The 72,089-nt window shown below is 39.1% G+C and overlaps 3 protein-coding genes across 3 annotated transcripts in view; 1 reads left to right on the top strand and 2 right to left on the bottom strand.

The window, feature by feature from the left end:
• LOC140242368 (fructosamine-3-kinase-like) overlaps nucleotides 1–22,958 on the bottom strand; it is a 35,942-nt gene extending 12,984 nt beyond the window's left edge. Inside the window, exons 1-4 of the mRNA XM_072322104.1 lie at nucleotides 22,890–22,958; nucleotides 12,016–12,203; nucleotides 10,524–10,701; nucleotides 2,593–2,791 (exon numbers count right to left, since the gene is read on the bottom strand). Coding sequence (XP_072178205.1) covers nucleotides 2,593–2,791; nucleotides 10,524–10,701; nucleotides 12,016–12,203; nucleotides 22,890–22,958 — 634 coding nt within the window. The remainder of the gene's footprint in view (nucleotides 1–2,592; nucleotides 2,792–10,523; nucleotides 10,702–12,015; nucleotides 12,204–22,889) is intronic.
• Nucleotides 22,959–38,146: 15,188 nt separating this feature from the next.
• LOC140242366 (uncharacterized) lies at nucleotides 38,147–61,283 on the top strand. Its single transcript, XM_072322102.1, has 8 exons — nucleotides 38,147–38,254; nucleotides 40,120–40,375; nucleotides 40,975–41,108; nucleotides 55,525–55,718; nucleotides 56,331–56,505; nucleotides 56,989–57,790; nucleotides 58,673–58,876; nucleotides 59,527–61,283. The coding sequence occupies exons 1-8, from the start codon at nucleotides 38,147–38,149 to the stop codon at nucleotides 61,281–61,283; spliced, it is 3,630 nt and encodes a 1,209-aa protein (XP_072178203.1).
• On the bottom strand, nucleotides 49,241–50,772 carry LOC140243110 (paraneoplastic antigen Ma3-like). Its single transcript, XM_072322840.1, has one exon. It carries the CDS (start codon nucleotides 50,770–50,772, stop codon nucleotides 49,339–49,341), a length of 1,434 nt encoding a protein of 477 aa, XP_072178941.1. The 3' UTR covers nucleotides 49,241–49,338.
• Nucleotides 61,284–72,089: the final 10,806 nt, after the last annotated feature.

Here is a 72,089-nt window from a genome sequence, read left to right as displayed (position 1 = left end):
GTGACCCCCAGCCAGCGATATCAAGCTCCCACCACTTCTACGACGATCTTCACTCCGCCTTCTTGATCACGAACTTTCCCACCTACACGAATCTCTCATCGAACACTTCCCTGCTCTCTTCACCACTGACGGACTTCGATCACCCACACATCCCCCTCATCACATCTCCGCAGGCATTGTTTCCCCATTTCCGGCCAGAACCAGTGACAATCGAAACTTCCTCATCATGCCCACCCTTCCATTTATCGCAACCTGAACAAATCAGTGAACTCTTTGCCGTCATTCACCTCAACAGCCTGGCATGAAAACGGCGTGATGTCACCAACAAAGACGATTCACTGGTCTGACATTCATCGTCCCCCCTCCTCCAAACGAGATGGAGATATACAGTATAAACTGTTGCACAATGTCCTGTCACCACTCACAGTCCTCCACCACTTCAACCCTGACATTTCACCAATGTGTGGATGGTGCGACGATGGGGGGACCATTCTTCACCTGTTTCTCACCTGCGAGGCCATACAACCTGTCGTGGACCTTCTCCACAATCTGCTATCGCGTCTTCTGCCTACGGTCAAGCTAGACTTCGACCTCTACTGGACACTGGTCCCACACGCGCGAGGTCAAAGCAGGGAAGCCGTGTGCCTATCCAATTATCTGATCATCAGCCTAAAGAGCAACCTCTATTGGCTCTATCCTACCTCTCGGTTCCTAGACCCGATCCCCTTTTGGACAACAACAACAACAACAACAACAAAAGAACAGGATCACTCTTGAATATGAATTTCATAAGCTACAGAACAACACGAGCACCATCACAAAACGATGGTCTCACAATAACTCACTCTTCACGATGCACGGGGAAAACATCACATGGTTGATATAATAATCAACATTATTGTCAACATTATGACCTCCATTTGCTTTTGTGTCACTCTCAGCTCAACATATTTTAAGCAAAAGTATGAGAAGTTTTCATGCTGACTATAAGCACAACTTATTGTTTGATCTGGCGGCCATATAGGGCCAGTTTCCACCTACCATTGATTGATACTCCTGATTTGTATTAAACACCTCGATTTCACTGCATTATAGAAACGGCAAACCACCCGTGATGTACTAAATGCAAAAAAAAAGAGGAAAATATCGAGAACGAGTATGTTTCCCGCTTGAAATAAATTGTATGTATTTATTATGATATGTTCCAATGTGAATAGCATGCAAGTGTGATGTAAACAAAGTATCTTTTTTAAAAGGCACGAAGTTTTCCCTTTCTTCGGTGTAAAGCTTACTGCCTCCCAATAACGCCGCACAATATTTTGTGATGTTCATACATTACCCGCTCTTACCACAGCATGTATGCCATAACCTGGCCAAATAACCATACCAGAGTTATTCATGTATACCCGCTGAAAACAGCTAACTAGTTTTCAAGAAAACCGTTATGAGCATTCTGCTAACAAACTGACTGCAGCACTTTTGTAGAATCTTCTTTACTTGTTATGATAATGCAATCACGCCGACCGCAAATGCAGTCATTAAATATTGTTTGACTTTATCAACCATGCAGAGCCAATTCATTTACATTTATTATCTACTGAATTCCCTGATTTGCACTTTACAGTTCGATTTTATTTTGTGGAAATTGTAAACCACCCGTGATGTATTAAATGCAAATATGTATATATATATATATATATATATATATATATATATATATATATAAATATCGAAGGCGGATATGTTTCCCCCATTTTAAACACCTTGTATGTAAACACCACATTCAATATGTGAATAGCGTGCAAGAGTGATGTAAATAAAGTACCATTTTGAAAAGTGAAGTCTTCTTCTTCTTCTTCTTCTTCTTCTTTTTCTTCTTTCGTATGACTAACCTAACATCTCAGATCAGGTATTTCGAAATAGATGATAACACTTTTGGGTTAGAAAATTATTGTTGTTTGCAAATGGCTTACTTCCTTAGCCAACGCATCTAATCAATCAGATTGTAATATGTATGTCGAAACACCGCCGCGCGTTTAAGCATTCGAATAGAAACTTTAAGAATGTCAAAATAAATTTCGGAAGTCTGATGAGAACGACCATTTACTTCTGTCTCAGTCAGAATATCGACCTATACTTTTAAAAGGATCGTACAGTTTCGGTTGAGACCAAACTTCAGGTTTCTGGCATTATTTTTGGTGAGATAATGAGAAATATCTAATGAAATGTGAAAGAATATATAATTCCAAAAAGATATCAACGTTCATTTGATGAAAATTGGTTTTGAAATGGCTGAGAAATCCAAGACAAAGCGATCCTAAGAAAAGGCGGGACCCACCTTTTATTACGATCGCTTTGTTTTATTTTGTTTTTGGATGTCTAAGCCATTCCATAACCGATTTTCATCAGATAAACTTTGAATTCCTCTTGGAATGGTGTGCTCTGTACTATTTCATAGGTGGTTTCTTGGTATCTCTCAAAAAGGTAAAAGCCCAATCCTCATCTCAACCGATACTATGCCATCCCTTTAATATCGACTATCACCCCCTCAGGTTTCCCCCGACCACGCCCAATGGGTCACGCCGTCCATACCTGGGCCTGACTCGACTTCCCCCACGTTCAATCCATGAAGGTCACCGTGCAGCAGAGAGGGTACAATGCCCTCGCAGCCGGCCAGGAGCTGGGGCAGTTTCCTCTGCAGCAGCGACCACAAGTCTTTCACCTCGCGATCGCCGTAATCCCTCTCGACCATCTCAAATCGTGGTTGAAGTCGTTGTCGAGCGAAGAATGTCTGGGAGAGAAAATGTCGGATTTGGCGGTGAGTGGCGCTGTAGTAGATAAGACCTTCCAGTCATAATTTCATAGCGGAAAATTCAGTGACATCAGAAACCATTTAATAGGGTCTTGGGACTAGCTCACGTTTAGCGATAAAAGTAGGGGTTTGGTGATGTCCTCATTAGTTATAACATATAATGATCGAAAGATAATTCTTTAAGAGTGAGGCCAGGATGAAAGGATTGTGAAGAAAGAAAGGGCATTCATTCTCGGCCTTTGGTAGGAAAATAATGACAACATTACGCACATGTGTTATTGCCATGGTATCGTAATATCATGGTGATAACAAGTGATAATAAAGCCATATTTTTCCACAGATTTACCAAACTGTTTTGAACTGTTGCGGTTGTTTAGCGATAGTTGTAAAGCAAAAAAGAAAAGAAAAAAAAAGATAAGCCTGATGACTCTTAAACGTGTAAAATGAATCATTAGCATAATTGTGTGTGTATATATATAAACGCATGAGCACACACATACCAGTATATGAATACAGATACGGCGCGTGCAAACACACAAAGAACTTGATGCTCGCGCTCAGCTCGAACACAATGAGCAAAGCAAATTTTGCAGGCCGCACTCAACGGTTGCCTGCATATAACAAAGAGAACAAAACTTCATGAAACTTAATAATAATTGGTAAAGTCTTTCGCGCCATTCAGTGCTCTAGATTATGAAAGCGACTCGTCGCAGCGCGGTCTTGCAGGATCCACTCAAATAATTTTGTGATAACAATGAATAATATATAAATCGTAGAAACACACGTTGTGTGCATGAAGATTTAATTTATAAAGTCCCTAAAACTGCATGTCTGTCATTCCGTGTTGTGTCTTTTTACGGTAAAATTTTTCTTGCCATTGTTAGAATTAAAGTTTCATTAGGTAGATTGACATTTTAATTGTTCAACCCTATTGCGATTATATACAATTCTTTATTTGGGTTGCAAACTTATCAGAGCTTTTATCTCCCTGGCTTCGTTACTGATCCTGCAATTGGACACTGCTATTTGTCTTGGAAAAATGTTATTCCAGCAAAATATATCGATGATTCCGTCAAACTCTGGAAAGATTACGGTATGGAAACTATAGCTCAATAATAAGATGAAAATGAGGTCAAGAAAAATAAAAGAAAGTGATGCAGTGAACAGAATGTAACGGAACTAAGAAACAAAGTTACCTCTGAAATTAGAAAAGTGAAAAGAAATTATTATGTATAAAGATGGAGCGATCCGCTGGTGTTTGGAAGATTTTGAAATCTGTCATGCCGCCTAAATCACAAGGTAATAATCCCCAATTTGATGTAATTGATTCTAGTTTTAATCAATATCTTTCTTCCATTGAGGAAGAACTTGTCAATGTACTGTAATTATGAAAATCAATACTGCATGTGATGTTAAATTTAGATTCCATTCATTTTGTGAGGATGATGTTCATATAGAGAACTAAGGAATTTACGAGACAGTATCTTACTTGGTCTGGACGTTATTTTCTTATACGATTTTGATGATCAGCGCCCTCATTATTGTGCCTTGTTTAACTTATATTATTGAAAGATCTTTGCTTGAAAATAAATTCCCAAGTAATTGGAAAATGCCGAAAGTCATAGGTACTCATAAATCTCGTAGTAGCAATTCTCCAAATATTTTTCGTCCCATCTCAATATTACACACCGTTTCTAAGTTGTTGGAAAGGCTTGTGGAAAGGCAATCGGTCTTTCTTGAAGAAAATAATCTTTTAATAATTTCGATTTAGGCGAAAAAAATTCGACCGTCACATCCTTAATCATGGTCATGATGGTTACGGATGAATAGATGAAAGCCATAGATAAAGGAAAGGACACGTGGAGCCGAATTCATAGACTTGAAAAAAAAAAAAGCGTTTGACTGCGTTAATCATGATTTACTTCTTCTCAAATGACGCGATATTGGTGTATCAGATGACTGTTTGCCATGGTTTACCGATTACGTGAAGGGGCGATCTATTTTGTATACCTGCCTTAGCGGCCACCTCTCTATAGCGGAAACCTGTCTATAGCGGTCACTGAAAAATCCCCCCGAGAGAAAAGCAATGTTAAGGACCCTGTGTATAGCGGCCACCTGTCTAACGCGGCCAGCGGCCACAAATTTTGTTTCCCGCGGTAGATTTTAACCTGTCTATAGCGGCCAAAAACCCGATGGAGCCGTAGCCGAGCCGATAATTCAGCGTGTTTTTCTGCTTGTTAGCCGTGCCAGTCATTCCTGGGCAACGTTCAGTGATCGCCACCGTTGCATTCATCACTTATTCAGTCACAATAAGGCACTAGTGACTGCACATGCTACATCATGTACTGTGCAACAATTTCATAAACACCGGCACTGTTCTATGCATGATACACACAATGTGCATACGTACACACATACATGTACATGTATATGTAAGTATATATAGACGTATACAACGATGATACATGTTACCTGTCTATAGCGGCCACCTGTCTATAACGGCCACTTTTCCCGTATCCCTTGGGTGGCCGCTATAGACAGGTTTGACTGTACTTCATTGAATTCAAAGCTCCATTATGTCCACATCTTTTCTTTTCTTTTCTTTTCTTTTCTTTTTTTTTGGGGGGGGGGGGTTTCCACAAGAATCGATTCTTGGTCCCCTTCTGTTTATCGTCTTTATTAGTGATTGTTCATTCAGATACTTTGCAAATCATTGTTCAGTTCATTAATATTTGTATGCAGATGATACTGCTGTTTACAGTGGTTTATGTGGGGTTTTTTTTCCTGATAACAACATTTATAATGTCCATATGAAACTAGATAACGATTTGGGTTTTTTAAATTCTCTTGCCCCTTTTTGGCAATGCTGATATCATATAATTCAAGCGATAAGAAGTATGTTAAACAATTACAAATTCTTCAAAACCGTGCTTGGAGAATTATCACGAGGATAAATCCTTATGAACGTGTGTCTATTTTACAAATTTAATCTGCTTTAAATTGATCGTTCCTTCAATCTAGACATACGAAACACTTAACCATATTCGCATTTAAATCAATCCTTAATAATATACTAATATGTTATCCTCATCCATGAAAGGTGTTTTCCCTCCTTCTCCTTACACTAATTCTCTCAGGTCAGCTCAGGTAACATTGTTCTCCCGAAGCGTCGCACTGATTATTGTAATTAAAAAAAAAAGCAAAACAAACAAACTACATAATCATTATAGGGAATCGATACAATGCAATGTACTACCTCATATCTTGAATTTGACACAATTAATGTCCACATGAAGTTTTTGAAGGATGTAGAAAATTTTACTTCTGCAGTATGTGATTGTTTATTTAACATCTCTCAATGTACTATTCAGGCCCTATTTTCTGTACGCTACTTTTAACCCATTAGTAACTAAACCGCCCGAAACCACCCGTCAGATTATTCCCTAAACCGTCCGAAACAGCCCGTCCGCTTTTCTATAGTTTTCTGCTTTACTATTTTTATTGTTTTCATATAGAATGTAATTATAATTACGTCATTTGAAAGAGGTCAGCGGTCAATAGAAGTATGTCAGAGTTAGTTCTGTGACACACAAGTCCCTTGGTAAAGTCTTAATAGGCTTTCAAATAAACATAACTTATAATAGACAAAAATAGACATGCTGTGATCTATTTTGCATAATTTAATTATAATAGGTAATGATGATGAAATGATGAAATAATAATGATAATAATAATAATAATAATAATAATAATAATAATAATAAGTAATAAGTTGTCGAAATGAGAGTGATATTGTTGTATTGTAAATGAGATTGATATTGTCCAGGGAACAATAGGCCATTATGTACAGAAACTTCAGTTGCTAAAGGGTTAACTTGTCTAAGTAATTGCATAGTATGTGTCTTATCTAAAATATCAATCTTAATACATGTATTCTATTTTAATTTTTCATTGCAATTGTATACTGCTTTGTTTATATTGCTCATCTAAGGCATCCCTCTGAAAACCAACGCTAAGTTGTGTCATTGATCCCTATGTTAAAGTATCCATCCATATGTAATATTAACCTGTTTGTATATCATCTTTTGTGACGGAAAATAAAATACACGGCAATATTGTACAATACAATAACGGCGACCCATTTTGAAGATTGAAGTTTTGGCCTACGCTTGTATCCGAAGGCCCGGTGTCACACCTTTCCGGGCAAGCCTTGCGTGCGACTTGCAAAGAACAATTTTGACTACCCGGAGGTCCACGTAGATGATCCGCACATGACAGTACCTAGCATGTATCTCAACCGTAGTCGCCCGGACGTGCGCACGCATATTTCTTTACCCGCAACCGTGTTTAGGCCCTGTCACACCTTTCCGGGCAAGCTACTCGGGCTTGTTACGTGTAGGGATTTTCTAGCATACCGGACATTCCTGAGGGCGGAAAAGGATTTGAGCGAGTCAGCGCATGTGTCTTACTTGCTGGACGCGTTCTAGTTAAATTATACTTGCGAGTATACTGTGTGACCTTTGTACCTGTCGCGTGGGGGCTGACAACTCAGTGAAGGAATTCCTCTGATGGAATGGCTGAAATCCCACAGAATTTCATTATCTTGGCTGCATATACGGGACTGCGAAGTACCTGCGTGGGAGTTGCCTGGGAAGTGCTGCCGCTAAGGGCCTCCTACTGGCGTTCTGCGTGGACCTCTACGGGCATTCCCGCGACTCACCCGGAAAAAGTTTTGGTCATGCTCAAAACTTTGCTGCGGTTAAATCGGACTTGCGTGAGCACCTCCGGGCAACTACGCGCTAGATACTGTCAGGTGCGGACCAACTGCGGAGAGCTCTTGGGAGTAAATTTGTTTCCCCCGCAAGTCAGTCAAACCGCAAAACTCCCCCTGTACGGTATGACAAGGCATTAATGAAAATTGCAATATATATATATATATATATATATATATATATATATATATATATATAAACCGAGGTCACAACACGATGCTTGACAAAAGGCTATTAAAGCAAGTGACAGGTACTAGTCTATATGCGAAAGAATCGTCCTCCAGAACCGCTCTTCAAATGCAACATAAACATCATGAACTGTGAAATAAGCGAGACTTCGATTTCTTTACGAAATCATGTTCTGCAGGTCACAGGCAAGCGCGCGATAGGACAAAATTCATAAAGATTCACAAAATGTGATAAACACATTGTGCTGCAGAGGTTGAAAGTCGGTACAATTGCTATTTCCGCCGACACCGCACACTCAAGAGGTCTTTCGAGTAAAGGCTACACGAAATAGGGAGTTTACAGTATCTTTAATGTCTGAATATACCTGGGGTTGGAAAATTGGATTTTCAATTTCATTCGCTCCGATCTCTGTAGAAGTTCGAACTTCGTCGATGCGGCACACATCACAATGAGACATTAATGAATGGTATAATCATGGAGCTAGTTCCATGGTTTATAATCATGAATCCTAGCCCACCGCAATACTATATAGTACTTAGTATTATACCGAGTATTGTGTTGACAGTGCTGCCTGTCCGGGTGTATGTGTGTGTATGTGTGTGTCTGTCTGTCTGTCTGTCTGTCTGTGTGTTTGCTAAGAGAAAACGGGGAACTATATACGTTTGTTTTTAGGGGCGAAGGATCTTAATACGTTTTACTCTAGTTGCTAAACTACGCAGTCACTTATTTAGCTATGAATCGTTAGGCACCGAAATGTTTACTTACATAATAACAATTGGTGTCGCATAACCTACTTCAGCATCCGAAGTCTTATTGATGTAATGACTTCATTTACGCATTTTCGTCGTGATCTCGACCAAGACACAGGCCCTGGCACTTTAATAGTTAAAGGACAAGTTCACCTTCATTAACATAAGGATTGAGAGAATGTAGTAATATTAGTAGAACACATCATTGAAAGTTTGAGGAAAATCGGGCAATCCGTTCAAAAGTTATGAATTTTTGAAGTTTTTGTGCAGTCACCGCTGGATGAGAAGACTACTGCAGTGTATGATGTCACATGCGTACAACAATATAAGGAAAATATACAGAGAATTTCACAAAATTTCATCTTTTGAAAAAAGAACACATTCCCTTGACTCGTTACTGACATATGTTATGGGTGATATTATTCCCATTGCCTTTAGAAACAGGCAAGTCAAGTGCTCTTTTATGATGCGAAAAAAGTGAAAAATTGTTGAATTCTCTTTACATTTTCTTTATACTGTTGTACTCATATGACATCACGAGCCTCAGTAGTCTCCTCATCCAGCGGTTCCAACACAAAAATTTTAAAAATTCATAACCTTTGCATCGATTGTCCAATTTTCCTCAAACTTTCACTGATGTGTTCTACTAATATTGCTGCATTCTCTCAATCTTTATGTTTATGAAGGTGAACTTGTCCTTTAATGCAAGGGTCAACTCTGGCGTGAAAAAATAAACTGAAACTGAAACCAAATGGCTGAAAGGAGTATAAAGTGTTCGTGACGAACAGTTGGAAAATAGCGTTGCCTTACACATTTTGGATCTGATTTCGGCCGTGTGGCACTCCAGATAGTATTGGTTGACAAGTGGTAGCTGACATGATTATATTGAATAGTTTGTTGGACCATATGCACTGCACACACTGACATACATCTCATAAACGACGGCGCGTAATTTTTACTGTGAAGAAGCTAAACTGTGAAAGTGCACTCGTCATCATGATGTAGTGTGTACGTACAACCCCATCAATGTTTGCTTTTTCACTTTCTGGTATCTTCAATTCCAGTTACAGTCTGCTAGCCAGCTTTTGATATCCCTGAGCAACTAGCTGAGACTGTTAAAAGACTTGTCGACCTTGATTCATCGTTGTGATTCCATGCAGTAAGTTAATTACAAATCTTCACAATTTTTATGACACTTATTTTCAGTTTTGGCCTGTTTCTACTTCTTTCTTCCCGTGACATTCCTTTTTTTTTCCTTTGTGGTTATTGTCGGTTGACATCAAGATATCACTAAGCTTGCCATGATATGCGCATGGGTTGTGACTATATCAATCTGAAGTACAAGTCGAATGCCATAGCAAAGCTATGCAGTGTTAATCTACAAGTGCTGAAGCAAAGACGAAAAACGACGAACAGGATTTAGTACCTATTTAAGTTATAGTAAGCCCCTTGAGCAGAACCCTTGGGGATTCTTTATGATTTGTCACTAAAGATAATAGTTCGTAATACGTAATCGCAATATATGATGAAATAGGGTGATGTAATCGGACTAAAGATCCATTTTATCATACAGAATATCAAGAAGCGTATATACGTACGTTGTGCACTCGTAAAAGGCTCAAGCAAAAATGTGTTTTACGAACGTATAGATCTTTGCCGTAACAATCATTAATAATTATGTTTTATTTCATTGATATTTCACTAGGCATATAAGTACAGAAGCATAATCATGATAGTTTGTCCAAGCAAAATTCAGAAAAAATCGAATTAAATCAAAATCAAATTAAATCATTCATAATAATTATCATAATTAACGATTGTAATATTCCACCGTCCAGCCATCCCTTCATAACTTTAGGAAAACAACATCTAAAGTAGCTATGCTGCCCGTTCAGTCATCCATCCAACTAAGTAAAGCATTGTAGTTTTCATCTATTTTAGCGATAGACTTACGTTCTCATAACCAGTAAAAGCTCAACGACCCCTAGACCATAGACTCACCGTCCAGTCGTCGGTCCATGTATTATCCGTGGGAATGTAACCGCAGCACGTGGTGGTATGGAATCCGAATCTGGAGACGTAGCGCTGAGCACCGCTCTCTTCTAACCGGTCAAAGAATCCAATTTTCGACGCACCTTTCTCTTCCGCGACCTTTAGTTTCCTATTGTAGAGATGCAAGCTAAGGTTGGAATTGGAAACATGAGAGGCAATAGTATTCTTAGTATCGCACTATGTCTTAATCTAATCAAGGCCTGTGTACGGTTAAAGGGACATTCCAGACGATTTTCATAATTTCACATCATGTAGTACATAAATCGACAACTCCATGAATAGATTTGTGGAATTTATTGTGGTTCTTGAGCAGAGAAAACAATACTTTGAAAAACCTTAAACAAATTACACTGAACAGGGATGATGACATAGGAGGTTCACATATTTCAGAAATGTAGCAGTGTAATTCCATTACAATACCGTTTGCTTGCGAGTTCACTTGTGAATAATTTATGCATGCCTTCTTCTTTTGTTCTGCTTCCTTGAGCCCCAAGTCATGCATTCTTATGGTGACTCTGCCATGTCATCATTCTTATTCATTTCAATTTGTTCTAAATTTTGAAAATATTCTTATTCTTCATCCCAATTATCACAAAATCTGAAACTCTGTCCTTAGTATTACTAATTTATAGTTGTTCAAATGTAAAAATCTGAAAGTCATCCGGAGGTCTTCTTTAAATACTTGCATTTTCTGCAATTCCTGTCATGAACTTTCAACTGTTTGATTCTATTATTATTGAAGGAAACACTCGATTCCGGCAGCCATATACATGACAGCTTATAGGGTTTCCGGCATCAGTGATAGTCAATTATCTTGGAAATGGTACATTGAATAATATTATAAAGCTCCCAATCCAGATAGAGCGGTACATATACGTGTAATGATTATCCATCAGTTTAAAAAAAAAAAGATGCGCAACATTTGAACTTGTTATTATCTTATTTTTCTCGTACTATTTCGGAACTTTTATCTTCTTCTTCTTCTTTGTGTGTGCGTGTGTGTGTGTGTGTGTGTGTGTGCGTGCGTTTGTGTATTTGTGTTTTTTCTCTTTTCCTCTTTTTGCTACTTTCTCTTACGGCTAATGCCTTTGATTTGAGATGGAGATGATATATATTATAACAGGATATGAATATATTGTGGAATTTCTTTGATTCTTTGATTATTGAAGTGCATAGATTGAGATGTGAGATGATCAAGTACTGCATGCATGGGGGGGGGACAGGTATAGAGGGCATGAGGCATAGGGAAGGTATTTTTTCTGTTTTTGTTTTTTTGTAGCAACGTGTATAAAAGTCTATGTGTTGGTTTTTTTTTTTTAGTTGATCAAACATTGCTGATTGTACATTGTGTTTATGTATTCATCTCGAATGATTTTATGTGAAATTATAGGTATCAAATAAAGATCATTGACACCAAAAAAGCGTAAGGGAGTTGGCATACCGTGCCATTTGTTCTCCAAGTTCCGCCGCGTGCTGGTCCAGATCTCGTATATCGAGGTGCTCCAAAACAAAGATTGCCCCTGATCCCTCCGGGTGATCGACGATCGTCACGGGTGTGGTACACGTCACCGTGTCGGTGGCTTTAAGGGCTAATAGGCTTTCTCGTTCTCCCTCGAACATTCTCCTTGACTGCAGCAAATAGCATGGATAGGAAAAAGTGAATAGGGGCCTATCAAAAATAAAAAGAAGTATATGCAACTATATCCTACAACATGTCTGATGGTTACAAATCACCCTAAATTTTACCTAAAATAATCATTTTACTTTTTTTCTCTCGATAAAAGTGTCTTATATATATAGCCAGTTATCTTTTAAGACATATTATGCAATTTTATGCGTGAGATAAAGGGGAAGGAGTGTATTTCGCGACATTTTGTTCATTCGCGCATTACATGTATGCATGGTGTCAGAGGTAAACGGCACGGAAGGTTTTTTTTTTTTTTTTCTCTCTCCTTTTCTCCTACCCTCTTGTTTACGGTGGGCTACTGTCTAGGTAGAAAGCATTTTTAGGCCAACAGCTGGCGAGATCGATGGTTTGCAAGCTGCATCCTTCTCGCAGCACGGTAAGAAATGCTTGGCTGGGTTTCCCGTGAATTTTGTTATGATTCATTTGGTTATCAATAAAGGCCGCACCCCGGTATTTGAATAAAGATAATGCAAGCGACAGTGAGTAGTCAAATTACAGGTTAATTATTATTGTATTGGGATGGGAGTGAAAGGTTAGAAATAAGGGAATCGCACTGATTGGAGAGTGATAATGTATGCAAGGTTAAGAGCGAGAGAGGGAGCGGGAGAGAAGATAAATAGTTGTGAAGGAGGAATAAGAGATGAGAAGCTAATCCGACCCGAGAGTGGAAAGACCGTTTGTGCCCATTGGGAAGGGTCCAGGCTCGTCGAAATAGGAGGGAATCCAGGATAAGACTCCGCTGAGATCCGAGCTAAAAGGCTGTGAGGGAGAAAGCGAGTGAGAAATTGAACCTGTGATACTCCGAGGCTAAGGTATTCCTGCTGTTGAGCGGAATTGGCAGACGGGGCACTTGACGACAACTCCGAGGGCAGACGGCAACTCTCCGCGCTGGTGCAGGGCAGAAATAACTCCGCATCGTTATATTGCTATGAGCTGAGGCAGCCGCAGTGTACGAGCTGAGACAGCCGCATAGCTACGAGCTGAGACAGCCGCAGTGCTACGAGCTGAGACAGCCGCATTACTACGAGCTGAGTCCGGGACCAGCCGCTGCTCGGTGGCACAGTCACGGTCGTCAACAGAGACGCTGTCATCACTGGCTGGGCCAGACTGGTCGACGTCGGCACCGACGCTGCACCCTAGCGATCTACAAGACGCACGAGGGCGCCCTCCAGCGACGTCATAGGACACCGAACTCGGCGAGATAACACCTGAGAGTTGGTAGTAACAGGAGCTCCGTAGGCAGTAGTATAAGTGTAGTATAATTGTAACAGGGAGTTTGATGAGTTTGATTTAATCTAATGAATTCCGTGGAATATTTGATTTAAGTATATAAGCAGATAATTCATTTATGTTGCATTGCGTTATGATGAGATTTGTCAGAAAACATAGAACCCGCAGAGGAATCAAATTTTTGTTTATTGCATTTTGAATCAAAAAAAAAAAAAATCTTCACGCTGTGTTGTTTACGTGGTCTATACTAGAGTAAAGTTGCGCAGTAAGTTCCTCCTGACACATGTATGCATGGTGGCATAACCACTACACCATATCAGGTTGTTTGAAGAGGAGGAAAATAAACAGTAGATCGCCATCACACGCATAGCCTTAGCTTGGATTGCTGGTCGATACCTTCAACGACATGTTGATCTATTACTTGGTTTACTACCACATCGTCTAATGGTCATTTGGTCTCGTAGTAGTCTAATCCCGCTTCGTCTTCAACCATTTCGTCTAATGACCATTTACTCCAAGTGGCACTTGGCCTCATTACCAGTTGGTCTACTTCCAAATGGGATATGCCCATTTCTTCTAAAACTCACAGTTTATTACACAAAATGGGAAAAAACAAGGTGACAAAATTGCGATTAGACCATCTGGTCATTAGACGAAAAAGATACTTAGCAAAAATGGGCTTTAGACCAAGTGAGGATTAGACCAAGCAGGCATTATACGAACTTGACAGTAAACCAATGAGTTCAGCCGTACTGGTGTTAGACGAACTGGGAGGTATAATAGACCACCTGATATTAGACCAAGTAGCAAAAAACCAATGACAGGATCAGTATAAGCTCTGCATTGGCACAGGTACAAATATGTGACATGTGATATTGCGCAAAACAGTCAGTTCTTTATGGGGTAAAAACATGAAAATTTCCAGATGCGTCCACATTTTCCCTGATGACACGATCAGTGTGTAGTCGATGGAATCGAGCTCCATGGTATGACATATGCATGATGTGTAGAAGTAGTTTATGCAGAGTTCAAAGGCTGTCCTCTCATAACAGTTTGTATAATTATAAACCCACACATTTATACGGTGTGGGAGTTATTAATCCACGGGATATATTCAAGATTCAAGATTCAAGATTCAAATTCATTTTCACTTCCATCAAATAAACGAAAATAAAAGAAATTATATACATTGCATATGTACAGGATATTTGTAATAATTGCAGAATGTGATTTGACAAAGTACATATGAAAATGAGAAGCAGATAAAAAAAACGCAATCATGTCTTTGTTAATATATACATAAAGCGTATAATACAAGTCAACTTATGATGAGGATGGAAGTGGAGGGTCCCACTAAGAAGCAGAGCTTGTACAATATGGGACCCTCAGGAAATACACAAGACAGCAATATGAAACAAAATAAAATGAACCGATGTCAACTGACATCAAAATAATTGGAAAGGGAAAACGAAAAAAATAAGAAAAAAGGGGGAAAACTACAGCACGTGCCATCGTGGTCGCAAGCAATCTGGATTCCATGATGTAGAATAAGTGATGAAATACAACCTGGATTGAACATAGTGCAAAATTTTTTTAATGCATAATTATATTGGTAAGAATGCAGGAGAAAGAGAGAATAGACACATCGATATATGCGGATCACTGGCAGGAATATGATTATAAGGAGGACTTAAGGAAAAAAAAAAGAGAAAAAAAATAGATTCTTTTTAATTGTCTAATATGGTTAAACGAAACTAACTCGGTTGGATGTTGTAAGATTTGAATAAAAATAATTTTGATTTATTCTTGAAGGAGTTCAGAGATTGAGCTTGTAATAAATATTGTTGTGAAGTGAATTCCAATACTTTGGCCCATCGTAGATGAATGTGTTTTGAGCCAACAAAGTTCTCAGAAATGGCAAATGGAAGTCATTTGATCGCCTAGTTGGATAATTGTGAAAGGATTTATTTCTTTGAAACATTGTTTCGAATATAATCATTTGGAAGATTATTTTTGTTGAAATTATACATAAATTTTCCTAAATTAAACAAATGCAAATCATTAATTTTCAATATTTTATGCTCATAAAATAGTGGGTCAGTATGAGACAAAAATGCAGTATGACATATGATACGGAGTGATTTCTTTTGCAATAAAAGTAATTTATCTAAAAATGTTTTATAATTTATCATGCATTTCCCCACGAGAGAATACCGTAATTTAAATATGGCAATACTAAAGATGAATATAATATAAGCAGGGACGACAAAGGAAAACAAAATTTAAGCTTATTAATTATACCAATATTACGTGAAATAATTTTACATATACTGTCAATATGAAATTTCCATGAAAGCTTATTGTCAACTATTATTCCAAGAAATTTTACATGGGAAACATTTTCGAGTGGAGTACCATCTAAAACAATGTCAACAGGTAATGCCTCAGTAGAATTGCTAAAAAGCATATATTTTGTTTTTTGAAGATTAAGAGATAGCTTATTTGCTTTTATCCACTAGGCAACATTTTCTAATTCTGAATTTATTGTATGAACAAGGGTAAAAAGATTATCGTGGGAAAAAAAATAAATTTGAGTCGTCTGCAAAGAAAATAAAAGAAAAAACATCTGATGATCAACAAAAATATGTAAACATTAACTAATAGTGGACCTAATAAACTTCCCTGTGGAACCCCATATTTAATATCTAACATTTGTGAATTACAACCATTTAGAGAGACATATTGTTTCCTGTTCATGAGGTAGGTCCTGAACCACTCCAAGGCCTTCCCACGCATTCCATAATGATGTAATTTGTTAAGTAAAATATCATGATTAATGGTGTCGAAGGCCTTGGAGAAGTCCAGGAACAAACCTATCAGATGAGAAGATTTGTCGATAGCATGTGCCACTTTTTCTACAAAACTCAATAATGCATGTGTAGTGCTATGTTTCTCCCTATATCCAAACTGAGAATTCGATAATACATTATTGGATTTAAAAAATTAATAGTTCTTTTATAAATAATTTTTTCAAGAATTTTTCACAATGCACTTAACAAAGAAATTGGTCGGTAATTATTTACGTCTAATTTGTCACCTTTTTTTAAACAAAGGGATGACTTTTGCTGTTTTCATACTTTCAGGGACGGTGCCGTTAAAAAGAGATAAATTAAATATAATGAGCTAAAGGATCCGCAATCGACGATATTACCCCCTTTAAAAGAAAATTGCTGATGTCATCGTGTCCAGCACTTTTTTTGGAATTAAAATCAGAGACGATATTAATTATCTCCTGAGTGTATGTAGGATTAAAAAATATTGAATTAAAATTTGGTGGGCCCAAAAATTCGGAAAAATGTTTTGTGGAGGGAGGAATATTTCTTGTCAGGCCTTCCCCAATTGAAGAAAAATGATTATTAAAAATATTACAAATTTGATGAGGATCTTCAAAAATTTCACCATCGAATCTAATTTTTGTAATATTTGGCTTGACATTTGATATGTTCATGGCTTGCTTTAGCACTTTCCATGTATTTTGCATATGATGACTGTAAAATTGTAATTGGCTAGTATAATATTTTTTTCTTTTCTATACGTATAATTTTCGTCAAAGTATTCTTATAACTAATATATTTCAACTTTGATTGCTCAGTACGTTTCATTTTAAATCTGTAATAAAAATTATTCTTTCTATTTATTGAACGCATAAGCGATTTTGAAATCCATGGAAGCCTAGGTATTTTTTTTTTTATAATTAGCTGATTTTTCTCTACGTTTTGGAATACAAATGTCCAAATGTTGGTTAAATATCTTCATAGAATATTCAAAAGACAAAATTAAATTAACGTCATTTGTATAAAAAATACAGGACCAGTCTGCAGTGTCTAAACTAGCACCTAGCCTGGCTATATTTTCATTGTGATTCTTCGTTTAAATAAACGGTTGTATTTATTATTAACTGTCTCGTTTAAAGAAAAACCAATCAAGATGGGGGAAATGATCGTGATATCTGAGAGTACTACAAAAGAATCGGGAGGAGGAAGAATGTTACAAAAAAAAATGATCAATAAGAGAAACGGATTCATTAACTATACGTGAGGGTTTAGATATTAAGGGTAAGAAAGAGGCAGATAAAAATATTTCCAAAAAAATCTTACGACGTATTATTTTGTTTTACTAAATCCCTATCAAAATCACCCATTATAAAACAATTTTTATTAATAAAAAGTGGGTTTTTAACCAAATCCGAAAGATAATCCAAAAATTATTTGATATTCGCGCTTGGTGGTCTATATACTATACCTATGATTATATTTTTACTGCCAGGAACAATAAATAAAGACTCAAAGAAATCAGTCATACTGTTAAACTCATCACGAACTACATAATCATAATTTTGTGAAACATATATGGCAACACCTCCACCTACCCAATTTTGTCTGTTATTAACCACTAAATCATACCCGTCAAGAGCGAATGGACGACTTGAGTCATGAGAAAGCCAGGTTTCGGTTAAACCTACCGCCGAGATATTGTGCATAATGGGACTATCTAAAAATAGCCTCAGTTCTTCAAAATGTTTATTGATACTTCTAATATTAAAATGTAGAAGAGAAAAAATAGTATTATCATACTCCTTGACAACATTATTAAATTGGGTTTGAGTTAGATATTCAGAAGACGGACTTTGCAATTGGTTCTCTGTGTCAAAATCATAATCTAATTCTTGCGGCGATGAGTTAAAACTGTCGGAAACATAATTATTAAAAATAAAAAAACTGTCATTCTGAGTGATATTTGATTCGTTTTGTACAAAAGAAGGTCCTGCCAAATCAAAAAAGTCATCATTAATTGAATTGAATGCTGTGTCTATTGAATTGCGTACTAAAGGGTGAGCGTGATGTCCGCTGCTTGAGTCTACGAAGGCACCGGTAGAGGGCAATAGAGAACAATTTGACTGTGGAGATTGTGGCAATATTCCAGTTACACGTTGTATCGTTGTCTCTTGACATAACGTTATCTACAAAAGAAAATAGGGTCGTCCTATACATAACATTAATACGATCTTGATTAGCACAAACATAAAGAAAAGAGTTTGTCATAATCATACTAATATAAACAAAGTAAGTTATAATAAAACTCCGGAAATTATTCTTTATCCATTCAGTAGAAGGAACATATATATATATATATATATATATATATATATATATATATATATATATTCGTTCAGTATTATATTATGACAGAAGAGGAGACATATCAAGCTGGGACCGCCAACCGCCAGTATATAGGGCAAGTACGCGGTTGCCAAGGACAACTCTAGCGAAAGACACACACCAAATTCAAACAAAATACAAGTTAACATACATTGTAAAACACTGTAGAGCCGGAACACTGCGTGAGTGGAGATGAATATTATGCTCAACTGATATTGTATTTAGTTCAGAAGGCACCCTTTTGCAGATCCCATCCTGAACGAAAAAAACAGACTATACAATTCGCCCTGAGTAACAATACATCCTGCATAATATGCTTTAACGTGTTGTATTGCTGATAATAAAATGTATATAACTTGCGTACGTTGACAACTAATACGTTGGGTAAGTTGGGAGCATGTACACATCAGCTGTTGGAGTTCTGGATTGGGATGTCAATTGATCAGAAAATTATATCGATGAAGAGAGACGGAAAAAACGGAGACTTTTTTTTAAACTTATCATTATTATATCAAAAAATGTATATGTCAATAATAACAACAACAAAATAATTGCAGATAGACTTAGCATATACCGAGAATCATAACAACATATTTATCACATGGATTATGATATAGACATAGATTTAGTTGCAATGGACCATAACCCCCTGCAGGCTCTAATCACTATAAAGTGACCTGACAACCATCATGCCCGCCGGGTACAGCTGTAGTAGAGGGAATTCTTGCCCGAGGAATCAATTTGGAGAGAACCAGCATTGGGCTTGTTCACAGGAACATCTATGAATAAACCGTTTTTATCATTTATTCTATGCGGATTTCTCCTCTCCCACAGTTGCAAAGCAAAAGATCATATTGGACGTTTTCATGTTCATTCAGCCAAGTGAGTTTCCAGATTTCGCAATCCTCTACCGTAAATGATAGCATGCTGGCTATGATCAGTATATAGATTCTGCTTGTTCACAAAACACAAAAGGAAGTCAAAGGGATAGTAGGGTATTTGTGGAGATGAGGGTAAGGCTTTTAATTTTTTTTGCGAGATAATGAGAAACCACTTATGAAATTGTGCAGAGCATACCATTCTATTAAAGAAGAATTCAAAGTTAATGTGATGAAAATCGGTTTTTAGAATGGCTTAGATATCCAAAAACATAGTAAAACAAAGCGATCGTAAAAGGTGGATCCCACCTTTTATTCGGATCGCTCTGCTTTGGATATCTCATCCATTTCAAAACCAATTTTCATCAAATAAACGTTGAATTCCTTTTGTAATTACACGCTCTTTCACATTTCGTAAGAGGTTTCCCATTATCTCACACACGAACACACACACACACACACACAAAGTTTTAAACCAGAAGTTAGGTCTCAATCAAGACTATACGATCCCTTTAAAGAGGCAACACCAAGAAATGGAGTTCGCTGCATGGAGTCAAATATTCAAAAGATTTAAACTTGGTTACGTCGGACATCAAGACGTTTCCGATCTGTAAAGATTCATGTATATTTACGATGCACTTGTTGCGGTTGGTATAAACTTATTTTGATGATGATTCTTTCGGCATATTTTCATTCTTCTAAAGGAGTTAAAGAATTTAAAGAAAGTAATAATTGAAAAAATAAACAGATAGATAAATAAATATATATATAATACATGCATACACACATACTTGACTGAATAATTAATTGAATGAACAGTAAACAAATAATTTAGTAAATGAATAAATCAATCAATTATTTCAAATAAAATAACAGTAATCATGCCACAGATTCTTACGAAAAATGACATGTGATAAAATGTTTTAATTTGCTCAGCACGCCAATAATATTAATTCAATTTCTTCCACATTGATGCAAGTGAATATGAATGTTTCCAGCGTGATATTGTCAGTGGTAGCTTGAAAAAGATTCATTGTCAGTGACAAGGAACATGAAAAGACCCTGGACAAATAAAATGTATGCTCTGTCTTTAAGCTCATTGTGGAGTTATCAACAATGAAAAGTATTCGACCCAAATAGTCATTAAAGATTAAAATGACTGCATCATTAAAAAATGGATTTTGTTGGTTCAATGTGTTTTCTTCTGCTGTCTTGAACCTATAGCGGAATCTTGAAATAGTACATTAAGTAGGCCTAGGTTATTACATGTATCTCACAGCATTACTTTTTTGTATAAATAATAATATTAAAAAAAATGAGCCGAAATTAATAAACCGATTTAATATCTCATTATGTTTTCTTATCAATCGCTTCCTGCAGAACACACACTCGAAATGATACAGTCTGTTTGTACTCATATACGCATATCAGTCCTGACAATTCCCCAAGTTGTTGTCAATGGTACAGGGTCATCCCATGCACAAGACCGACACCCACGAATCATACAGGCCACGAGTTCGACATTGAAAACAGGTCCATGAGTCATACAGCTCACTATTCACACAGCCCATGAGTACGACACTAGGCAAATAAAGCCCATAAGTTCGACACTACGCAAAAACAACCCACGAGTTCGACATATACAGTGTGTCGGTCTCGTTGGCCTTATATAGTTTATTGTCGATCTAATGGGCTGTATGACTCGTGAGCTGCATAACTCATGGGCTGTATGACTCGTGAGCTGTGTGACTCGTGGGCTGTATGATTCGTGGGTGTCGGTCTCGTCACGTGTACCCAATGGTACAACAGTGATCACCACAGCAAGAAATATTGCACTGCATTTCACATGTGTAACACAATATAACGGAATTCATTCATACCAAAGAGCGATTCATACTACTATGAGGCTATAATATTGTGTATACGTACACGGAATACTTTATCTGTTCACTTAGTATCCTGCACGCAGTGATCATTGTAAGAAGAATTTATGATATTCTCTACTCTCTACCTAAATCCCAGTGCAAAATTTTACAATCGACATTAAATTTCCTACCTGTTAAGAGGTAGGAAATTTAATGTCGATTGTAAAAATTTACAGGCTGTAAAAGCATATACATTCCTTTGGCAGACGTAATCTCACTATATACTATAGTCTAGACAGTGTCCCGCATACCTACATCTGTGTTGGAACCAACCACCAAACGTTAAATTTCCATGTCAACACAAGCACTCAATGTAGGCCCTATTAAATCAATCACTGGAAGGAATGTGCCGTTAGATATTGATAACGACCTTTAGGTGGTTTCCACGGAGATGCGTTTCTATCACAAACAGTTATTCTGTTTCAGCAACGCTTCCCTGATATCGTTGCTCATTACAGAGTTCGCATTGTTTTACACTGCACAGGTATTGAATGCACAACGTTATCTTCGGTTCGCGTCTATTGGCTTGCAATGGCATTGTATGAAAAACCCGTTTAGTTGTTTGTTTAGTCGTGCGTTCGTTCATTATATTCGCAGGCAAATCAACTATATATATATATATATATATAAAAGCTATTGAGGGTTTGCAATCGTGCCATACGGTGTTTGTTGGTGGTGTCTCGGTCCCATACATATCAACATAAGTTAGTGGGCGGTGGCGGAATATCGGCTTTGACATGAGACGTGCATTGCGAAATGCAACGCGATGACTGGTTTCCGTGTGCAAGCTCTTAGCCAATGTCATGAAGTCGGCTCCGTAGGCAAAGAAAACATTGCGCTATATACCCCTGGCTATGTGAGGCAAGTTGCAATGTCCCTCCAATGATGAGTCACAGCCATCATCACTTTCAAATCAAGTCGATCATATCTGGTCAATATGATTAACTATATATACATATAATTATGCATATATAAACATATTATGTATACAAACATATGCATATATACGTGTATAGTATTATCATCATAGCATATTTACATACGTACCAAGTAAAAATTGGAGTAGTTCTAATGTTTCACGTTTTCCACATAGCCTATATTTGACAGCAGTGCAATGAAAACAAAATGTAGGCCTACGTTATTGAAGATCGAAGAATTTGTGCATTTCCCTGATTGATACGAAGCAGAGCGCATGAAATACGATAAAACATCGGAGGCAACCCGGCTGACAAAATTACCGTTATACACTCATAATAGCTATGAGATCGGCGAGACATGACTCAAAACGGGTCATTTTTTTTCGTTTGAAGGATGAATGAATGAAAGCAGACATACCACAAGACGCCAGGTAAGTTATGCATAATTTTTAGTCTCACCTCACTTTTGGTGTTGACTTTCACGAAGAAATTCCCTCTCTCCGTTTTGAAATTCCTGCTCTCACTCATAAAACCCCCTCCCCGCGTCTCGAAGCCTTCGACCGTCCTCACGGCGAGGATGGTCCTCAAAATCTGCTCTATGTTCTCCATGATCAAAAATTATTGTTTTGTCGGATCGGCAGCCAAACTGTAAATGCTGCTAGGGCTTCAATATTGTCAAGGCTGTTTTCTGCATTCTTTTAGCCACATCCCCCACCCCCCTCCCCCACACACACACACACAGACACACAACTATATCAGTATACATAGAATGACACGTCTCTCTCACTCACTCACACAAATTTCTTTCTTTGGGAATACCCAGTATTCTTTATCGCAGTGCTTCAACAGACCAGGGAGGCCACTGTCCTCCCTGAACAGACTATACGTGAGCGACGCGGGTACAGCCTCATCTATACACTGTATACACAATCATGATTGTGTAAATACGTTTTTGTTTGCCCGACGTTTGACACACAAGAAGAGAAAAAGGGATGTATTTAATTGAGATAGGATGCAATGAACAGAGAATGTTCAGGAAAACTCAGTATTTCATTGTTTGATATGTTGACTTGATTCGTATTCCAAATTTCGCGTAGGTTTTAAATAATGATACAAGCTATCATACGAAAGACAAAACAAGAGACATCATAACTTTTTTTTTGTGCCAAGGACTTTGGGCAGTGTGTCCAACTCTATATCGTGTGTTGATGTTGTTGTTGTTGTTGTTCTTCTTCTTCTTCTTCTTCTTCTTCTTCTAGACATTGATGACAGTTATCAAACATGTCGCATCTGAATACGTCATTTGCAGCAAAAGGCACCCTACATATCACTTTGCTATATAGGCAAGACTTTGATAGAGTGCAACACGTATGAAGCAGCTAAAATTGATTCCCATATGAGACACCTTCATCATCTTTCACTGTGCATACATTCTGAGTGTTAACAATAGTGAACCAACTTTGTAAACATGCAGCTGTAATTCGATTATCAATTGTTCTACTGTTGTTGCTTTAGCATCGTTATCATAATTTCAATCTCAAATCAATTATACTTTATTTCCATTCAACGAAAAGTAATACATTAAAATACAAAGTATACATTTGTCAAATTATCATTGTGATTATAATCACTATTGCTATAATGTGTACGTATGTATGTATATAATAACATACATATACATACATAAAGGTGTATTATGTGTGTGTTTGTTTGTTCAATCGTTTGTTTGTTTGTTTGTTTGTTTGTTGTGGGCACCTCGAGGGGACCTTGGGACTGAGACATAAATCCCATGCACCTGCGCATGATTATATAAGGTGACATTGATGTGTAATTGGTGCTGAAATAGATCCATGCATGCTTGATTAGTTTTGGGGTGCAAGGGTTTGGCAATTATAATGCGCTTTTAGGGAACAGGCGAACATAGCAAGCACACTATCATGTGTCACTGCATTTCATTTAGAAAACACAAGTAGACAAGAAGAATATTGTATTACTTTTTTATCATGAAGTTTGGAACTGTTTAAAAGGTGTAATGAAAATCCTTGGACCAAGGTATAATTCTACTTAAACCTATTCGAATAATAACTCAATTATCAATCACTAATTAGGACCTAAAAAGAATAATACTTAATCAGTGCATGGCGTGTATAATGTATAATACTACATGCCGATTACTATATAGATATGATATATATAGCTACTGGGCTTGTATTGCGAAATACAACCTCTCGGTTGTTGCTCACTGCGTACCATTGCCCAATGCCCATGTAAATTCGGCCCGTCTTCAAAAAGTGTTCCAGTGCACTTTGCACCCTTTGTTATGTGGGGCAGCTTACAAGCATTGCACAATCAATCAATCCGAGTCACTGTTATCATCGGAGACATAGATAAACATAACGGTATGTGTTTTTGTGCGTAACTCCCCCATAATAAAACTGCCGTAACTTTTGAACAACAACAACAACAACAAAGTTTGGCGCAAAATAATTTGGCAAAAGTGTTTCTATACAATTAGGGCCTATTGACTAACCACTGTGTGAAAATGAGACATGATGTAAAAGTCATGATTGATTGAGCGCTCATTCGATAGAAAAGTGGTCACTTTTCAAAATACCCCAAAGTGATTTTGGGAGCCTGGGAAACCTTTTGTTTTGGTTGAATGTTCGAGGACTGTTGCTTTAATAATACTCTATTGTTTGACACCCGTTGTATCATTTAATAGGCTTTTGTTTTTGTTTTATTTCGCTTTGTTTTGTTTCTCTTTTTTTTTTTTTGCATTTCTCGCGCCATCTTTGCAGTGTGCTCCCGCAAACACCCATACAACGACTCCCTCTTGTGTTCAAGCAACATGTGCAAGTATTACGTTGATATATGTGTGATGTTAATGCTTTCATCGAATTGTTTAGATTTTGCAGCCATGCACGGGAGGGTTGAACAAAGCCATTTTCCCCCATTGTGCTCTACCGACCTAAAAAAACAAACAAACACACACACACACAAAAAAAAAATACAACGAGGCAAGTGCCAAATTGTGTCTCGCCCATTCGCGTACAAGGAATGATTTTTTATAATTCCCAGAAGTTAATTGACCTGCTTATGACCTTTGACCTTGTGATGACCTTTAACTCCCCAAGGCACATCTACCGTCCAAGTTTGGTCACAAACGGACATAGGGATCAAAAGTTATGAGCCACAATCAAAACGCGCCCTAAAAACATGACATTGGCCCTAAAAGTTTGTTGACCCCTGTCTGTGACCTTTGATTTTGTGGTAACCTTCAACTTCCCAAGAGACATCTACCATCACCCAAGTTTGATTGCCATTGTAGCAACATGTGCTGAGTTCAAGTAAACTTAAACGTATGACCTCAAATGACCTTTGACCTTATCATGTGACCTCTAATACGGCACCAAGTCATGAAGGTACCCCCAGTGCATCCATCACCCAAGTTTGATTGCCATTGTAGCAACATGTGTCGAGTTACGTGTGATAAGAGAGTCTTGCAAGTAAACTTTAACGTATGACCTCAAATGACCTTTGACCTTATCCTATGACCTCCAACGGCACCATAACATGAAGGTACCACCAGTGCATCTATGACCCAAGTTAGGTTGTAATCCAAGCAACTTATGTGAAGTTATTTGTCAAAAGAGAGTCTTGCAGGTAAACTTTAACATAGAAAAGAGAGTCTTGCACATACTCTTTAACATATGACCTCAAATGACCTTTGACATCATTACATGACCTCCGACAACACCATAACATGAAGATACCCCTAGTGCTTCTATCACCCAAGTGTGGCTGCCATTGCTGTAACAGTTGCCAAGTTATGCATCATAAGAGAGTCTTGCAGGTAAACTTTAACATTTGTGACGGACGACGGACGGACGACGGACGACGGACGGACGACGGACGGACGACGGACGGACGCCATTTGGATCCCTTAGTCTTTCCTTAGCCTTCACCTCCGGTGGGCGAGACAACAACAACATAAAAATGTCAGAATACGCGTGAGGGAGTCGGAAGATGGATGATAAAAACAAGAACAACAACAGCACTTAAACATGAATCAGAAACACTGAGCCCTAAAATGGAATTTTGTGACTTTTGAAAAGTCACCATTTTGTCATTTATGCATATGCGCTCACTCATGCATGACAGAACAGATTATTCTCATTTTTACACAAAAGTTTGTAAATAAATGTAGAAATGTCCTTGCCAACTTATCTTGCTCAGAACCTTTTTGTTCAAAAATTACGCTGTTTTGATTAAAGGACAAGTTCACCTTCATTAACATAAGGATTGAGAGAATGTAGCAATATTAGTAGAACACATCATTGAAAGTTTGAGGAAAATCAGACAATCTGATCAAAAGTTATGAATTTTTGAAGTTTTTGTGCAGTCACCGCTGGATGAGAAGACTACTGCAGTGTATGATGTCACATGCGTACAACAATATAAGGAAAATATAAAGAGACTTTCACAAAATTTCATCTTTTGAAAAAAGTGCACATTCCCTTGACTTGTTACTGACATATGTTATGGGTAATATTATTCCCATTGCCTTTAGAAAGAGGCAAGTAAAGTGCTCTTTTATTATGCGAAAAAAAACGAAAATATGTTGAATTTTCTTTACATTTTCATTATACTGTTGAACTCATATGACGTCACGAACCTTAGTAGTCTCCTCATCCAGAGGTTCCAACACAAAAATGTTAAAAATTCATAACTTTTGCATCGATTGTCCAATTTTCCTCAAACTTTCACTGATGTGTTCTACTAATATTGCTGCATTCTCTCAATCCTGAATGAAGGTGAACTTGTCCTTTAAGGGGGAGTTACTATTTTGTTGTGTGTGCAGGCAATGTGATACTTTCACTACTTTAGATTTTTGCACTTTTTACTATCAGTATCTTAGTGCTTAGAAATGATGAAAATATGACATTTCATTGTAGTATTGTGCTCAAGTGATTTCTTGTGTTAAAAAAAAAATATCGTCCTCAAAGCCATGAAAGTAACGAAACCTGAAAAAAAAAATAGCCATTTTCAATGAAGATTGATAAAAAGTATACTGAGTACATTACATCGTTGTAGATTTGGATTAATCCAGGTAGCATGATGACGACACGTCTGTCATAATTTGTTTGACTGGACTTACTCTTGAAAACATTTTTTTTTCTGCTGCTCATTCTGTCTGGCTCGGGAGCATTCACCCGTGATGGGTGAATGGGTGCTTTACTGCAACGGTGTATCGTCTTTTATTGTTAAGACGTTCAGGACTTTAATCTCGTTTCAATGAGCAGATGAGGACGGCAGTGCGAGTATATACGTTGATCAGTATGCGATCGCAAACCCACACACAACAGACCAGCATTTGCCGTATGGACTCTCACCAGCCGCTTATCCACAAACCTTGAGGGGTAAGAACTATACATTCCACGGAGCATCCTATCTCCCTTCATATGAAGAGGGTAAAGGAAAAGGAATACCAACACATGCGCACAGCCCCTTAAAACAATAATACGTGGTTTACAGACACACTGGAGCGTCAAGAAAACTCTTCACCCTCGCGACCTCTACGCCAAAGACCGGGCATCCGACGCCACGTCCCAGTCGCGGGACGCAAGTAGGACTTGTTACAGAAAAGTATCTAAAAGGAAACGAGCTGGTTTGAACATGGAGCTATAACTCGATGGATTGAACATGTGCTTTATGGAGTCCGTGAAGCCTGTGTGTGTGAACACGGAATAATATCCTTTCTCCGACAGAGGAGGGGGACACAACCTACCACCAACATCTGAAGGTCGCTGATCCGGATAATTCCTCAACGTCCAAACAATAAGGAGAGGAACATCGCCCATTCATTCATCACGGATGAATGCTCACCAGCCAGTCAGACCTAAAAAATTGACTCCGACAAGTTATAAAACTTCTTTCCTCGTGATTCTTCACACGTAAGTCCAGCTGAACAGATTTACTTACGTGGTATCATACAAAGTATAAGTGGTAAATATTTTCACTAAGATTTAGTGCTGATTTTTAAGGAAAAAAAAAAAACTTTCGCCGTTCTGTAATTTCTGCTGTCGCTCATGACCATTGTAACAAACGTCCTTATCGAGTATAGAATCTAAGGGAAGAATGTTCTTCAAAGTGCACTGTGTTCTGTATTAAAAATGATGCAAGGCTCCATACAGTCTGAACTGTGTTGTCCAGCCTTATCGTAGCCGGTGCCCATGTGTATGTGGTAGGGTATGGGAGGAAAAGCAAAACAGTCATGTACATGAAACTGCCGACCAAGTGGTGATAGCTGAGGAGCTCTGCATGTACAGTACATCACAACAATAATTCTATGCTATAGCCTTCACAGAACATATAGTCCATTTTCGTTTTTACGGAAACTGAAACATGTTACTCAGTATTCAATCCATAGCATGATCCTGTTGTAAATATCACAAGTGTAAGTTACACTTTATTTTTCGCTCTCACTGAGTGAACATGTCTTGATAATAGGGAAGTACGCGCGTTAAAAAAGAATGGATGACTGGACAATCGAAGTCGGCTGTAAAAAGCTTTTTATATATTCTAATGCACTGCTACTGCTACTCCTTCTACTCATCTACTACTAAAACTATTACTACTACTAATATACTTCTACTTTTACTACTACTACTACAACTACTACTACTACTACTACTACTACTACTACTACTACTACTATTACTGCTATTACTCTCACTACTTATACTACTACTTCTACTACTACTTCTGCCCCCACTACTACCACTACTACTTCTACTACTTCTACCACTACTGCTACTACTACTAGTAATAATAATACTAATAATAATAATACAATACAGTTATAAGGCGCTTAATACGGATGTCTCTAAGCGCACAGTGATACAAAAATACAAAAATACAAATACAAAAATACAAAAAAGAATAGATACAGTGTATAAATACGATAAGTACTGAAAAATCAAAATCAGTGTGCACCTCCATCAACCGACCCACAACTGGACCATTCCAAAGGACTATCTGCTAAAAAGATAAGTCTTCAGCAGAGTCTTAAACTGATTAAGGGAAGTGGCTTGATGTATATAGGCAGGTAGAGAATTCCAGAGAGAAGGGGCAATTGTAGAAAAAGCACGATCACCATATTTTGTGGAAGTACGTGGTCCAGGAGTCAATTGCATTGTAGAGGATGAACGGAGGGATCTTGACGAAGTAATGGAACGTAAAGAAACAAGATCTGTGAGATACTTGGGGGCTTGCCCATTAAGAATTTTGTACGTAAGCAGAAGAACTTTAAAAGATATGCGGTGATGTATGGGAAGCCAGTGGAGAGAACGGAGGATTGGAGTTACGGGCTCGGATTTACTTGAGAGGGAGACAAGTCTTGCGGCAGAATTTTGTACCCGTTGAAGTGGGAATAAATGTGTCTGAGGGAGGTTAGAAAATATGGAATTACAGTAATCTAGATGACAAGAAACAAATGCATGAGTTAATTTGGTAGTTGTAGGTCGGTCAAGTAGTTTCCTTATCTTCCCAATTTTGAATAATCCAAAAGATGCTGCCTTACAAATGTGCTTAATGTGGTGTTGAAGGGTAAGATTTTTGTCAATGATCAAACCAAGATCGCGTACCCATTCACTACACTTGATAAAAACATTATTAGAAACTAAATCTGGGAATGAATTGGTGTTTCTATGTTTAGAATATACATGGATCATCTCTGATTTTTGTTCATTGAGGCAAAGCTTGTTGTTTGAGGACCAGATTTTAATGTCCTCAAGACAGTTCTGATGTTTTTGAGCTGCTTCAGCCTTCTCATTTAATTTGAGTGTAACACAAATCTGTGTGTCGTCAGCATACACCACATGCTGAACGCCTTCTACTTCTACTACTACTACTCTGCTACTACTACTACTACTACTACTACTACTACTACTACTACTACTACTAGTATAAGTAGTACTTCTACTACTACTTCTACTACTACTCTTACTACCTATACTTACTACTACTACTACTACTACTACGTCTACTGCTACTACTACTACTACGTCTACTACTTCTACTACTACTACTACTACTACTGCTACTACTACGTCTACTACTTCTACTACTACTACCCCCACTACTATACCACTACTGAGTTCTACTACTACTACTTCTACCACTACTGCTACTACTACTATACTACTACTATTACTACTACTACTACTACTACTACTACTACTACTACTACTACTACTACTACTACCACTACTACTACTATACTACTACTACTACTACTACTACAAATACTACTACTACTACTATACTACTACTACTACTACTACTACTACTACTATACTACTACTACTACTACTACTACTACTACTACTACTACTACTACTATACTACTACTACTACTACGACTACTACTACTGCTACACTACTACTTCCTCAAATTGAAGGGCGCATTCAAGATTATGTACACAATGCCCTGCCAACTTTATGCTCATCATCAGTGTTTGAATGCCCGGCTATTGTCATGCGCAATATATCTCATGCAATGCACGAAATAATTATTATACCTTGTATTTCAGGTGTTTTCGTCTTCTGTATATGGCAATCGTATGAATATTCCCAGGGAAAATACATACGATAAAATGATTATGTTATTTGCCATGGAAGCGATGACCCCAAAAATCATGCTCTACGGCTATAGCTACGACAGAAGAAAATACATTGTAGGTAGATTGTCTCCATAGGATTATCCTCTTTCGTTTTGTGCTCTCTCGAACTGATTACAAAGCCGGTGTATATGTATGTGCCATCGATCCGGTCCTAGGGTCTTTTCATGGCCCATGTTCTAGATTTATATAAGAGCATGTAATTCTTTGAATACAACATGCTACAAAAGGCACATATTTAAGACCTTGAAGCGTTTTTACTGCCAGATGCATGCAGTCTTTTACATGCGCGTTGTTGCTGTTGTTTTTGCAGGCATCGTGTCTATTTCTAGACTCACAGTAGGATAGAGGCGGATAATCCCTACAGGAGAGACACAAAAAAAAATAGAACTGGGGAAAGTTGGAGATAATACAGCGTACAGTGTAGGCCTCTTAGACTTTGCATGTGATAAACTCTTCACTGCATTATCTCCAACTTTGTCTAATTCTTTCGGTTTATCCTGGGCATTGAATGGACTCGTACAGTGAGTTCTAAAGACAGACACGACGACTGCAAAAAGTCTGTGCATGAGCGGTGATAAAGCCTCAACTTTGGGTAAACATACCCATAACATGTGAGTCAATTTATCAATGCATAAATGTACCTTCAGATTCGAATAGGTTTTCAAATAGGTTTTGTTCGAGTGTATATTATTGTAGGCCTATATATCTTTCTGTGTGGATAGGAATTTTACAACTTATGATGTTGCAGTACAGTAAAAAATAAGAAGAAAGTAATAAAGACATGAAAACAATTGTATAAACATAATTCTTCTGGTGCCCCAAAAGAGCATCTGACCTACGTGAGATAACCGAATGTTTGAACACACAAGTATCAAGCCGAGGGAATGCGTATACTTTTGATACAAAATGAAAATGTGCGATATCCTTTTCCTACATTTCAGGTTTCTTTGTACTTTTATAAGATCACGAATCCTTGAAGAGTTTCAATGTTCCGAAAAGGCCGAAATGATTAACCAGTAATCAGAAAGCCCATTCAAATTTTTAAACAAATAAACGTACATTTGGGGGAAAATTTCTCTACAAGACCAAGAAAAAACAAAAAAAAAGGTGACCGTGCATATTATGTAGACGGCATTTCGAAGACTGGCTAAATTATTGAGTTTATTTTTTTAAAGGGATACACAAGGCAGAAGGCCCCTGTTTGATCATTGTCAGGGTTTTTTTTTTTCTTTTCTTTTTTTTTTTTTAGTTTATCGCGGTTAATGTCCTTGCTAGTCTTTTGTGGACTTCGAACGTTGATTGACACCGAAAACCATCAAATTATAACGTCCCCGTATGGAACAGAAAGGATTAAGGACATAAACGTCCTAAGAGAGACCGACACCCATGAGTCATACAGCCCACGGGATCGACATTGGAAAAAAAAAGGACCACGAGTCATACAGTCCGCGAGTCATACAGCTCGTAAGTTCGACACTGTAGGTAAAAACACCCCACGAGTTCAACATTACACCAAGTTGGTTAATAATGTCGGTATCGTGGGGCTTGTTTGCTTAGTGTCGAACCCATGCATGGCTGTATGATTCGATGACTGTATAACTTTTCGGGTGTACGACTCCTGGGCTGTATGACTCAAGAGTATGTACTGTGACATAACGTACGTAAGCCTATACAGACCTGGAATTCTAGTTTTGTATATCTATAGAGCAGGGGTAGCCGAAACGGGGGCTGCTATACCCCCCCCCCCCCCTCCCAGCCGCTCACACATACACACACATACCTTTGCCTCTGTTAGAAAACAAAATCGATATGTCATTGGCAAAAAACAAAAACAAAACAAAACAAGAGCCCAACAAATGCCATGACTTTTTTGAGGGGGGGGGGGGGGGGGATGAGGGGAATTCTTAGGTTTCTTGGATTGTGGAAGTACGATGCATATCGAAACTATTTGCCGAGACCCATCCCCATCTGCAGCCCCCATAAGTTGCCAGAAATCCTTGTGCAGCCCCTATAGGGTATCTCCATCATAAAGGTACTATTGTCTGCCTATGTAGGGCCTGCAATAATTTTGCCCGGCATTGCCAGCTATAACAAATCAATGGGTATGTAACTATTGAAATTAGCCCCGTGATATAATCAGGTAGTTCCGTCATATAATTATAAAGTAGCCCCATGATATAACTGTGGAACTACACGATGGCTGTATGATATAATTCCGACATTTTGGCCAAGGGATCGTGCCCTCCCCAAGGATATGCGCAGAGATTACGATTTGATGCCACGATAGTTTCATTTTGTGTCTAAGCATTGTGCATTACATAACAGAGCTTCAACTGCGTAATGTTGACCGTATTCTCCAATGAGTGAATCTGAGGAATGGCGTCCAAATTTCTCTCAGACAATGTATACAGTTTGAGAAACCTGGGTCGGTATTTCATAAAGTAGATAAGCATGCTTAAGTAAACAATCTGAGCCATTTTACTCATTTTCTGATTACGTCAGAATTCTTAGACAAAGCTCGTATTCCATAAGAATTGGCGAAAAATTTGTTTTAGCATTTGGATAGGAAATTTGCTGAAAAAAAGATTTCGGCTTGCTGGCTAAGCAAATTTTCTCAAAACCGTGCCGTCGGTTTTCCATATATCGACAATTTTTGTCTAAAAGAAATAGCTGTCTCAAAAATTGAGACAGCTATGAGCTCCAGCTGTTTTACGTTGGGTTGCTCTAGGAAAATTTCATAAGGTGGAACAATGGGGTTGAAAATATAGTGGAAGTGTTTCGAATTTAAGATACAAACTGTATAATGTGAGAATCATTAACGAAGAGTAGCAATATAGTGTCAAACAGCGACCCAATTCTAGGGGTAGAATCCAATCCACAACGGAAATCCAAATGTATAATTTTAACCTACTTTTTTGGGGGAGGGGGGTGAGCGTAAGTCCTGAGAAATAATACTCGTAGGCTTCAAATTCCACACTTTTCACTAACATTACAACCCGCATTACAGGCTGGATTTACTCGAATTGTCGAACTTCCGGATATGTCACTTGCGGATTGACAATGATGATGTGCTTTACATGCAAACTTTAATTGTGGTTATTGTGTGTATCAAAAGCAAAAGTTTATACGTTCTTTTTCTCATATCAGATATTTTGTTTCTCTCTGTCATCAGGCCTATGATGACTCCGAAGCATGACGTTGTCCTTTGATTACTGATTACAATCTGTGGCTTTTCGAGGAATATGCCACACCACGAAATAAGCAACGTCGAATTCAAGGCAAAACTATATCCACTATCCAAGTTGCCAATAATCGCTTCGGCTGCAACAGAATGATTGAAAGACAAAGAAAAACAAAGTCAAACGTAAAAAAAAAAATAATTTTCCCCTTCCTCCGACAGCTTACATAAACACTGCTATAAAATATCGGTGTTATTAGATTGAACACAATGGGTGTGTATATCTAACACCGATCAAGTGTCAATAAAGGACCACACCCCCGGACAAGTACGTTTTGATGGTATTGAAATTGTTCACCTGGCACTTATTTGACACTGGAGCTGGTTATATTTTGACCCTGTGCTGGTGTTAATTCAACAATGACACTACATGGTGTTGATTTGATATTGCTTGTGTTAAATATAATCTGGTATGTGAACACCAGCTCAGTGTCAGTAAGAGACCACACCGACTGGTGTTACTGTGGTGTAAATGTGTTCACAACTTTTTTTTTTTCAAAAATCAAGTACTTTATCGACAAGTTTTTGTTCGTCTTGTTGAAGTTTTAAATCAACAAGAAGAACAGCAAATTCTAGTAATTATCTATCTAAAACGTTTTTGAAGTGACACCCGGAGGTAATAATTTAACACCACAAATGTATAAGCACCGAATATCTAACACCAGCTCGGTGTTTCATATATAACACCCGACTTTTTCCGGTGAAGATACTTCGCCCATCACTGAACGATGTCAGAGACTTTTTTTTTTTTTATTGTCTTCTGAATTGAACGTGTCACACAGTGCTATTTTAATCACAGTTTAATCTTAAAAAAAAAAAAATAGAGCTGAATACTATCACTGTCATAGTTTACGCTGATGAATAGAGCGATATCTAACAAATCAAAAGTCCGAGTTTAATCATTTTGTCGATAATAGGTCAGTGACCACAACTTCACCCTATTAAAGTTATACCGCATTGTTGTTGTTTTTAAGTCGAAATACACAACATTCGCATGAGTGATTTTCAGTGAAAGGCACACTTGTTTCTGCGTGAATTAGTACTTGAAATAGTGTGCTTTTACTTTACACTTGTATTTAATGTATAAAGTAAATATGATTTATATATACAGTATATACATTTACATAATCATCAAGTTAGGAGTAAATCTAGGTATGTATCTTCATGTATCTATAAATTTATACACAGGCTCTATATATTTATTCATTTGTTCATTTCTTAAAATCTTCATTTATTCATTTGTTCATTTGAATTTTTCGTACTATCAAAAACAATTTAATTTTTAGTAATGTCACAGATAGACGAGGATATAAAGAAATTCCAAAGAGTATTCGACATACACTTTTTTAGGATACCATTTGGCTTACCTCTTCCCCCCCCCCCCCCCAAAAAAAAAAAAAAATGAATACAATAAAGGAGAATAACATCCTAAAAAGATGTCGGTATTACAAGCGGAAGAAATATGTACCATATGAATTTAACATTTGTGGAATCCTTTAAAAAAAAAAAATCTTTACACGTGTATTATTTTCAAAATTGTGGCATCATAAATTTATGGATTATTTTCATCCAGAGACTGCAGTACCAAAACTCTACATGAATATCAGTAACTTTTGAATGGATTATCCGATTTTTCTTAAACTTCACTGATGTTTTCTTCTAATGTTTTAATAGCATTCTCTCAATCCACATTACAATAATTATATTTCAGCTTCAATCTTCTTTGAAACCACCTCAAATGTATCTTGAAACTGCACTTTGATGCCATAATATAAAACATATTTCCTTTTTAAAAAAAAAAACAATATGCCTAGTAAAATGTAGTCAGTAGGTAGTTATGTGTTATGATGTGTCTGCAAAATAAAGGTTTTGCTTTTCAGCAGCCTCCTCCATTTCCAACAATTTTGACTTGTCTTGTCATAAAAGTCACATTTATTGCACTTTTTGTTTGTTCGAAATGAAATAAATGAAATGAAATATCACATTATATACAAAAAAAAAATATGCGTTGGTAACTCAAAAGATGCGTTGCTCACGTCCCAAGAGTATTCAAACATCGTGATTTTTTTTTTTTTTTTAATTGGGTCAACCACAGCAAGGGGGGGGGGGATGATGGGGTGGTGTCACTTTTAGTCTGCGAGATACATATACCTTGACAACGCCAAACCGCCATAAAAGGCCTTGATCATAGTGCATGTCATGTTCCAAGTATTCTTCTCTCCGTTATACCAGCAACACAGCGAACATCCGGGTGAACGCCGAACTTCGCTTCGCTGACGACGCGACGCCACTTTCGAATGGGAATGTGGTCGATTATCACTCGCAAGATTTGGCAAGACGATAATGATAGTACAGTGTAGTAGTGACAGCAGAAGTAGTATTAGTAAAACTTCGAGTACTAGTGTTGTAGCTATAATAGTGATAATGATGTCTGAGATAATGATAATGATCATAATAAAGGTGATAATAGTGATAACAAAAAATATTAATATTAATGAAATCATTATAATGAGAAGAAAAACTATGAGGAAAAAAATAATGCTAACAGATGTAGATATAATAAATAATATTGCTGATGATTGTGCCGATAATGGTAGTGACTAATAGTTAATGTTTGTTGCAATATTAAAACGATGATAATAATGACAATGGTAAAGATGATCGGCGATATAGTATCGGTTCCCCAGCGAATTACGAGAGCGGTATTTTTTCTCAAAAATAGGTGCAGTGGTGCAATCCATGGATATGCCAATGACAGAACAAAAGGAGAAAAAGTTCAACGTCTTTTCTGTAAATTTCAACCGAATAGCAAATGAAGGAACCGCATACTCCGGCCTCGTAAAAAGCCGTGGTAGATTCGCTGCCTTGGTGTGGGTTTGTTGGTTTGCTAGTTGGTTGTTAGGTTTTTAGAACTATGTCCCCGTTTCGTTCCTAGAATTTGGGCGTGAAAAATTAGACGGACAGAAAACAAACAGGGAATATTGGAAGTTCATCACCAACTGATGTGGAATTTGAAGCAAAGTTTTGCACACCACTACGGCACAACCATCCCCTCACTTTCCTCGTCCATCCGAACTTCGTGAGGAACCGAAGGGGCAAAACATGTTGATGACAATGGGGATGATGTTTATGATAATAATGATGCACAGAAAGAAGATCAAAAACAAGGATAGGGTGATAGAAGAGCGAAAGAGAAGGCGGAAAGTAAGTAGAAGGGAAGGTGAAGAAAAGGGAGGCGGAGAATAGGGATCAAGTAGAATGAGCTAGTATGATTAACAGCGATTAAGGTTGCAAAAGTTGACCGCTGTTCTCATGGTGATGTGTGTTTCAACAAATTCCGTCCGTTGTATTTGCATAGGCTAAATTAATTTGTAAACCATGATATACTTCTGCATTGTTGCCTTGTCTATTTTTTTCGTTATTGTTCTTTTTTCGTATTTGTATTACTTTCTTTTCGGAAAGAAATTCAGTTATTGCAATTGTGTGCACTATTCACCACACAGTCACTGGTACAATTATCAGAGGCACTGGCTAATTGTGGCATTCCGGTCAAACGGAGTTACTCTACCCTTCAGATTGTGTCAAGGACGTTTTGTGTGTCCTATTCATCACGATTTTCAATTCATATGCGGGCGGTAACTCCCTCCATCTCTGTCTGCCTTGCTTTGTTACAGGGTGTTTTTTTTTTTCTCTTTTTTTTTTGGCATTGATACAAAACCACCTATGACGATCGTATAACTTCGGGAGTAACCTTCGGTGAAGTTGGTGGAACGTTGACAGATGATTATATCTAGATGAAAACAGGGGCACCCGACACCGACTTCGTCATTTCGCACAGTGAATCCACGACGTGCAGAAGCAGAGTCGACATCATTCGAAAGCAAAGTACGACGGTGAAAATGGTAAGTGTACTCAGTCCATAATATCAAGAGAGATGGGTTTGGGGTAGAGAGTGATCACCTTGGCAGAAGCAGATAGGGGCGTTTCCATCGAATTTATACAACGCATGCAGCGAAAGTATTCTTGTGCTATGCTTGTAGTTTTCAGTGGTCACTCCAACAATTGAAAAAGTGCAACGATATTGCTTTGGTACCAGCACCTATCGCGACAAATCAGAGCAAAATATAATTGTCATCAACTGTGAAAGTGAAATTTTAAAGGTTTCACGATGATGCACAGATGATGGCGAAATGCGTAAATGCTTTAAAAAACAAAATCAACATCGAAAGAAGCAAATATGAACTACTGCGAAGATTGTATATGGGTATGGTATGGTATGGTATGGTATGGTATGGTATGGTATGGTATGGTATGTCAATGCATGTGGCGCGTGCTGAATTCCAGATTCCTATGTAAACCGATCCACCTCAAAAGGAAACAAATATGATATTTCAGTCTGTAGTTATATCCTCTCAAAATATAAGTCAACCTTTCGTTGGTGCATTAATCAAAGGTTTCCTCGTAATTTTTCTGAGATACAAATATCTCACTGCCTGACGACCAAAGTCTATTTATTCGTGCTTCTCCTCGTTGCACTTATTAAGTGGATTTGTTGTTTCTTTTTACTATACATTAACTAGATTATAAGTGACATTTGATGGATGTGTGACAGAACTCATTTATGTCATTTAATGAGTAGGTGTTACAATATTCTTGTGTAACTTGTCCACATCTATGCAAGCATTACTGACGAATAGCCGACAATTATAATTATGTACGACTGGGATAACAAATAAACGATATGTATCTACGTGTGATGATCGTTTCCTCACACTAATGTATCACACATAGAATTCTTTGTGGGATTATCAAAATATTAAAATGATGTCGGTAAAACGTTCCTCCTTGCTGAACAAAAGCTGAAGCACATGGTGTGTGTTTTTGTACATGATAATCTCTGTGTGTTAGTTGAAGTTCGTGTTTTTTTTTTCGTTGTTGATTTACTTCCGAATAATGTTCGCAGATTAACACCTACCAATAAAGGCGGAAATTGGCAAACGATTAGTGATTTTAATGGGAATAAAGAGACGTCATCGGTTTCATCAATCCAAGGCCAGAGGTAGTCGGCTATGTAGTGCATAGCTGTCCGTCTATTAAGGAGGAAATCCATTCCAAATATAAAAGTTAGTCTGATAAAAAAAAGAGTAAAATCTTACGAGTTCAATGGTAAAAATTTGACTGAAATCTGATGAAAAATAAGGAAGTTATTATATTTTGAAGTTTTGCTAGTTTCTGCAAAACAGTTCTTGTACTACAGTGGATACGAATTTTAGAGAGCTAACCATGTCATACCGTCACAATTTTCCATTGATTGTGTACAAAAAATGACGAAAATTCAATGTTTTTGTCATTGAAGTCTGCAAGTGTAAAACATGATGTTGTTCCTGGATGAATAACTTCAGAATAGTGATCAGTTAGATATGAGGATTTGAGCATCAGGCATAATTGTGTTTGCATGAAACACTAGAAATTTCAAAATTTTATGCACAAACTAGATGGTAAGTTGTGAGGGAATGACATGCTCACTTTGCCATTTGTATATTCATTGACTATTCAAGAACTGTTCCCCCCCCCCCAAAAAAAAAATAAATAAATAAATAAAATAAAAATAAATAAATAAAATAAAAATAAATAAATAAATAAAAATAAAAAGATAAAAAATAGCGAAACTTCAAAATGTCATAATTTCCGTGTGACTTGTGATTCGTTAAGATATGTGTTTTTTTTTTTTCTCTCTCTCTCTTCCTTTCATTTCCTGCAATTCCAGGGAGATCGATTCGATTACTCCAACTATCGGCTCTCGTCACCACTGAGTGACGTCGAGCCTCATTATGACGTCATCGTAATTGGCTCGGGCTACGGCGGTTCCATCGCGGCCAGCCGATGTTCCCGGGCGGGAAAGAGAGTTTGCCTGCTGGAGAAAGGGAAAGAATGGTGGCCCGGGGACTTTCCCGAGGACATCAAGGCAGCCAGAGACATCCAGATGACTTATACGTCTGATAGACGAAATTGCCTTCAAGTTGGTGAGTATCTTACATTTGTCTTGTTGTTGTTGTTGTCGTCGTCGTCGTTCTTGTTATTTTGTTGTCATATTGTTGTTGTTGATGATGTTGTTGTTATTCTTATTCTTGTTCATGTTGTTATTGTTGGGTTTTTTGTTATTGTTGTTGTTGTTGGTGGTGGTGGTGTGGTGGTGGTGGTGGTTGGGTTTGGTTTCATGTACCGCATTCAGGCTATAGCGACATAACGAACTTCATATTGTAGTTGCATTTTCATGATTTTACAATAAAATGTTCTGTGAAGATTAAATGCGAAATTATTCAATTCAGGTCTTTTCAGTCATTTCGTCGTCACAATTGAAAGTATTGCATGGATATCAAGACAGGTGAAAACCGGAATAAAACAAAAACAAAGGTGAAAATTGGGACTTAATAGAGAAGCTGTGTTGTAAACAGGGAACCCAGTCTAAGAAACTCAAAGAATATGAAATTATTTCATTGTCATTGTCGCGCTTTTTTTCTTCCCACTCATATGTACTTGGCAAAGAAATTCATCTCATGTGAGTGTTTAAATGTCACAACGGTCATTCTTCTAACCCTTTCAATAATCATGTCTTCCGTAGGTAAACCAAGTAATCTGTACGATTTCGTCGTCGGTCCCGATGTTGCCGTGGTTCAGGGAGTGGGTTTAGGCGGGACCTCCCTCATCAATGCCAATGTGTGTCTCGAGGCTGATCCGAGAGTGTTTGAAGACGAGGTAAGAATCTACGTGTGTGCGTATCTCTGTTTTTAACTTTTTACGAGATATCAAGAAACCACTTTTGAAATGATACAGAATATACGCCTACTATTCAAGGAGGAATTAAAAGTTTATCAATTTGATGAAAATCGATCTTGGAATGGCTGAGACATCCAAAAAACAAAATAAATCAGAGCGATCGTAATGATAGATGGGTCCCACCTTTTATTAGGATTGCTCTTTCTCTCTCTCTCTCTCTCTCTCTCTCATCAAATTGGCAACCCTGGTGTTTACATAGTAACCTGTGAGGGACAAAGGCTGGATGAAGTCAGGAAAGACAAGAGAGTATAATACTATGAACACGAGAAACTTGCCAAGTCAAGGATCATTTTTAAATTAAGTGATTTAACTACTTTTGATAATATTCTGCAACGGATATAAAGTATAGCATATGTAACCCGAATGTTACACTCCCGAGTTCATAAATAAAGAATATCACACCTGGGATTAAGTTTTGACAAAATAATCCAATGACAAACTTTATTAGCTTGTTTGTCGTCCAACAAAGTACATCATTCAATTCAATTTGTTCACAGACTCAAATGTAACCTTTGTTACATTAGCATAATTAAATATTTGCCAGTGTATAACAATGATTCGACTCGTTGCTGCCTCTTTGTCTCTCTCGCCGGTTATCCTGTCGACGAGCCCAGAGTAGTCGCAAACCAGTCGTACACGGTAGCTGATGTAATGCTCAGTAGCCGTCAGTCACGCTGAACCAAGCAAAGGCTGGCCAAAGCTCTCATCCAAATATGTATCTAGTCAAAAGAGTTTATAAGACACAGGACTTTCCTAATATTGTGTCTTTCTGATCAATAGTATTTCTTCAGGAGTATGGAAGTCCACTCCAAAATCTGATCTGGTACATTATCTATACATACTTGCCTCATAAACCTATATGAGCGCAGTAGACAATACAGATATAAATTCCAGTTGCATACATTCAAAAAATGTTTGTCAATTCACTTTGACATACATATACAAGTGCTTATACGGTCAATGTAGCTTCTCAAACTTTAGTTTAACATTTCAACGTTCTGAATTATATGCAACACTGCTGCCACAAATAAAGCTTTGATCTATCTGATCAACTGGCAGTATAGTTGCTTCATCTGGGGTCATCAAACATTTGTGACTCCAATTCAAATCTCACAATTTGAGTGGAAATAGTGCTCCACACACACAATAATTACACTGAGCAGTACTGTTGTACACTTCACCACGCATGTACAGTCAACATATATACATTAAAAAGAGCATGAATATCTCCATTCATATATTCACAAGCGCACAACTATTCCTCACATTTAGTTCTTTGCAAGGTTCTTCACATCTAGTGGCTAGTCCTCCCCTCTTGAGTTTCACATTCCACATTTCAATAGTGCAGTGACCTATACCACTCACAGCGAACGGTCAGTTGACATAAATCTGTCAATCCAGACGAGGGGGGGGGGGGGTACTCATTGTAGACCTCAATGTTTACGAGCATAGCCTCACTTTCTCTGAGTGTGAGGGTCTACAAGGCATTTCAATATGCATGTATGCAAACATCTGACTTCTAATTCCAAGTCAGCTTCCCAATTTTGTCTGCCTGTTAATGAACTTTAGTGTATGCATAATCATGTCCATTCATAAAACATTCAAAGCGCAAATACCTTGAAGTGCATTGCAATATGTCTTCAAATGATATACAAGCATCAATCATCAGTCATCAATACTTTTGGCATAACATATAATAACTTCGGAATTTATATACATGATATCAGAGTCTCTCAATACGCAATCTCCAAATCTATTGTTTAGAATTCTTAATTAACAAACACTCTGCAATGCAATACATAACATGAGAAAATACAATGACTTACCTAGTCAAAAGAGCCAACACTCGTTTTCACTACAAGTTGCTCCACACGGCAGTCAGTGGATGTACGTGCCACAACCAGTTGTATCACAGGCACATAAAACTTGTATATAACAATACAGCTGATGCTTATGAGGGTTTACCAGTATTTTGTGGTAACCTCTCGGCAGATAAATGTGTGAGAAAACTTTCTGGATCACACAGTCGATGTAACAAGCAAAGTGGATGCAGGCCTCAAAGCGCTGGCAGGAAGCAGATATGCCTATTTGCTCCAAAGCTATGGGCTTTTATACTTTTCTAACTTTATGTAAAATGTTAATATTACAAACTTTCTCGAGAAAATCAGAAACTTCCAGGAAGTTAACTGACCAGCAGAAATATCATTGGTTCATGTTTCTCTGACATCATTCAAAGTCTGCCTCACTGGCTAGAGGTCACTCATTCCCCTTGACTTCCAGGAACATGACTGACGTACTGACCATCCACTTGGCCAGACAAAGTCTTAACATTGACCAAGGGCAGTAACGACAGGCTTTCCAGTCACTCTCAAGCCTTCTAGCTACAGGGCTTTAAAGTTGAACTCCTGTGACCTTGGTCACAAGAGCTGCTGCCTAACCAGCATAGCTATTTAACACATTGTTTATACTTATGCAAACACTGATCTAGTTAACATACTAGACAAATCATATATCAGAATCATATAAGCACTCAATTAGAATGCAGATACATACATCTCATTTGCATTAACGATGTATTAAGCATAAGCAATGCACGCTCATATCTCTTATGCTGAAGTGTGTGGATCACACTATGTTCTTAAACACAATATGACATATCGATTAATAATCTCACAAACAGTTATACCTTTACAGCCATTGATAACATATATCAAAGCAGTATCTGTAATACACAATGTAACATAGGTAGAGTAAATCTATTAATGTATGGAACTACTCTACTTTAAGACACACGCAGAGCTAGCCTAAACAGTTCATTGGAAATGGGGGGGGGGGCAGAGAAATGGGAAGGGAATAAGAGAGGACAGAATTTGGGTTAGACGTGCACTCTACGTCATCGTCACAGAAAATGTTGGTCTACAGTTAGAACCAGTCCACTCTGTATAGGCTTTGCCCATGGTAGGACACTGTCTCTAAATCCCAAAGCAACTACTACTTTGTCCTAGCAAGAATGACCTTCCTCTTCTGAGACATGGTCCTTTCGTTTCTCTTGATGTGCCTACACACCAACAAAAGGGAGGGGTGCTTAAAACAATATCCCTAGATTGGCTAGCTTGCTCCATCCTTGAGTTTTATTACACCTACATAGTCTAACACCAGCAGGGGCATTTCACAGGGCTTGACCAGTCTCAATACACATAGGGTTACAATTGGACATTGGCTACTGGGGTCAAAGGCTGAAGGGGAAATCTTAAGACTAATCTTGGGGGTTACTAGTGCACTGATCGAGGGGTTGTTGGAAAACAGGTGGGGTACGGACGTCAGAGGAGGGATGAATGGAGGGGGTGGTGATAACAGTGACCATGTGTTTTCCAAGGAAGTAGGAATCTAGTCTGACGACATGGAGAAATCTTAGTAACCCAAATTTTGGTGGGGTTACATCCTCCCCTTTCAAACCATCGTTCACTCCTGTGAACCTTAGATTAATCAGAGCCAAAAATCTTACGCTTAAGGTCAGCAAAGAATCCTGATGAAGTTGCTTGCCTAGCACCAGAGGGTTCACCAAGGGTATCGTACTGCATGCGTTGCGGTGGCCTTGAAGAGCGAGTCGAGCGCCTGATGGATTGCGGGGCAGGCTCTGAATCGATTGCCGGGTTTGCATTTTGCGTCTGCTCAGCCTCATGCTCTGCTAGAGTATGAGGGGTGTTACCTCTGGACTCTGTGTCTGGGGGTAAAGGGCTAGTGTGTCTACTTTCTTCCTCCATGCTCTCCCCTCTCAAATCGGGGACTGCATGATCTGGTGTTACTCTACCAGAACCACTGGATGTAACTGTGGCATCTATGCTGATGTCACCGCCAGCCTGGTTCTCCAAGTCTGAGTCGGTTGATGTCTCCTCAGTAATGGGGTCAGGGGATAAAACGGAACCGCCGGAAACACCTGTGTCACTCACCACATCAGCTGTGTTGACCTGTTCAGGGGTCTCGCTGGCAGTCTCAGAGGGAATACTGGGAGGTTGGGAGGGGACAAACTCTGGCGCATTTATGTTAAGTCCTGAACGTGGGCGGTTAATGTGCTTGCGTACATCGAAAAGCAGAGTAATTTCTTCATCACTTGAGTCTGAACTATCAGACTCTTCCTCACTCGGAGGGGCAATGGACTTTTTGGAACGAGTCCGATCAGCTGGACTCCTTTTCTTACCTGGTCTCTGGGCTTCTGAGTTATGGGCTGGGGCCTCATTCAAGTATTCTATGGGTAGGAGAAGGTTGCGATGTAGGGTGCGTGTCCTACCAACCCCGTCTTCAGGTGCAACTTCATAAACTGGCATATCAGGGTTAAGTTGCTTTGTGATGACATAGGGGTTTGCATACCATCTATCAGCTAATTTCTGCTTTCCTGTCAGTCCAACATTCCTAACTAGGACGCGATCGCCAGGTTTCAGGCCATTGGCTCGCACTTTCGCATCATAGCGGACCTTGTTGGCACTGGCAGACTTGTTGGATGCAGCTGACGCAAGTTTATACGCCCGCGTAAGTTGATCGCGCAAACCACTGACGTACTTCACGTGGTCAGTCCCAGTGAAGTTGTCAGGGCTAGTGCCAAATCGCAGATCAACAGGCAGCCTAGCCTCCCTGCCGAACATGAGGAAATAAGGCGAGAAACCAGTACTATCATTCTTTGAACAGTTGTAAGCGTGTACAAGTGCACTTACATATTTGCTCCAGTTTGCCTTCTTCTCCTCCTCCAGGGTCCCTAGCATGTCCAGTAGCGTTCTGTTGAAGCGCTCAGGCTGGGGGTCTCCCTGGGGGTGGTAAGGAGTTGTCCTTGATTTCTTAATGCCAAGGAGCCTTGACAGCTCATGGATCACTCTGCTCTCAAAGTCCCTACCCTGATCAGAATGAAGGCGCTGGGGCAGACCATAATGTACAAAGAAGTTCTCCCACAGGACCTTGGCGACAGTGGCAGCAGTCTGATCCTTCGTGGGGAAGGCTTGTGCGTATCGTGTGTAGTGATCCGTCACTACCAAGATAGACTTCTTATTTGAGCGGTCTGGTTCTAGGGAGAGAAAATCCATGCAGACCAGCTCCAGGGGGCTGGTTGTGTGAATACTCACCAATGGGGCTGCTGGCTTTGGAGGAGTCTTTCTTGCTACACAACGAGGGCAATGCTTGACCCACTCCGTAATGTCAGCACTCATCTTTGGCCAGTAGAATCTGTCTCTAGCCAACGCTATGGACTTCTCGATCCCAAGGTGGCCAACACCATCATGTATGCCCCTCATTGCCTCAACACGGCGCTGGGCAGGCAATACTAACTGGTGATGGCGGTTGCCTAAGGAGTCAGTGAAAGTTCTGTAGAGGACTCCTTTGCACAGAACTAGCCTGTCGAACTCGCGGAGTATCAGGGCAGCCTCTCTTGAAAGGCTGGTATAAGACTGCGGCCTCTCCCCACGTTCAACATAATCCCTGACTAGTTTCAGTTGGGGATCTGCCTTTTGAGCCTGTGCCCAGTCTACTACATTCAGGTCCGAGCCCTTTGCATACAGACCTGGGATAGACTCTGCACTGGCACACAGGGTCTCAACGTATGGCTGGCTTGTATGTGGAGAGTTGGCTGAAGCATGATGCGTCTGACAGAAGGCAGAGATTGTGGACACTTTCTCACCTGAGTCTGACGTCTCATGCAGCCTTGCCTCCAGATCACTAATCTTGCACTGCTGGCGAGCCTCAAACTCCTTGTCGAGACCGGGAGGATGTGGTTTCCGTGACAGTGCATCTGCTTCAATGTTCGTCTTTCCTGGCTTATAATGGATGGAAAAATCAAAGCAGGAAAGTGCAGCAAGCCATCTATGTCCTGTGGCATCGAGTTTTGCCGACGTCAGGACATATGTTAGTGGGTTATTATCAGTCATAACCCGCGTACCTTTTGCTGCATACAAGTAATCCCTGAATTTGTCGGTGACTGCCCACTTCAGAGCAAGAAATTCCAGCTTATGGGCTGGGTAGTTCTTTTCACTGTGGGACAGTCCCCGACTTCCATATGCCACTGGACGAAGCTTACCTCCATGATCTTGATACAGGACACCACCCAGTCCATCACGGCTGGCATCAACATGGAGCACAAAAGGCTTTGACAGGTCTGCGAAGGCTAAGACTGGGGCTGTGACCAGACAATGCTTCAAAGCCTGAAAAGCATTCTCACACTCCTCAGTCCAAGCATCACCAAGGGGGTCACTTGCCTTTCGGGCATCCAGGCTCGGAACTTTCTTTGGAGGTGGACGGCCTCGCTTCCTGGGGTAAACGCACCCGCTTGTAAGCGCGTTCAAAGGGCGGGAAATTTTGGCGTAGTCTTTTATGAATCGCCGGTAATAGCCAGCAAATCCCAGGAAAGACTTGACATGCCTCACTGTCTGTGGCCTGGGCCAGGTTCTTACATCGGCCACTTTGTCTGGATCTGTCTGTACCCCAGCCTCGGAGACTACATGACCAAGGTACCTAACCGACTGACAGCAAAATTGGCATTTTTCTGGGGACACCTTCAAGCCAAATTGCTGCAGCCTATCCAGTACCCTAGCCAGGCGCTCCTCCATTTCCTCCAGCGTTTTGGAGAAGATTATCAGGTCATCCATGTACACCAACACCTCTAACATGTTCAGACCTGACATACACTTCTCCATCAGCCTTTGGAAGGTTGCTGGTGCTCCCTTCACCCCTTGGGGCATACGCTCAAACTGGTAAAACCCCAAAGGGCAAGTGAAGGCCGTTTTCTCCTTGTCTGTTTCACGCATCGGGATTTGGTAGAATCCCGACTTTAGGTCGATAACAGAAAACCATTTACTGCCACTCAGGGAATCAATGGCCTCCTGTATCAGGGGCACTGTGTACTGGTCGGGAATGGTACGAGAATTGAGTGTACGGTAGTCAACGCACATTCTCAAAGTACCGTTCTTTTTCCGAACCAGCACAATTGGGGAGGCATAGGGACTCTTAGACTCCTTAATGATGTTGTTCTCCAACAGCTGTTGGAGATGTTGCTGCAAGTCCCTAAGATCAGAGGGAGGCACCCTCCGAGACCTCTCACGGAATGGTGTGTCATCGTCAACACGAATCTGATGCTCCGCATAGCCTGTACTGCCTAGGTCAAATTCATGCCTGGAGAACACATCACTCCTCTGCCTGCACTGATTGAGCAGCCTTTCTTTCCACTCCGAGGAAATCGGGCCCCAATTGATGGGCAGCTCACTAACGTCAACTCGAGGGGAAGGGATGTTATTGCCTACATTAGCACTTACTTGGGAATGGGTTGCCTCGGTGTAACTGTGAGGCTGGGTAGGAAAACTACTAGGGGTAGGGAAACACTTGTCGGGGACATAGGCATCTACTATTGGGCAGTTGCCAGGGACAGTGATAGACTCAGGGCTACTATTGGTCACCAGCACCCTTACCTTTCCAATGGCACCACCTGACAATTTTTGTACTCCCGGAGCTATGTGTAACCCACTTGGAAGTTTGCTGTGGGGATTACACTCTAAGAAAACAGTTGTTTCTTCTTTCAGGGGATTCCTAATTTGGGCAGTCATTACCAATTTGGAGTGGGGAGGTATTTGAGTGCTATGTCCTTTCTTGGTCCTAGCAGTGCCCAATTTGCCATCTGGGGACAACTTCTCTTGTTTTGATATGCTGGCATAGATATCCCTGCATTTAGTACTAATCTTCAATGACTGGGCGAAGCGCGCTCCAGCCATCCTCCTACAAGATTCAAAACAGTGCCTGAAAAGTCCTGAATTTGTGCCAATAATCACTCTATGGTCACAGGGACGCTGGGGGTCTGGTACTACAAGAGCCAAGGTACTAAACTCAGTCCCTGTGCCAGCAAATGACCGTTCAAAACCTATGTTAACGTAGGCCCAACCCAGATAGGGCATAGTCCCATCCCCTCCATGGTACAGGACTAGGTCACTCAGTTCATGCAATTCCCTATCTAGTGTGTCGAAAAGGCTCTTGTGTATAAGAGTGACCTGAGACCCACTATCAAGAAGGCATTTTGTCTCCTTTCCATCTATCCAACATTTTGGGTTGATAGCATCTCCTACTAAACCTTCAGGAACATCGTTCTTGGAAACCTCAACTTTAGAAACAAGTGGGGGAGAATCTAATTTTGGGGCCCCTGGTTTCCCCTTCCCAGGCGCCCTTTCTCGTTTCCCTGGTTGCCAAGGATGTAGTTGACAAGTCTTTTACTCAGTACGTCAGGGGGGACAGAATTCTGACAATTTCTACTGATGTGGCCCTCCTCTCCACACTTGAAGCAAACAACACCAGTATTACTCTGCTGGGACGACTGAGGTTTGGGGGGATTTTTGGTGGGTTGGGGTGCTGGTGGAGGTGCTGGTTGGGGAAGGACATGGGGTTGAGGGGCTGTTTGGGGTGGCAGAATAGAGGGCTCTACCTTACGGTGGGCAGCCTGCTTTTGTTTTGGGCTAACGGGGGGTCTTGAGGCAGACAGAGATTTCTTCACCCTTTCCTCTTCTTCCTGCTTCCTCACTGAAGACAGGAGTTCCAGGAAGGATGGTGGTTTCTCCAGGCGCTCCCTGAGCTGTAGGTTTACTAGGAGCATTTCATGGTAGAGGATGCCCCTGATGAATTGTCGCAGTCTCACCTTGTTGGCGTCATGTGGCTTGACAACTCCTCGCCTGACCACATGGCGCATGACTTCCTGTAAGCGAGAAAGATACTCAGAGGGAGACTCACCTTCAGCCTGGACTGTCTGATGAAATCTGACAAACAGTTCATCATCTGTGTCAGTATCACCAAAAGCCAGATCCAGAGCCCTGAGGTAGTCTGCAGAGCAGGCCTGGGGATTCTCGCGCCTAAGGTCTGTAATGATGCTCGACGCAGGCGGACGCAATGACTCACGAATGCGCTTGCGCCGCTCAGCATCATCCAGAGTCTGCCACTCCTCCATCTGGCTCTCAACGTGCTCTATCCAGATGGGGTAGCTATCCTCATCACGCGCTGCTGTCTTTGCACCGGAGAAGCATCGCAGTTTCCGATACCCTGTGGTCAGCCCACACCGTGCAAGTGAAGCTGCTAAAATTGGAATGTCTCGATCAGGGAAGGACATGGATGGTTCACTGCTACCAGGGGAAGGGGGTGGAAGGTTGTTAGTGATGGGGATGTCTTGAGACTGGACTTCCTGAGCTCTACGCCCTGCTTTTCTCCATTCCCTAACTAAACCTCTCTCCCTCAGGTCCTTGACACTGACCCTGTTTCCTCTGACTGGTCCTAAACCGTCCAACTGCACTACTCTGCACATAGTCTCCCCATCTACTGGGATGACAATCTGTGCCTGTAATCCTAACATAGCAACTGCATCTTCGAATTCACACAGGAGCAATGTTTCCCCTGTATCGGGATCATCCCGTCTTAAAACCTCAAGTAATGTGGGATATAACTCTGACAATGCCAGTGCAAACACCTCTGTTGGCACAGTCTTTACACCTGTTGCAAGTAAGAGGGCATTCTCTACTCTAATCTCCTCCTTCTTGCACCATTCCTGTCCAATCTGCTTCAAACTTTTACCTGCCATCGCTTTGTTTCCTGCACTTGAGTGTTGGCTCTTTGATACAATACAAAAAATGGTGAATGCAATAGTAACAATGGACAATAATAATCAAGACTCAATTTCGGTAATACACGTTACCAAACAAATCCAATTATCAATTAAGAAAACAATAACTCCCGGACAAGCCCCCAATTTATGTAACCCGAATGTTACACTCCCGAGTTCATAAATAAAGAATATCACACCTGGGATTAAGTTTTGACAAAATAATCCAATGACAAACTTTATTAGCTTGTTTGTCGTCCAACAAAGTACATCATTCAATTCAATTTGTTCACAGACTCAAATGTAACCTTTGTTACATTAGCATAATTAAATATTTGCCAGTGTATAACAATGATTCGACTCGTTGCTGCCTCTTTGTCTCTCTCGCCGGTTATCCTGTCGACGAGCCCAGAGTAGTCGCAAACCAGTCGTACACGGTAGCTGATGTAATGCTCAGTAGCCGTCAGTCACGCTGAACCAAGCAAAGGCTGGCCAAAGCTCTCATCCAAATATGTATCTAGTCAAAAGAGTTTATAAGACACAGGACTTTCCTAATATTGTGTCTTTCTGATCAATAGTATTTCTTCAGGAGTATGGAAGTCCACTCCAAAATCTGATCTGGTACATTATCTATACATACTTGCCTCATAAACCTATATGAGCGCAGTAGACAATACAGATATAAATTCCAGTTGCATACATTCAAAAAATGTTTGTCAATTCACTTTGACATACATATACAAGTGCTTATACGGTCAATGTAGCTTCTCAAACTTTAGTTTAACATTTCAACGTTCTGAATTATATGCAACACTGCTGCCACAAATAAAGCTTTGATCTATCTGATCAACTGGCAGTATAGTTGCTTCATCTGGGGTCATCAAACATTTGTGACTCCAATTCAAATCTCACAATTTGAGTGGAAATAGTGCTCCACACACACAATAATTACACTGAGCAGTACTGTTGTACACTTCACCACGCATGTACAGTCAACATATATACATTAAAAAGAGCATGAATATCTCCATTCATATATTCACAAGCGCACAACTATTCCTCACATTTAGTTCTTTGCAAGGTTCTTCACATCTAGTGGCTAGTCCTCCCCTCTTGAGTTTCACATTCCACATTTCAATAGTGCAGTGACCTATACCACTCACAGCGAACGGTCAGTTGACATAAATCTGTCAATCCAGACGAGGGGGGGGGGGGGTACTCATTGTAGACCTCAATGTTTACGAGCATAGCCTCACTTTCTCTGAGTGTGAGGGTCTACAAGGCATTTCAATATGCATGTATGCAAACATCTGACTTCTAATTCCAAGTCAGCTTCCCAATTTTGTCTGCCTGTTAATGAACTTTAGTGTATGCATAATCATGTCCATTCATAAAACATTCAAAGCGCAAATACCTTGAAGTGCATTGCAATATGTCTTCAAATGATATACAAGCATCAATCATCAGTCATCAATACTTTTGGCATAACATATAATAACTTCGGAATTTATATACATGATATCAGAGTCTCTCAATACGCAATCTCCAAATCTATTGTTTAGAATTCTTAATTAACAAACACTCTGCAATGCAATACATAACATGAGAAAATACAATGACTTACCTAGTCAAAAGAGCCAACACTCGTTTTCACTACAAGTTGCTCCACACGGCAGTCAGTGGATGTACGTGCCACAACCAGTTGTATCACAGGCACATAAAACTTGTATATAACAATACAGCTGATGCTTATGAGGGTTTACCAGTATTTTGTGGTAACCTCTCGGCAGATAAATGTGTGAGAAAACTTTCTGGATCACACAGTCGATGTAACAAGCAAAGTGGATGCAGGCCTCAAAGCGCTGGCAGGAAGCAGATATGCCTATTTGCTCCAAAGCTATGGGCTTTTATACTTTTCTAACTTTATGTAAAATGTTAATATTACAAACTTTCTCGAGAAAATCAGAAACTTCCAGGAAGTTAACTGACCAGCAGAAATATCATTGGTTCATGTTTCTCTGACATCATTCAAAGTCTGCCTCACTGGCTAGAGGTCACTCATTCCCCTTGACTTCCAGGAACATGACTGACGTACTGACCATCCACTTGGCCAGACAAAGTCTTAACATTGACCAAGGGCAGTAACGACAGGCTTTCCAGTCACTCTCAAGCCTTCTAGCTACAGGGCTTTAAAGTTGAACTCCTGTGACCTTGGTCACAAGAGCTGCTGCCTAACCAGCATAGCTATTTAACACATTGTTTATACTTATGCAAACACTGATCTAGTTAACATACTAGACAAATCATATATCAGAATCATATAAGCACTCAATTAGAATGCAGATACATACATCTCATTTGCATTAACGATGTATTAAGCATAAGCAATGCACGCTCATATCTCTTATGCTGAAGTGTGTGGATCACACTATGTTCTTAAACACAATATGACATATCGATTAATAATCTCACAAACAGTTATACCTTTACAGCCATTGATAACATATATCAAAGCAGTATCTGTAATACACAATGTAACATAGGTAGAGTAAATCTATTAATGTATGGAACTACTCTACTTTAAGACACACGCAGAGCTAGCCTAAACAGTTCATTGGAAATGGGGGGGGCAGAGAAATGGGAAGGGAATAAGAGAGGACAGAATTTGGGTTAGACGTGCACTCTACGTCATTGTCACAGAAAATGTTGGTCTACAGTTAGAACCAGTCCACTCTGTATAGGCTTTGCCCATGGTAGGACACTGTCTCTAAATCCCAAAGCAACTACTACTTTGTCCTAGCAAGAATGACCTTCCTCTTCTGAGACATGGTCCTTTCGTTTCTCTTGATGTGCCTACACACCAACAAAAGGGAGGGGTGCTTAAAACAATATCCCTAGATTGGCTAGCTTGCTCCATCCTTGAGTTTTATTACACCTACATAGTCTAACACCAGCAGGGGCATTTCACAGGGCTTGACCAGTCTCAATACACATAGGGTTACAATTGGACATTGGCTACTGGGGTCAAAGGCTGAAGGGGAAATCTTAAGACTAATCTTGGGGGTTACTAGTGCACTGATCGAGGGGTTGTTGGAAAACAGGTGGGGTACGGACGTCAGAGGAGGGATGAATGGAGGGGGTGGTGATAACAGTGACCATGTGTTTTCCAAGGAAGTAGGAATCTAGTCTGACGACATGGAGAAATCTTAGTAACCCAAATTTTGGTGGGGTTACACATATTACCAAAAATGTGGGTCTGTTTCATAAAGATACTTACGATTGATTTAAAGGGGCTGTACAGTTCTGGTTGAGGTGAGGATTTAGCTTTTAACGTTTTGCGAGCTATTCAGAAACCACTCTATGAGAATATATCAAAGAGCATGCAATTCTAAGGGGTATCAGCAGTTTATTTGATGAAAATCGATTTTGAAATGGCTGAGATATCCAAAAACAAGGTGAAACAAAGAGATCCTAATAAAAGGCGTGGCCTGTCGCCTTTTATTATTATCATTTTTTTGGATATCTCAGCCATTTAAAAACCAATTTTCATCAAATAAACGTTGAATCCTTCTTGAAATTACGTGCTCTTTCATATTTCATAAGAGGTTTCTTATTATCTCACTTAGAAATGTTATAAACTTGAATCCTCACCTCAACCAGTACTGTACAGTCCCTGTAAAGCACGGAATCACTAGCGAGCGAGCGTAATTTTTTTGAATCGCATTAATCGTAAGATCAATCTTAGTTTGATTTCTATCTAGTCTTTTGTCTAGTGAAAATCATACATGATAAAGAGGTACAGCACCGAAACCACACAAGTGTATTATCTGTGACTTGGATGTGTTCACAGAGTATGAAGTATAGAAATTCAGGTTTATTGATTTCCCATAATTTCTGATTATTTATTCGACTCTCGTCCTTGAAGGAAAGAAAAATAAACAAGAGGTGTATCGTGACATCACAACGTGAGGGAGTATTCATGTCAATTTTGATCACAAAATGTGTCAGCTTCAGGCAAATGACACGCATTCTTTTTCTGTTGTTTTCTTCTAAGGATCATACTTTTCAGAAAATCATGTACCGCAGTGAATATTGTCTTTAAGAAACATGCTATGACAGAACATTGTCAGCGACGGTTGGAAATTAAATAATCATACTTTTGTATTGTTTGTTATTTTTAATGGTAACATACGTCATGTATCATTTTTTTGCTTCAGTATCCGAAGACAAATGCCGAACCAAAAGTTAAATTAAACCAACCAAACAGCATTTGGTCTGAAAACCTAACTCGCAATTTCATATCTGACATCAGAGACTTAATTATTCGTTTGTGGTACTGGGGAAAACCTCTTCAAATATTAGATATATTGTTCAACCTTCATCCACATGAAAACAACGATACCAATTAATCAACCTGCATAATGATAATACGTATAATAATAATTACAATGATGATGATGATGATAATAAAAACAATAATAATAATAATAATAATAATAATTATATGACACCTGCTCCTGCGACAATTTCTCCAATGAAATATCTGCACGCTGAGCCAAACATAAATTTTGCCCATGAACATAACACTAACCCTAATCCTAATCATCACATCGAACTAAACCTAAAACCTATTACATTTTCACTCTGCTAACCCTATAATTTCATGGAGAAAGTAAGACCGGAGCAGTTGTCGCAGGAGTAAATGTCGTGTCACCAATAATGATACAATAGGCTTGGCCCAAGGAGCTGCGAGACGATGTTGCCGCCATGAACAACGTGGACCGTCAGCACTTCATGCAGATGATGTCGCCAAGAGAATACCCGGACGACAATCCATCGCTGCCGAAGATGAAAGCCATGAAGGACATCGCCCACGACTTTGTCAAGGACATCGAGGACCTCGGTCCCAGTGACGTTTTCTACAAGTGAGCTCAAACATTTTGGGAGGAAGGGAGGCCGGGAGGGGGCTGATGACCTCTAAAATTTCGTGTTTGACTTTATCAGGATCATTTGCCTTTGGAGAAGTTGCTTGCCCGCCCAGAAATAATATGCGGGACACGCTCCCTATATCCATCCTACAAACATTATGCTGTGATTCCCACATAATTTAAACAACGACAGACTCATATGGGGTTTTATGGGCACATATAAGCATGTATATACTATATGTGTGTATGAATGCTTGCATTTTAATATGTATGATTATATGTAAATCGTTTGTGCACATTATGGTATGAAATCTAATCGACGAAATATCGAGACATTTTGAATGTTCCACATACCTTAATATCTAGAATGATGGAGAGATAGGTACGGACGTATATGGAAATTTATTTACCCATGTGCTGATGTGCAAACGCGATATGTGTTATGTTTTTTGTTTAGGGTGTTGTAGCATTGTACTGTTTCTGTAAAATACCAATCTGAATGACGAGACATTTTTGATTTGACCAAAACAAAGCCAAAAATGATTGCTGCAAAGAGGCAGTGTTCAAAAAGTACGAGGTATGTAATCTTGTGCCAATTCATTTACACAGAACCCCTCTATACGTCAACTTCAAGACAACAAACGGCAACAAAGTAGGAATTCCACAACCTGCCTGCAACAATTGTGGCAACTGTGTTTCCGGATGCAACACCGGTGCCAAGAGTACGCTCAACATGAACTATCTCCCTGACGCACATGCACACGGTGCAAAGATATTCACAGAGGTAAGTGTGTCTGCAACTGTCCCCAAACCTCTCCCAACTATCTTCAAAAAATTGCTCCTTTAACACTGATGACGAGATACTTTTAATTTCAGCGTTTTACACTGCATTTCACACCTGTCACCTTCCAAATTCACATAAGATATGACACAAAATGATCACATTTGTGCTTTGAAGATATGTGTACACATACAGAAATTATGTAATGTATCTATATGTGGATATCATGTATGTATATAGTATAAGTAATGTGATTTGATAAGATGAAAGATTGTATTACATCATATCATGTTATCTTATATCATATTATATATATTATATTATTTTATTATATCATACTACTTTATGCTACTATGTAAAGAATGAAAGTAACTTTAATTAATTTACATTACATTATATCATATCATATTGTACAGCGATTGGCATCATCAGATGACTTAAAGGAGTCAGTATGAAATAAAAAGATAATGATAATCATTCCAACAGGTTCAAGTCAATGCCATACAGCGACACGAGGAAGGCGGCTACTGGGTCGTCTTCTATCAAGACATCCATCCGGAAGACTTTGCCCAGGAGGAGCGCATTGTCAGGGCTCACACAGTCATACTTGGTGCTGGCTCACTCGGTTCGACCCGTATACTACTCAACTCCGCCTCCCGCGGTTTACCCGTCTCCCCGCGGCTTGGGCAGAGATTCACAACCAACGGCGACCACCTGACGATCGCCTACAACTGCGACCGGACGATCCGCCCGATCGGCATCGAACTCGAGGACCTGAAGTCAACCGATCAGGGCCCTGGACCGTGCATCACCAGTATCCTGGACATGCGATGGAGGCCAGGTGCGCCTCTCGACGATGGATACCTTCTGGAAGATGGAACACCGCCCTCAGCGTTAAAAACCATCTACAAAATCATGCTGAAGAAGCTGACCCAAGGCATCGACACGACACCGAACGAAAACGAAGTGGCCGAGTTTATCCGATCTATCACCGGGGGATCGTTTGATAACACGCTCGCCTTTCTCTCCATGAGCCACGACTCCGCTAGCGGTCGCATCGTCCACGACCCCGACTCCGGACGGGTGTGGGCAGACTTTCCCGGCGTTGGGGACGAGGACAATTTCAAAGCGATCTTCGAGGCTGCCAGGAAGGCTGCGACTACGTTGAAGGGGGAACTCGTGGCAAGTCCAATTTGGAAAGGCGTTATACCCCAAGTAACAGGGAACAACGCCATTATAGCTGTGCATCCCCTCGGAGGCTGCGGAATGGGACAGTCTGGAAAAACTGGTAGGATTCTCAGACCATGCAACTGCTCCAATTTTATATTTCTAACCATATTAGTATAAGCTAGCCTTTTGTAATTGTTATAATACGTTCATCGTTTGTTCAGTTACTCTTCTGTTCACTTATATAGAATGTACAATGTGTTCGTCTTTTTGACATACATATGATATTCATTTTGATTTTACATAAATTTTAATAAAAGGTAAAACGTAGTTCTGGTACGTCTGCAGAACTGTCAAATTTCGCTCCAAATGCACACGTATGCCTTAAAAGATGTGTGGAATAACGCTGTAATAACAAGATATTCGTCGGATAACGACAAAAATGCGAAATATTAACCAAAAAAGGTTCGCCGGAATCACAATCTCAGAACTTACCCGTTCGGGGTCAGGCTAACTCGGACTTGGGGACAGCTCACCCTCGCTTTGACGGCGGGTATGAGTTGTCCCTCTTGATTGTACAGTGTTGTACTTTGTGAACGCTTCACGTTCTGGCTGGTTGCAGTTATGGGCCGAGTTCAACGCGCGCATCAAAGAACCTCTTTGGCGCTCGGACAATATAAACGTGCGCCAGGTATAAAATATGGCTATCATAATCACGAACTGCGTGTAACGTAAATAGGGCCGAGCTTTCCCCGAGACCGAGTTAGCCTGGATCCTTCTGGAATAAAAGTCGGTATACCGACTTTTATTATTTACACTTTTGATCTCTAAATACTTCGAAACAACTCATCATCCTGGCAAATCGTGTCAGCCAGGTAAATTTCTTTGTTGACTCTTTCTATACATGTATATTGCAATCAAATATGAAATGGTGCAAGACGGGTTCTTAAACTCTTAAGAGAACTATATTTTCACTTTAACTCTTGTCTCAAAATTATTCTAGGAGCGGTAAATCATTCGGGAGCAGTGTTCACAGGGAATGGCGAAGAGGTTTACTCAGACTTACTGGTCGTTGATGGCGCTGTCATGCCACGAAGTCTCGGTATCAACCCTTCACTCACGATTGGCATGGTTGCCGAGAGATGTGTCCGTCTGCTTGCAGAGAGAAACGGCTGGTCCATAGACTACGACAGCGCGAAGCAGCTAGGTTAGACGAACATGTATTATTTTATTTCTTCCACTTCATCTAAAAAAGTTCATAATGGCAGGTTGCATCACAAAGCAAAGATTTTTTTTTTTTTTTTTTTTTTTGGATAGCAGCTATGAATGTTTTGCTATGAAAACGGGAATATATGTATTAATTTGGTTTTACTGATAGCAATGAAAGATATTGTCATGCATTGAGATGTTCCGAGTTTATTAAATTTCCTTGTTTACATCAGATAATGGTTTTGGTATAATCTATTTTGTTTGGGAATTGCTCCCTCTCGTATACAGGTAGTATGCAAGAACTGCTGTAGATGAAAAAAATGCAATGATCTACTGTATTTTGTATGTACATGATTCATTCAATTTGTATGTAAAACATTATATTTCGAAGATTCTACTAGAATTCTATTAGAATATCTATGATTATCGTATACTTGTTTGTATATCGTATTCCTGAAAACAAAAGTACAGAAATAGATTTAAATTGAAACATAAAAATATGATAAGTGATATTCTGTTCAATAATTATGGTATGACTTAGCAGGTCATATTCATCACTGATTATGTTTAAACAGTAAGAAATTATGCATCTTTCCCATGTTCTTGTCCTCTTTTACCTTCCCTCTCATCTCGTCAATCTTTACAAAGACGAATCGGCAAGGGAGAAGCGAAAACCTGGTTTGAGATTTACCGAACGCATGGTAGGACATCTGGACGTAGATGGCGCTAAACACCCCTGCGAGTTTACTCTGACGATTCTGACGGACGATGTTCAGCACATGCTCGAAGTTGACGAAAACCACGAAGCGTCTCTGCACGGCACCGTGAAGTGCGCGGCGCTCTCGGAGTATCCGCTGACCGCAGCCGGAGGGAAGTTCCATCTGTTCAAACCAAGTGATCGTAGCGCAAACACACGGGAAATGGTTTACGACATGTTCCTACATGACCACGAGAACTCGTACCACTTCAGGGGCGTCAAGGTGGTGAACAACGATTCGTTCCTGGAGATCGGCGTCAGCGACACGACGACCCTATCAGTCACGATCAGGAAAGACACTCGCACAGACGGTGAGGTAGTCGGCACAGGTGTGCTGAAGATCTTTCTCAGTGACTTTCTTCAACAACTCACGACGCTTGAGGTTACATCGACTGAGAGTGCTGTGGACAAGACGATATGGAAAGCGAAGTTTGGTCATTTATTTGCAGGAGTTCTGCTCGATGTTTATGGTATTTTCAACCCGTCGGAAGTGGGTGTTGTCTACAGGGAGAAAGTTCGACCTAGAAGACAGCGACAGCTCAAACTCAAGGGTGAAAAACCAGAGATTCACAAGATAGCGGCAACAGATGGGGTGCAGCTCCTTCTGATGAGGTATCGTGGGGGTCACAAGGGACCCCTCCTACTTCTCCACGGACTGGGTGTGTCAAGCCGTATATTCACCCTTGACACCGTCGAGACCAATATGGTGGAGTTTCTGGTGGAGAGAGATTACGATGTGTGGGTGTTGGACATGCGGTACTCCATCATGCTACCGTCGCACAAAAGCAAGGGCTTTTTCGGAGACGCTGCTGAGATGGATGTCCCACCAGCCATAGATTACATTCTGGAAAGAACAGGCCACGCAGATTTGGAGGTGCTCGGCCATTGTGCGGGAGGCGTGACCATGCATGCCGCCCTCCTTGGCGGACACGTGGAGAAGAAGAAAATCAGATGCTTCGTTTCGTCACAGGCGGGTTTCAGCCTGACCGTGGGTCGTCTGAACAGCCTCAAGTCTCGCGCCTACCTTCCGACAATTCTGCACGGTCTTGGCGTGAAGGGAATCACCGCTTATCCGGATGATCTTGGGTCGTTGAGAGAGCGCTTCGTAGATTGCTTCACGAAAATCGTGGCGAACATGACGACAGGCGTGCGAGAGCACTGCGATAGTCACGCATGTCACCGGGTCACCTTCACTTACAGCCTGCTCTGGTCGCACAGCAACGTCAACGAGCTGACCCACGACACGCTGCACGAGTGGAACGGCTTCGCACACGCCTCGCGCCTACAGGGTTTCGCCCTCTGCACACGCAAGGGCCGCATCGTCAACAGGAATGGGCGGGACGCATACGTGCGGGACTTCACCTCCACACACAGGCTGTCCTCCGAGAGCTACCGCGCCGCCATGAAACGCCTGGACCTCCCAATCCTCTACTTCAGCGGGGCGAAGAATGTCTGCTGGGAGTCCGAGACCACCGCCGACAGCCTCAAGCGGTGCCAGGAAGTGAACTCGGACCAGCACTATGAGCGCTTTGTGGTTGAGGGCTACATGCATCTGGACTGCATCATGGGATCGAAAGCCGCTTTGGACGTCTTCCCAAAATTCCTCCCTTTCCTGGAGCGTTATGCCCAACAACAGAAATTGCAATGATTATGACAAAAGACCATGGAAACGTACTTTAAAGTGTCCAGAGGCTCCTCTTTTACTGTTTCGTCGTAACACTGTAGTTTTTAACAGTTATTTTCTATATTTATTTCTTATTTATCTATATTCATTTATTATGGCATTCATTTGAAATTAATCATCCTGAGAAAAAGAAGTCATTGGTAGTTTACTCATGTTTGCAATAGATACGAACCATCTGATATTATACATTCACATTGCATGGAGTCAAAAAGAAGAACGTCTAGATTCTGGAGCTTTATCCGAGTTTGTGTCATCTGAATGTTAGAAAAAATCTGAAACTTGAGCACCTTATACATCCGCCAAGCAGCGAAGTCACATGTGAAAATTGTGCAATTTCTGACGGAACTTTTCAAATTTTCGAATCTTTTAAAATTTGTTGTAGTCCTTATGTATATTTGTGTATATAAGTAAATATATATTTTCTTTTTTGATGAGATTAGAGAAAATATTGATGGCTGTAATTATTGTCACTAAATGAATTCGTATTCATAGGTAACCAGTCTTACTGTGAGGACTATAGGGAATGCCCGCTATCTATCTCTTCTGAATGCACACATGATTTCTATTTTTTCCTCAACTGTAAATGCACCCATAAAACATGTCTGTTTTTGTTATAAGCGAGGATATTTTTTTATAAGATTTCATGATATCAATGAGAAGTAAATAGAACGATGCACGTTGAATGAGATTACCATCACTATGCGAAATGATTACACGTTTATATAGATTATATTTATTCCTTAGAAGTAAGAATTTGTTAGTGCCAGGTATTCTAAAAAATGACGAGTAAAAATCATGTAAAATTATGGCGAATTTTGGGAGAAAAAAACCCCCCAGAAATATGACTTTTTCCACTTTACAAGTCCTAACCGAAGTAAACATTTACGTGGTTTCAGTGTCTCGAACGTTCTATTTGTCGATCAACTATGATCAAACTTGATTGCTTTTCACAGTTCATTTTTTGTAACCTTTATTATTTACAGTAAACTGTTGACTGTTCACATTTGAATTGCCCACCTAAATTCGCGAAGAGCATGTTTCTGTTACACTCAAATGCTCTTGTCCATCTTTTACACGCATGCGATGATGACAGCAAAATTCAATGTTCTGATTATTTGAACCAAAATAGTCAGCGAACAGCGAATCTTTCCGCTCAATAAGACCTTGCTTTAACAGTGTACACATATCAAGTAAGATAACTTCACCCCAAGCATTGATATTCCTGGGCCCTGTTTCATAAAGCTGTTCGTAAAGTTACGAACAACTTACGAGCGACTGGTGATCAGTTCTGGGGACCGTTTCATGAAACTTTTTGTCAGTGATTTACACTGACAACTGTTACAAGCTACTGAAATCCTTGCGTCTGATTGGCTGATAGCAAATTTGTCGGTGAAAACCTCCGACGAACTCGTTGATGAAACGCCCCCCTGATGTGCTACACTTATAAGAATTTCCATAATTCAGCACAAGAACTGACCACCAGTCGCTCGTAAGTTGTTCGTAACTTTACGAACAGCTTTATGAAACACCCCCAGTTCTCTTTTCATCGTTCCTTCCCTCTTCCTCTTCCCCTTCCTTCCTTTCTTCCATTCGTCTCCTTCTTGTTTGTTTATCTTTTTTTTTTGTAAAGATGGGGTGGGTGTGGCTTGTGGGAACAAGTCAGTCGTGTCCTTCCGCTTATTTCGTTTTCTACACCACAAATTCTTCTTCCAATGAACTCCTCGAGTCTTGGCGACACCACGTGGGCGATGTGATATCTCTGAAACATAGCTTCCCCTTAAAAAAAAATGTTTGCATACATGTTTTTGTTGTAGAGAATTTCAATTATGATTTACAAGTGATTAATGAAACCTCAGTAATATGAGAAGAAATCAACAAGTACACCAACTTTGTTGTTGTTTTAATTTGTTCTTTTTATCATCAGAGTCGAATACAAGTAAGAACAGATGATTTACATGAAACACAAAACAAAAGACACTTACTTAACATGAGTAGTGACAATGATTGTCATCTTTTGCCTTCCTGGGACCGAGCAACATATCCTGCAAAACACACATTGACAAACAAGTCCAAATCTGAAAGGGGCATTCCAGACGATATTTCATAATTTCACATCATGTAGTACATAAATAGATAGCTCCATGTATAGGTTTGTGGAATTTATTGTGGTCCTTGAGCAGAGAAACCAATACTCTGAAAAATCTTGAACAATGTTGATGACATAGGAGTCTCACATATTGTTTGCTTAACAAGTTAACCTGTGTAGAATCTACGCATGCCTTCTTCTTTTGCTCTGCTTCCTTGAGCCTCAACTCACTCATTCTTATGGTGAGGCTGCCATGTCATCATTCGTGTTCCTTACAATTTGTTATCATTTTGAAAACATTCTTATCCCTCATCCTGATCACTATAAATTTTGAAAATCTGTACTCAGTATAACTAATTATTTGTTCAAATGTAAAAGTCTGAAAATCATCCAGAGGTCTCCTTTGAAAATATTAATATTAATATCAGAACTAAGAGAAATGGTGACTTGCATTAAAGTTAAACGAATAGAGAAGAAAAGATGTGTTTGCGTCAAAATATAATCAAATGACCAACAATTAGTTTATGAATTACGCATATAAATGAATTACATGTATCATTCAACCTGTTTGTTGATCATCATTATATACAATGCAGAAGAATTGATATTACCTGTTTCCATGAACATGAGCTCATGAGAGGGTAAGATACACACACTCTCTCGCATGCGCGCACACGCACTAAATAAGTAGCACATAATACAGTTCGTTTATCCGTAGCAACAGACTGTTTGGAACGCCATTATAACGTCAATTCACCATATCACGGGAAATTGATGGTATTTTGCCACGCAGCGTAACTTTGGTCCTGGATGATTATGAGGAAAAAGGAGAAAAATAGTGATAAGACATTATTATTCAAGTAGGTATTTTCCCTTGTCAGCGACAGCGTGGGTGTGAAATATGTTACCACTGTTCCCTTTACTCTGTATTGTTTGCACATTGCTTTATTATCATTGTCACAGTTGCCATAATATACCTCTTTGAATTTCCTCGGCACCGACAACGTGTAGGTGTCAACAACCAAAAATGAATAAATAAGTAAATGAATCAGCACACGATAGCTAGTGTTTTCTGTGGCGCAAAAGGATCACTTTAAGAAAGAATTAAAAAGAGGATACCAATAATCAACGCAAGCACAAACATGACAAACAACATTAAACAGGAAATGATCTTTTCAATTTTGCCAGATGATCATGTGACATCGTGAGTGATTCAAATGGACTTGTTTCGTCATTATCTAACCATCGAAAGTAATATGAAGCGCCATGACTCGTGGCTTCAAACAGAATATTATACTTCTTGTTTCGCGTTGACAAACACACACACACACTCACACACACACACACACACGCGCGCGCGCGCACACACACACACGCACACACACACACACACACACACACACACACACACTCACACATCAGTCTCTCATGAATGCAAGTGTAGACGTATATCACTCTAAATCGTTCTGGTGATACGTGCCTTTGTGAACAATATTACAAAGAAAAGCCAACTGTAACTTCAAGGGGGTTTTGCCTGAAATGAATCTTTTGATTTTCTTGGCTGGAAACTAGAATCACATGTCCATTTGAGCAAAAGTGGACACTTTCCCACTGTGATTAGAATCATTCTAATTTCGTGCCGTCAGACGCAGTAAAGCGATGAAGTTTTGACAAATACATTGTATTCTGTCGATTCGTTAATGCGAGGGGCGAATATTCTATGGGCCGAGTTTAGATCAGATTAGAAAGTTGAAGGTTAATTACCCTACATCTTACACAAAGAAAATAATCAAATTAGATCATGAGTAGTGCTAAAGTAAATGGGTATATCAATCTTCCACTCTGTTACTGTTTGTTAGCGACAGAGTTGATGAAAGTAGAGATAATGACAAACTTATTTGTATGATTTACGGCTTTACCGTTGCATGAATGAATTATAAGAATATTAACATATATGTAGGCTGTTTGGTTCATTTAATATTTTTTATCACTATTTTGTTATTATCATCACAACTATTGTTACTATTATGAGTATTATCATTACACCTATCAATATATAATAATTATGATAATAATAATAATAATAATAATAATAATAATAATAATAATAATAATAATAAATAATAATAATAATAATAATAATGATAATAATAATAAAATAATAATAATAATAATAATAATTATTATTATTATTATTATTATCATTATTATTATTATCATTTTTATTATTATAATAAGATTATTATAATTATCATTATTCTTATTCCTATTATTATCATTATTATTACTATTACTACTATTACTACTACTACTATACTACTACTACTACTACTACTACTACTACTACTACAGCTACTAATAATGATAATAATATCATTGTTCATGTTTATGACTGGCAGTAGCTGCTGAATTGCTCAGAGTTCTACAGCCGTATTTTGAAAAATGCATACATATAACTATGATAGATATAACAGAGAAGCCTGTTCATACAAGTTCAAAATCATGGAATCACGAAGTCACAGTTTACAGTATACACAGGATAAGAATGATACAAATTATAAAATCTAAATATCTTAATACGGAGTCCGCAGATTGCCTCTTTCTTTATTTAGAAATGTAAAACGGCTGGTATACAGTCATTTTGTTGAGGTGCAACTCTGAGTTTCAGCATGGTGAGCCATTCTGAGAAATGAGACAATACATACATTAATGCCTGATTATTTATGAGTTGTTTGCGTTATGTATTTCTATGTTAACATGTAACAATGAATTGTGTGACGGTGAAAAAAATCGATTTGTGTAAGTGAGAGATGTCTATGTGTGTGTGCGTTTTTTTTTTAATTCAATAATCCTTTATTTCCATCCAATAAAACAGTAAAACAAAAATACAAAGCATGCATCACATAAATATTGTTTTATCCGTTTATTAAAAAAAAAATACATAATGCTATAAAAGTAATAATAGCACAATTAAGTAGAACAACTAAGAACAGCAATGCATATACCATGCAAGGTTGACACAAAAGTAAGTGTGGAAAACAGTTGCCCACCGAAAAGCTTGGTTTGTAAAACTTGGATCACTCAAAACGTAAGATATGCGACTAAATATCAGGTAAAATATATTCATGTGCAGCTGAAATGTATCTGTTAATGTACAGCAAGTAAAAAGGACATCACAATTATAAACAGTTGCTATGAAACTACAAGAAATACAGTATATGAACATACATTATTGTATGCAGATTATTATCCTTATGCATTCATAGTCCAGTCTCCTATACAAAGTATTCTGTATAGACCATTTCACATTTAATCACATGATATTTGAGTAGGTCATATCCGATATCTATTTTAAGAAGGTGTGGTCTGAGAGGATGTTGCTGCTGTTTCTCGGAGACCAGTCAACCGGAAAGTATAGTTTAACCATTGAGGGGAAAAGGTGATTCCTGCCGCAATGAAACATACTATGAACTCGTTACGAACTTGACTCTAGATAATTGTGTATTTCTATGCTATTTTGTTTCACTCAGTTCTTATTCTTCTTCTTTTTCCCCTCTTTCTTTCTCTTTTCTTTTACTTCTTCTGCCCTTTGCACCTTGCTATCACCTTTCACATATAATTTCGTCAAAGGTACACTGTGTCCTATATCTCCATTGCAAAGCAAATTTTCATCGGTATAATTTTCCTGGAACCCGCGGTCACAAGCTTTGGTTTTGCGGTTCCTTCATATTTCACATGTTACAGAGAACTATACTGTCCGTTATGTACATGTATGTATGCTGACACACTTTCAAGTCATGACCCGCTTTATATCATGTTTTGTATCTTGCTTGTTTGTTTTTGTGTTTGCTTCTGTCTTTGTTTGTTTGTTTGTTTGTTTTTGTTTTTTGTTTTTTTGTGGGTTTTTTTTTTTTGTTGTTGCTTAGTATATGTAGGAATTCCTATAGACGTCGAGTGAAATATGAAAATAAAGATGCCGGAACTGCTCGCTGTGTTTATAGTGTTAAAGACCAGTGCAGTTTCAATAATTCAATAAGCCAGTTCGCAGTTCCACTTTGCGCATGAGCAGAAGAGGTCATTCGTACCAACAGGCACGTTGTTTTTTTGTTTTTTTTTTTTTTATTCACTGAGATAAGCATTTGTGATGGAATGATTATTCATGCAATTCTTATCAATGGTGCTTGCCAGGACATCCACCTAACGAAAACTTGGTATTTGGCAAAATCAACAGAAAGAGATTGCTAATACATTCAGTACAAAGTTACGGAATGGATGATTTTCGAAGTGTTATTTGACGGAGCATTCTTGCCATCTGGTCTACACAACTTTATTCTTTGTTCGAACAGGATTGATTAATCCAATAAATTGTTAGGTATAACGAGTGCAGTGCTCCGAACCGACTGAGAGAAAAAAAAAAGGAAAGGTCATTCGTACCAATGTGCCCATGAGCGAACTCCGAACTGGCTTATTCAAGACATACAACTTACTGTCTTGATGAGAAGACGGAAGAGGGTAAGACACCGGAGGAGGAGGAGGAGGATAAGGGGAGGATACAGGGTAGGAGGAGGGGGATGTGACGAAATGGGAAGTGGCCAAGAGTGTTAATGATACACTGCAAAAATTCGGGTGTAAATATGAATCACCGAGGTGGTAGTAAATTTCCGGTGCTCATTTTGATTTTGATCTTCAACAAGACGAACGAGAACTTCCCGATAAAGTACTTAATTATTTAGGAAAAATGTGAACACATTTACACCACTGTGACACCTGTTGGTGTGTCAAATCAACTCCATGTAATGTAGTATCATCGTCGGATTAACACCAACGGAGTGTCAAAAATATCACCAGGAACAGTGTCATATAAACACCATGGAGTGCCAGGTTAACACTATTAAACATCATCACATCATACTTATAGTATGACTACTGCAGTGTTGATTCTAACACCGATCCTTTTACAGTGTATACACTGCGGTAACTCCTTCTTTGTTGTGATTTGCCTCATGTGACCACTGTTATGTTTTTTTAATAGCATATCTTTATATTATTGTTTGTACAAAGCACTGAAATAATCTGTTTTTATAACATATGATTGTAAACATGTGCAATTCAGCCTTTAGCTGCCAGATATGATTTTTGATAAAGCCTGTTCAATTCAATTCACACCAATTAAAGGACATGAACGGATCTGTAAGTAGCAACGTTGCGATGTCCTTCTTCCCCCCCCCCCTCTCTCTCTCTCTCTCTCTCTCTCTTTTATTAAAGGACAAGTTCACCTTCATATACATGTGGATTAAGGGAATGCAGCAATATTATTAGAACACATCAGTGAAAGTTTGGGGAAAATCGGACAATCCTCTCAAAATTTAAGAATATTTAAATTGTCTGTGCAGTTACTGCTGGATGAGAAGACTACCACAGTGTATGGTGTCAGATGCGTACAACGTTATAAGGAAAACATAAAAGAGAATTTCAAAAAAAAAGTGCACATTTCCTCATCCTGTCTCTGATGTATGTTGAGGGTAATGTTATTCCCCCCCCCCCCCGCCTTCTGAAAGATGCAGTCGAGCGTTCTTTTATTATGCGAGAAAAGTGAAAATATGTTGATTTTTTTTTCTTTATATCGTTGTACACATGTAACATCACAAGCTGTAGTAGTCTTCTCATCCAGCCGTGACTGAGCAGAAACTTCAAAAATTCATAACTTTTGAACGGGTTGTCCAATTTTCCTCAAACTCTCCCTGATGTGTTGTACTAATATTACTACATTCGTTCAATCCACATGTCTATGAAGGTGGATTTGTCCTTTAAAGTTTCTTTCATATGGGTATGTGTTTGTCTCATCTCTCCCCCCCCCCACCTTTCTTCCAGAGCTCCCCTCTTCATTCCTCTCTACCAAGCCCCCCCCCCCACTTCATCATTTGTATCTGTCCGTCTTTCTATTCATCTTTATATTCTTCTATCTCTGTATACATGGTTATGTATCTATCTGTCTCTCCCCTCTTTCCTCTCTCCATTCGCTCCCCTCCTCCCCCCCCCCCCCACACTCTCTCTCTTTCATGTGTGAGATCTATCAATCTTTCTTTTGATATTTCTTTCACATATTTCACATACCTATCAATCCCCTTCATACTCATCTTTCTATTCTTCTTTCTGGCAGTTGATATGGGGGATAGGTATCTCTATTCATCTCTCTTCCTACCCTCTCTCTTCCTCTCTCTCTCTCTCTCTCTCTCTCTCTCTCTCCCTTTGTATTAGTCGGTATACCTCCATCCTTTTTTTTTCTATCCCGTCCAGCCGTGTTTGTTGTTTTTTGTCTGTATGTTCTCTCACTTCCTTCCGACTCCCCCCCCCCCCCCCCTTCTTCCTTCCGACTTCGGTGTAATTGCACATTATAGAACCACAGTTGTACTTTCTCTTTTGAAAGCCTATTCAAAGGCTCATTTATCAATATGACTACGGACATGTATGAGTAATTTACTTTGTTCTGGGCATAACGTCAGTTTAGGGTGCATGTGTCATAGTTATGATTGTCTAAAGCGCTAGAGGGGATTACTCGTAGTACGCAAGGAATTACTACTCCCTCCACGAGGGCAGATTAGGAACGGCTTATCGCCTTATTAGGTCACTAAAGACTTTATTCATGGACAGTGTATAACGTCAATGAGAATTAAATGAGAATGACTACAATGACTACATTAATTACTACCCCCCCCCTCCTTTACTGTCACCATCACAACCATAATTGCCAACGTAGGTATATTTTCTTTAGTGTTGTTGATGATGTTGATATTACTATGATTGTCATATTATTATTATTATTATCATTATCATTATTGTTATTATTATCATTATCATTATTATTATCATTATTATTATTATTATTATTATTATTATTATTATTATTATTATTATTATCATTATCATTATTATTATCATTATCATTATTGTTATAATTATTAATATTATTATTATTATTATCAGCATCATCATTATTATCATATTATTGATATTATCATTATCATTAGTAGTAGGCCTAGTAATAGTAGTAGTAGTAGTAGTATTGTTGTTGTTGTTGTTGTTGTTGTTGCTGTTGTTGCTGCTGCTGCTCCTGCTGTTGTTGTTATCATTATTAATTTCAAAAGGAGATACATTTTCAGCCCAGACGGAAATACCGTATCTATAAGTTCTAGCGAGAACAATCTTTTTTTCCAAAAAGTGCCGATGGGGAAGTCACCTCTTGCTGCGGCTTGCCTCTCTCTGAATGGCGGTAATGTCTCGCTTGACAACTCTCCCAAAATGGTCTGCTTTTCTTGGTTCACTGCCACTGAAGCGCGATGCTACAGTAAACCAAACGTAGGCGGATATCCGCTCAGTCCAGCGCATAATAGCACACCGGATATTTGAGTTTTATCAACACGCAAATTTAACCTATTTTCTTTTATGGCATGTTCAGCAAGTTCAGGGGCTCAGTAAATTTACTCTCATTGCAAATCGTGTCTTTCAAAGATGGCAATTAATGATTTTTTTTTATTCATATTTTACAGATTTTCTATTCTGCTGAATCCACAAATAGCAATATTTATTTGACTGTGAGTTTGTTACAACAGTATACGCATTCGTGTGTGTGTGTGCGTGTGTGTGTGTGTGTGTGCGTGTGTGTGTGTGTGTGTGTGTGTGTATTTTTAGAGGGGATAATTCAATGTAGATTTCGGATTCCATAATCATATCACCGCACTGTATGTTCATTCCATGTTAGCAGCTTGATAATCAATTGTATCATCTCTAAATGTTATAGATTATAGAAGAGAAAAATCCATCAATATACATAACCTGTAATTCTTTTGAAACTAAAATAAGTAAATTTTGTCTTTTTTGTATTAAAAGATAACATATTCGATCTGGACGATTGCAATATAATTATTAGATAATCCGAAATTCAAACGATTCGTAAGGATTCCTATATCGCATTTTCAATATAAAGAAACGATAGTTGCACAAATTATATGCATACATTTTTAGAATACATTGTGGTCCTTGAGCAGATAAACCAATACTCTGAAAAACCGCAAACATAATACATTGTACATAAATAGGGATGTTTACATAGGGGGCTCAGATATTCCGGTATATAGCAATGAAATCCCATTACAATACCACTTGCTTAACAAGTTCACCCGTGTAAAATTTATGCATGCTGTCTTCTTTTGTTCTGCTTCCTCGAACGCCAAATCGAGCATTCAAATATGTATTTGCTACGATTGTCATCATCCTCATTCACTGTGATTTGTTATAAATTTTGAAAAAAAAAAACTTTAATATTCTTATACCTCCTCCTATTCATGTATACAAATTCTGAAACTCAGTATAGAACCAATTTATAGATGTTCCGATGCATAAGTCTTCAAATCATGTGGAGATGTCCTTTAATTTTATGCAATTAAGAAGAAATCATGATGTTAACTTAAATACGTATGTTGCGACATAAATTGTCGCCCCGTCACAAATTGTCGCCCCCTGAAACAGGGGACAATTTTTGACGGAGTTGGCGGCTTAAATTGTCGCCCCGTCACAAATTGTCGTCTGGCGAACATTTATGATGAGGGCTGACGGCAAAAATTGTCGCCCGCCCTCGAAGCACATTCTGCTGGGTAATATCATTCTTGACATAGTCATTGAAATAC

The sequence above is a fragment of the Diadema setosum genome, chromosome 19 (assembly GCF_964275005.1).
Source record: "Diadema setosum chromosome 19, eeDiaSeto1, whole genome shotgun sequence".
Classification (NCBI taxonomy): Eukaryota; Metazoa; Echinodermata; class Echinoidea; order Diadematoida; family Diadematidae; genus Diadema; species Diadema setosum.
This window is presented reverse-complemented; position numbering and strand designations above follow the sequence as displayed.

Bases quoted from the DNA above. Each gene is read 5' to 3' on its own strand.
- LOC140242366 (XM_072322102.1), top strand. From the start codon at position 38,147: ATGAAAACAGGGGCACCCGACACCGACTTCGTCATTTCGCACAGTGAA. The intron at 56,506-56,988 runs GTAAGTGTGTCT...TCATTCCAACAG, and splicing joins GTGCAAAGATATTCACAGAG to GTTCAAGTCAATGCCATACA. The intron at 57,791-58,672 runs GTAGGATTCTCA...AAATTATTCTAG, and splicing joins GGGACAGTCTGGAAAAACTG to GAGCGGTAAATCATTCGGGA.
- LOC140243110 (XM_072322840.1), bottom strand. From the start codon at position 50,772: ATGGCAGGTAAAAGTTTGAAGCAGATTGGACAGGAATGGTGCAAGAAG.